The 72,089-nt window shown below is 35.3% G+C and overlaps 4 protein-coding genes and 3 pseudogenes across 5 annotated transcripts in view; 4 read left to right on the top strand and 3 right to left on the bottom strand.

The window, feature by feature from the left end:
* The window catches only part of LOC147411707 (histidine kinase 2-like), a 9,842-nt gene extending 8,225 nt beyond the window's left edge, over positions 1-1,617 (bottom strand). Inside the window, exon 1 of the mRNA XM_086451377.1 lies at positions 482-1,617. Coding sequence (XP_086307503.1) covers positions 482-868 — 387 coding nt within the window. The 5' untranslated portion in view covers positions 869-1,617. The remainder of the gene's footprint in view (positions 1-481) is intronic.
* A 13,857-nt stretch (positions 1,618-15,474) lies between these two features.
* On the bottom strand, positions 15,475-20,789 carry LOC147411706 (OBERON-like protein). The gene is made up of 3 exons (XM_086451365.1): positions 20,628-20,789; positions 18,811-19,988; positions 15,475-16,255 (listed from the first exon to the last, which is right to left on the bottom strand). The coding sequence occupies exons 2-3, from the start codon at positions 19,943-19,945 to the stop codon at positions 15,699-15,701; spliced, it is 1,692 nt and encodes a 563-aa protein (XP_086307491.1). The 5' UTR covers positions 19,946-19,988; positions 20,628-20,789; the 3' UTR covers positions 15,475-15,698.
* Positions 20,790-24,232: 3,443 nt separating this feature from the next.
* Positions 24,233-40,098, top strand: LOC147411705 (putative DUF21 domain-containing protein At3g13070, chloroplastic). Of its 2 annotated transcripts, XR_015180778.1 has the most exons (15): positions 24,233-25,054; positions 28,576-28,673; positions 28,787-28,880; positions 29,853-29,930; positions 30,105-30,208; positions 31,636-31,717; positions 32,622-32,761; positions 32,842-32,920; positions 33,020-33,083; positions 33,414-33,505; positions 34,802-34,867; positions 35,767-35,883; positions 36,444-36,638; positions 38,551-39,241; positions 39,318-40,098. XR_015180778.1 is itself a non-coding variant. In XM_086451347.1 (14 exons), exons 1-14 carry the CDS (start codon positions 24,470-24,472, stop codon positions 38,845-38,847), a joined length of 2,091 nt encoding a protein of 696 aa, XP_086307473.1. In that variant the 5' UTR covers positions 24,233-24,469; the 3' UTR covers positions 38,848-40,098. The 2 variants fall into 2 exon arrangements, 1 of the variants encoding a protein (XP_086307473.1); XM_086451347.1 differs by having other exon boundaries at positions 38,551-40,098.
* Positions 40,099-42,909: 2,811 nt separating this feature from the next.
* LOC147411704 (pentatricopeptide repeat-containing protein At5g66520 pseudogene) lies at positions 42,910-46,157 on the top strand (annotated as a pseudogene).
* Positions 46,158-47,941: 1,784 nt separating this feature from the next.
* On the bottom strand, positions 47,942-49,292 carry LOC147411703 (putative calcium-transporting ATPase 13, plasma membrane-type). The gene is made up of 3 exons (XM_086432376.1): positions 48,824-49,292; positions 48,290-48,648; positions 47,942-48,091 (listed from the first exon to the last, which is right to left on the bottom strand). The coding sequence occupies exons 1-3, from the start codon at positions 49,290-49,292 to the stop codon at positions 47,942-47,944; spliced, it is 978 nt and encodes a 325-aa protein (XP_086288502.1).
* Positions 49,293-59,167: 9,875 nt separating this feature from the next.
* LOC147411702 (calcium-transporting ATPase 12, plasma membrane-type pseudogene) lies at positions 59,168-62,399 on the top strand (annotated as a pseudogene).
* Positions 62,400-68,279: 5,880 nt separating this feature from the next.
* Positions 68,280-71,565, top strand: LOC147411701 (pentatricopeptide repeat-containing protein At5g66520 pseudogene; annotated as a pseudogene).
* Positions 71,566-72,089: the final 524 nt, after the last annotated feature.

The raw sequence follows: 72,089 nt of genomic DNA, 5'->3' as shown, positions 1-72,089 counted from the left end.
ATTTGTTTATCTTCCCAAATCCAAACATACATTTCCATAACAATCTCTTTCTTAAATAAAAAATAAATTAACAAATTACTAATAAATAAAGCATTTGAGCAAAACATATATACCAAGGAAAAAAAGAGAAGGGAAGTCTTGACACGGAGTAGAATTGGACCAAATGGATCAAGCTTGGAAAACATCAGAACATATTTAACAAATTCCTATTCCGACTCTATAGCTACAACAGTAGATCAAAAGATTTATCCTACAAATCTTCAAAGACCCAAAAACTAAACTAAATTCAAATAGAGAACACCATTTCCAATCCAAATATATTTCTTTCCTGCATTTCAGCCCACAAAGTCATTCACATCCAATTTCTAGTCTTCAAAAATTCATTAATTTGCCATAATAGAAGAAGTTCAATAAAAAACAGTAATCAAGAACCATGAAATTATCAAGAACTAACACTAAAGAGGAGCTAAAACACAAGTACCTGATCTGATTTTGCCAACAGAGAGGCCATGGCATGAAGTTGGCTCCTACTGACATTGAATTGCTGTAGCAAAATTCTAGCTTTCTCGTCCCACGAGTCTAAAGTCTTATTCTTCCTCATTGAAACTCCATCATCCTTCAAATCAGAGAATAGCCATAGAGACCCAGCGATACAAACCAAGACCCACAGAACCAGAAACTTTCTTCTCCACTTCCAACCAACATTAGATCCCTGAAACTGCTCCTTCGCCTTTGAATTAGATGATAATCTTCCTTTAGAGCCAGATAACTTGCAATTCAATGCCATCCTAACCAAGACCCACCAACATATCTTCAAGAAAAGCCTAAGAAACTTGAGAAAAACCCCATTAATGGCCGAAAACCTCATCAAAACCACAACCTTTCAGGAAACCTACTTGGGAAATTCACCTAAAAGTGAATTTTATTGAAGCCCATTTGATTTTTACTCACTAGAGAATAGTAAAGATGGCGGATTTAATATTTCCTTTCTCTAACACCTTACTCTGTCAATTCAAAAAATCCATCAAACCCACGCCTTTTTGGAGAAAACCTACTCAAGAAACCCTGCCAACAAATAAGATGGACGAAACCCACAGTTGGTATTTCAGCCTTTTTTCCCTCTTTCATGATTATTTCTTTCTTCAACCTCTGTGTAGCTCAAAAAACTCATCAAGATCACACCATTTAAAAAACCCACTATAGAAGTACTTGATCAAGAGATATCGGATGTAACCCAGTTGGTTTTGATGCAAACCCAGCTGGAATCAATGATAAAGAATAACAATAAGAACCCCAAAAAGATGCGTTTTTACTCTCTTTCTGACTTCAGTTTGGTATGTTGGGTATTTTTTTGGGTTGAAGATAAGCTACATCATTATCTCATCATCATCTTCGTCTCTTGGGGAAGGTAAACGAAAAGAAAACAAAATACAAAGATCAAGATTCATGAACACCAAAACAATCTTTATTTCTTTAAAAAACAATTTCTTCCTCTCTTCGTCTTTTGCTTTTGCTAAGGACGAAAGAGACTACACCATTCGCGTTTAAAGATTGGTGTGCTTAGTTTGTCTCTCAGTCCACAAATACAGAGAGAGAGAGAGAGGAGTACAGTTGGGGGAGAGAGAGATGCGTACGGTTTTTCAGTTTAGAGGTCAGTGAAGAAAGTGGGTCCCGATGTTCATTAAACGACACGCCAAAAAGCAAGGAGAGGGTTAAATGCTAATATGCGCATTTGAGGGCGAGAGCCTTAACTGGCACACCATACTTTATATGAACCATTAGTGTGATTATGTAGCTCACCAACTAAACTGAACCATGAAAATTAAAGGAAAAAGCAATGAACTAAGGGTATGTTTGATTGCACATGGAAAATAGGGTGGAAAATGACATTTTTCAGGTGTTTGATTGCACATGAAACTGAAAATTCATTTTCCACCCCATTCAAAAAGTCCACTAAATCATGGATTTCACTTTCCCACCCATATGGGTGGGAAAATGAAATCCACCCATATTTTTCATTCTCAATTCTTCCCTACCACCACCATCACCACCACCATTACACTAACCTCGTCGTCGTCGTCATTGCCGTCGTTACCATTGCCATCGTCGTTGGCTCCATCTCCGACCACCTTCTCTCTCTCTTCTTCTTCTCCTTCTTCTTCATCCCTCACCTCTTCCGCCACCACCACCACCACGTTCTCCCCCCATCTTCCTCGCTTATCTCCGTCACCATCGTCGCCACCGTAGCCGTCATCGCCGTCACCATTGTCGCTGCCACCACCTTCGTCGCCACCATCACCACATCCTCTCCCCTCCCTCTTCCTCGTCATCTTCTTCTTCCTCTCCCCCTCCTCTCATTTTCTTCCTCCTTCTCCTCTTCCTCTTTTTTCTCATAATTTTTCATGATTTTATCCAAGTGAAATCAAACAATGGAATTTGATTTTCCAACCCTACCTATTTTCCACAACTAATTTTCCATGGATTTCAAATTCCATGGAAAGTGACTTTCCATGCAATCAAACATACCCTAAGTAAACAAACAATGGCCTACCTCTTCTTTTAACTAAGAGTTCAAACTTCAAACTATATATCAAATATATATAGAATATCATCAAATAAAAACCATTTTTGTCTAAGTTCATAATTATGAGTATGATATGTGAATATGTGCTTATTTCTCAACCCTCCAATTTTATTTTATTTTTTATATATAACTGGGTTTTTATCTAGGCTTTATTGAATCCATAAATCATGGTCTTATCAAAGTACCAGTCCTAGGGCATGTGCAATGCCCGTACATCATACGAACCATGTAAGTGAGGGTTCACCTTCACGGGTGCCCCCTAGGGAATTAATGCTCATATTGGGTATTGAACTCACAACCTATAAGCATTGACCGATTATCAATCTGAAATTGCCATTGAGCCAATCTCTTGGGGTTTCAACTCTCCGACAATGATGGTTAACTAGAAAATCAAGGCATTGTTAATATTTTAATTAACAAATAAGGTATTTGATTAGATTCAAGTCATCGAACATGAATTTCCCGACGCTCTTTATATGCTCTTGACGTGACATGTAGACAGAACCATAAATCTTTCCTTTTCTGTATCTCGAAGAAAAACATCTATGACTCTATACACTACAAAGCCAGAGAGCATACAAAAAGTGTCAGTTTATCACGACTCATCACAAAATATGAATTTACTATTCTACCGCTTTAATCGGCTTGTACATTTTCATTATTAATCACATTGAAAGAAATTTAATGTGGCACTAGGAGGCATTTAATACAAATGCCAACTTGTCAGATTGGTAAGGTAGCAACTTAATTTTGTGGAGTAGAAATAAAAGATAATAAGAAAAAAAGACACATTAAATTGATTTACAATGGTTAGTTACTCATTGTCAAGGAATTCTCATTATTTACCACAACCACTAAAACAAAAGGAGAGAAAGAAAGAAATTCTACGTTTGATGGTAACTTTACTCACAAAATCTTGGAAAATGGTTTAACATGCATGACTTTTACTCCACAAGTAAGAAAAAAAGCTAAAAAAGTAAAAGTAAGTGCTAGTCATTAATAAAGTTATGTTAGAAGAAAATGACCCAAATTCAGCTTAATATTGATTAATCCGAAAGCGACCATGCATCAACAAAAAGCGACTTGCATGCCCACTAGATGCACACATGCACTACTAATCCTAGGAATCACTTTCGGATTAAGGATGATGGTTGCGTAATGAGTGGTAAATCAAAATTACTTTTTTATCATAAGGTCGTATCATTCGCCATCAAAGATGTTTCTAATAATGTAATTAGTTTATGAAATTGCTTAGCAAAGAATTTAGAAAAAAAAAATGGTAGTTATTGAGTTGGTTGAGCTAGAAATGCATTTTAAATCTAACAACCAACAAGTAAGAGAAACCCTTTCCTTACTAAAATATTGAGGGAAAAGTGATTACTAAACCTCATTCACCGTCAAAAATATCTCAAGATGCGCAAGCTTGATCTCGAGAGTTGCGATGAATTTTGATGATTTATTTTACGCATCTCAAGATCATTTTAACGGTTGATGAGGCTTTGTAAGTTTTTTTTCCTCACTATCTTAGTAAGGTTAGTGTGACTCAACAGGTTATGTTGCCTAACTATAGCTACGAACCCCTAGGCCTTTGGTCTAACTTATGGGAAATCTATAGTCGTGCCACCTCTCTAGAACTAGGTGACGTCAAGCAATATAGACCATTGATTTGGTGGACCACACCTCCTGCATGGCTCTCTCCTGAATTGGTGAAGCTATTTTTGTTGCCACCAGAGATGTGTGGGCCCACCAGACCATAGCTAACGAGGGAGAGGATACGAAGAAGTCAAACTCATTGAGGAATCAAATTCAACTTATACATAAAGTGGCTTTTCCCTAAGAGCCCTTTAAAAATAATTCTCTCTCTCTCTCTCTCTCTTCTTTTTTTCCACTTAAGGGCAAAAGGGGTGAGTAAATGATTATAAAAAAAATTATTTACAAAATTATCATCGTGTGAGAGCCCTTTAAAAATAACTCTCTCTCTCTCTCTCTCTCTTCTTTTTTTTCCCACTTAAGGGCAAAAGGGGTGAGTAAATGACTATAAAAAAAATTATTTACAAAATTATCATCATGTGAAACCCTTAAGGGTTGGCTCGATGACAATTTCGAACTAAGAAGCGGTCGATGTTCGTAAGTCATGAGTTCAATATTCAATACAAGCATTAATTTCTCACGAGCCACCCACGAGTGCACTATCACTTACTTATTATGTGTAATGTGAGGCGTTGCAGGTGCCTTAGGACTAGTCTTTAGACAAAATCATGATCTATGGATTGGGCAAAGCCCAAATACAAGTCCGTTCCACTGTCTATAGGGATACCCATTTATCAAAAATAAAAATAAAAATTTATCATTGTATGGTGATAATAATGCCCATGAAAAAAAAATCTTATAAAGGCTATTACGAAAGAACTAAGATTTTTGAGATTGCTAACATTCTATAATCACAATGATAAGTTATTACATATCTACTTAAATATATATTATAATTCGTTTTGAATGATATGAGAAGTCACGACGCAATGTTCAACAAGTCAATGATTATGATCGTCAAATATATTTGATGTTTGATTTAACGCTTCGACTAACAAAATGGGGAGTGGGGGAGGTGGGGACATGAACGGCCACATGATGTAGGGATAATATTCACTAGTTTACACTTTTATTTGGGCTTGTAAAAAAACTTTGATTGATTAGATATTGGAAGATTCTATTGTCATGCCAACTTTTGCAAAGAGCACCCTAATTCATATGAAATCACCAAAGAATAAGCACATATATTGGGATGTTCTTAGTAAAAGTTGGTGTTGCAATAGAAACTCTCTTAGATATTGGAAATTAATTTAAACCAACAAGATTTTCCAAACTATGGAACAATATAGAAAATCATCTCAAAAAATCAAAGGCCCCATATTGATGGGCATAGCTTTTGAGTAAATGTAATCACTCTTACATGGATAATGCTTTAAAACAAGATTTTGATGATTTACAAGATATGATTGTAGATAAAAACTTTACTTTCGATATAACTATAATCATCATCAAAGCTTTATTTTAAAGATTTGAAAATGTTTGATTAAGATTTATGTTGTGGGTAACAAATATTTACATCAATTACCAATCTATCGCAACTCTCCTTCATTATCCAATTTATCCAAGCTTGGGATTGGGTCGAGTGATAGCAATTATTGCCAATGTAGCTAGTATTAATGATTTAAAAAAAAAATGTCTTTTATTTGGGCTGTAAAAAAAACTTTGATTGTTAGAGGAAGATTCATTGTCTGCCAACTTTGAAAAGCATTTCATTGAAATCACCAAAGAATAAAAATATTTTTCTTAGTAAAGTTTGTTGCATAAAACTAGATATAAAAATTTAAACCAACAAGATTTTCCAAACTATGGAACAATATAGAAAATCATCTCAAAAAATCAAAGGCCCATATTGATGGGCATAGCTTTTGAGTAAATGTAATCACTCTTACATGGATAATGCTTTAAAACAAGATTTTGATGATTTACAAGATATGATTGTAGATAAAAACTTTACTTTCGATATAACTATAATCATCATCAAAGCTTTATTTTAAAGATTTGAAAATGTTTGATTAAGATTTATGTTGTGGGTAACAAATATTTACATCAATTACCAATCTATCGCAACTCTCCTTCATTATCCAATTTATCCAAGCTTGGGATTGGGTCGAGTGATAGCAATTATTGCCAATGTAGCTAGTATTAATGATTTAAAAAAAATGTCATCGTTTGATTGAACCTAGGAAAATGTAAAAAGGAGAATTGCTTTTTAATTGTGTAGGGGAGGAAGAATAACATTATCTTGCCTCGATTATGAAAATCATTTTCCTTGGAGGTTGGGTTTAAAATATTTTCTCTGATGTCAAAGAATTTATTTTAAAAAAAAAAATAGAGATCATAAAAAATCATTTTCAATCAATTTGTTTTTACTCAACCCTGGTCCCAATTGTAGGATAATACACCCACAAAATTGCATTTTGAGAAAGAGTATCCCACACAAGATCTCTTTGGATTAAATCCTTACCATGAGATCGATTCAAGATTCAATCACTCCAAGAAAAACTTGGGAGCAGACGACCACAATACAAATTATGTAAATATATATATATATATAATAAAATAAAACAAAATACATAAAATTCTCTGAATAAAGGGTTAGTTCATTAAATCAATGCAAACAAATTAATGAATGATTTATTAATTAATCCTTCACTATTAAAATTTTATTTTCTTCAATATTCAAATATCAAGAGCAAGATAAGATTTTTTAAGGTTGAAAACTATGAATTTTGATAAGAAAATAAAAAACATTACTACATTTTTTTTAAATTTTCTAGACCATAAATACAACTTTGTTACTATGTACTTTGACAACCCCAACGACCTAACTGTCGTATGGACTTTGGGCCCACATATGTTGGATTTAGTCCCGGAAATCAGATCGATTGATAATTTAGTTACCCAAAAGACTATAAATTAGCCTTCAATTAATAGCTTTGTTACTCAGCTGCGTTAATTAGAGCCCAACGTCAAATCACTGGATCTCCTTTTTTTTGACTCTGAGTTTATAGGGTAACGTGTCGAAACGGGGGAGCCCATTACACTCCCATCTGACATCTGCTTCGTACATTTTCTTCAACAATTAACGACAGATAGCCACGTATCCCTAAGCACGTAGGACCCACATCCGGTCGGTTGTAACCCTAATGTGCCGAAACGCAACGGACAAAAGTCCAGTCGACGACAAAAGTTGTAGCTGAGCCTATGACTATAAATGTTAAAGGAAATTACGAATATACCCTTTATTTCACAAATTGACTGAAAGCTTGCAGTAGAACTAGAGCTCACAAATTGAGTAGTTTATCATAAGAGCCCTCTAAGTATTAGATCTGTTTAAGATATTATTTAATTTAAAACAATTAAACAGAGTAATTAAATATGGGTCAGATTCTAGTGTCAAGATTTATTAGTATCCCTATAACATACATTTAGGAGATACTTATCTCGAGGGTAAGTTTTAATCGTTGAATTTTGTATTTAAACAATTGAGATCATGTATTTTTTCGTAAATTATTCTGAGTCACTAGATCTTGACCTTTAAACAATAAGATATATAAAGGTGAAAAATGAGTTCTTATTTTTGACTTTCTTCGTGTAGATGTTATTTAAATTTTGTGTTCTTTCTAAATCTCAATTCCAACAAAGAATATCAATCTTAATTTTATCTCTTTTATATAAATCCTAATTTTCTATGATTGTTTTCTCAAAATTTTGATTTTACCTAAAAAGCCTATTTGTACCATATAAACTATCAAATGAGGGATTTAAAATTTTAATTTGTCATTAAAAAATAATCGTCTATCAATTGCAGATGTCAGCTAACTTGGTTGGTAAAGTCTTCAAGTAATAACACTAAGGACTTGGGATCGATTATTGTCGAAACCAAGTTACCAATCTCCTGAAAATCATACTTACTGATTGTAAAAATAATTATAATCATTTACCAATCTATTAATTATTCATCTATCAGTCTATATGTACTGCCCCCTCTCGATGTTTGCTACAAAAACAATAGAACACCCAACACTCATCAAAATAAGCAAATACAATATTAAAAAGAAAAAGAAAAATATCAAATATTTGTAGATTGGTTATGTTTCCAAGAATCTCATACCCAAAATCAGAATTGATAAAGATAGAAATCGATCTGTATTTAGATTTCAATTTTGGACATAAACCAAAATCAACTTAAGTTCAAAGACACAATGTCCTCGTAAAGAAATTGGTACAAGTGTCCTCACTGAGTTATCAAATTATAAATTTTATATGGCATTTTGGATACCTCCTGATTTTTTGAATTTATGATATACCCTTGACTACAACCTTTTCTGAGAGACTAACAAAAATGATAAATCTCCAAGAGAAATTATTCAGCTTATCGGGTAACTTGTTTTTGATCTATTTGTATCGTCTTCAACCTGAGAAAGAATCAAACGGTGAGGGTAAAATGTTTAATTAAAACAAATAGTATTTTTTTTTTTTTTTTTGTCGAGAGGTTGCAGATGAAATCATTTACATCACTTTCTGATAGTCTTTTAATGAAGATCATCGTCAAGGAAGAATGTAATTAGTTTACAAATATAGAGTACATCTCTAATATTCACTAAAACCCAAATATATATTTTGCCTAAACTAAAGTATTTCCATCAATTCTTAGTGACCCCACATCTCACAAAAGAAAACTTAAATCTTTCTCACCCCAAATGTAATAGGTCATGTACGTGAAGAGAGATGATATTAGGGTTGTTAATGAATCGAAACAAGCCTGAAAACCAATTCTTTAACTTTAGATACATGGTTCGAGATTTTGGGTTCGGTATATCTAATTTAATGACCCATCAAATCAAATTATGTATCGACCACTCTCAATCCAATAGGCCACGATCGAAGAAAACAAATGTGAGAAAGTACATGATTTATATCCTATTTTATTTAAATATTTAAATTTTACTTATATTTTGTATATCAAATTAGATTTGATTCTACCTACACCCAATCCAATTGGTTTTGGATCTTAATACTAAGATTTGATAAAAATCTAATCCAACACAATTTTTAACTGATCGATTCTAAATACGATTCAATAATTATCAACTACTATTTGCTAATTTGTAATAGTAAAACTAATCAAATCCTACTCTCATTAAAAGTTAAAAAAATTAAAAATGAGATCAGATGTGAGGACAAATGTCTAAGTTTGTCCTTTAATAAGCAACAAGATTCTACGAAGAATGTTTGATCCTTCCTAATTTTTTATTAGGTATAGTACAGATAATCCTAATTTTCTTCATTTTTCTATAATATAATATATTGGAATAAAACCCTATAGACCAAATTTGTCTACAAATGTACTTCAAGTCGTGATTAGTTTTGCCGGCTCGGGAACAGACAGTATTTTACTCCATTAGGTCGGTCAGACAAACTTGAGGACACAAATCTACTAATTATTTTATTAAAATAAAATAAAACTAATAAGTAAGGATTATGATAATACCAGACATTATGGTGTGAACGTATAAAAACTTTTAATAAAACGACACGTCACATTATTATATAATAAATAAAATTTTAATTTTAATGGTCTTTAAAGTTGGATAATTTTAAAAGAGTTGTGATAATCTGACTTAGGTGCGTGACACACTCAATCGATATCACCAACGTGACATGCTTGAAAACCGTAGATACGCTCTCCTCTTGATATAAAACTACAGTTCCTCATAAAAAAGTGCAGTTTTGTATTTTGAAGAGAGCAAAGCTAGGATTTTCAAACATATCACGTCAAGGGTGTCGATCGAGCATGTCACGTGGGTAAGTCAGAGTATCACAATTCATTTTAAAAACATTCTTTAAGAGATTAGATGAAAATTATCGATACCATTTGCTTTCAAACTAATAAACCTATCGGTCTTTCACAAGAAACTAACACAAAATGATTGAAATGCTCTTATGTAACCTTTGCCCCCCTTATTTTCTATTAAAAGTCCAATTTTCACCTCTAGACATAGTTTTGGGGACGTTGAAGATAATATTAACTTAAGAAGTAAATTAGGGAATTTTGCCAAGAGGTTGTTCAATAGGTTAGAGAAAATTTATCTTGATGGTTCAAAGCAATTTGTCTTGCAAGACCAAAGTCAAGGGGTAAGCCATACATTTAAAAATATGGCGAGATTACCATTAAATTGGGAGCATATTAAATTTCCTCTCGATGATTGATTTCGGAGATTCTTATAGAAAACAATAACAAATTCTGACTAAAGATTAACTCTCTCCTTTAATCTAGTCCTAATATTAAACTAGTCTAGTCCTATCTTAATTTCTATAAAGTACGATTCAGTGTGTTATTACAATGTTTTGTATCTAATATTCTAATGAAAACGACTAATTTGCTTAGTTTATTCAAGTTTTTTTTTCCCTTTACCAAAATAATTTAGGCTATACTTAGATTGAGAGAAGTGGAGAGGAGAAACTCATTAAGAGAAGAAAAGATAAGAGAAAGTCAAATTCTCTCTACCATATTTGGATTGACAGGAGAGAACTTGGGACAACTTTGAAATTTTAAAATATATTAAAAGAGAACTAGGGGCAGAGTTGAAATTATAAAATATTTTAAAAGTTTTTCTCTCCATTTTTCTTCTCTTCTCTACACTTTTTGGAGAGAAAGAAAACTCACATTTTTTTCTCTCATCTTCCCTCCAATTATTTTATCTTTTCTCCTCACTTAACAATCCAAACAAGAGAAATGGAAAAAAAACTCATTTATTGTCTCTTCTCTTCTCTCCATTTCTATTAATCCAAACATATCCTTAGAAAGCAAAACGGGAAAAAAAAATAGAAGCATATAATTATATTATATAGATATTATTTTCCTTAGTAAAGAATGTTTGTATATGTGGATTCTATTACCTATAGCGATAGCTACACATTTTTCACAAAAAAATGTATTATCGACGGTTATGTTTAGAAAGAAAAAAATTGTTCACAGAATATAGAATCCACCAACTACATGAGTCCATGTATATCGAATGATATCCTTAATTTATAGAACTACCCCTGTTAGTTACAAGACTACCCTTGCTATGCTTGTTTTTTCTACTTGAAAACTGAAAAACTTAACAAGAAAATTTGACGAGCCAAACCCCACAAATTTTAGAAACCAATTTTTGACGCCCCATGGCTGTTGAAATTTTTTAGATTCCCCAATTCGACGGCCTAGAAACATCAAATTTCTCCTATCCTCCATAAATTTGACGGTTTCAATCCATCAAAAAAAAATTGACACCCATGTTCATTGAATTTTATGTAATTCGATTGCCTTGGGCTGTCAAATATAGACTTTTTCACATTGTGTGTTGCACACACTAGAGAGCTTGCAAGAAAAAATCAGTCCTATGTTTAGTGACGATCACAATAACGCTAGATGTTGCTTCCATCGTAATTTCATATAGAGAAAATTACTTAGAGGAGCCTAGAGAAAGGATTTATTTCTAAATAGCCCCTAAGTTTTGCGCGGTAGCTTTATAGGATATTTAATAAACCTTTTATTTCTTAATGGTCCCTCATTACTAGCGAACTCATGACTTTTTTTATTTACTGCCGAGTTCACCAATTTTTATCATTGTCGAACTCCTCGTTTTTTTCAATTAGTGTCGAGTTCATAATTTTACTGTCAAACTCACCACTATATACTGCTGAGTTCACCTCTTTTTATTTATTGTCGAATTCAACACTGGTAAACTCACACATTTTCAATTTTTGAGTTTTTTCGACTAAAATTCATGAAAATATCGACTACTTGAGATAACGACTTGTTTAGATGATTTCAACCCAAAAGAACCATTATTGATTGATTTTCATCTAAAAACTAAGGAAAAAAGTGAAATCCCCCTTAAAATGGTTTCTTTTTTACTTCTTAAATCCTTTCCGACAGAATGGAACCTCCAAAAATCGATTGAGATGCCAAAATCCAATTTTTTTGGATGAAAACAACGAGTTTGAATGATTAGGGCAGTCAATCGTGAGAAATGAGGGAGATGAGGTCTAGAGACTAAACTTAGGGACTATTTAGAAGGAGGTCCCTTCGCGAGGGTCCTTTAAGTAATTTTTCATTTCCTATTACTACGGAAAGTATGTCATATAGCAATGGATTTTCATTGTATCTAATTAACTTTGTAGTAACCATCAAAAACATGATTGATTTGGAGAAGAAAATTTATTGGATTTTTGTTCTTTTTCTAATAATCTACACAAGAACATTGAAGTCAAGGGACTTGTCGATGGTCTAAAATCTTAGGGTATCATTTGGGATTCGTGTTATCTCACATTAAAATGTGTACCATTTAACTCTTGGACACAATAAATGCCACTTTCTAAATCAAGATCAATTGTAAATGCATGCGATTTAACCTTGGGAGACAATAAATACCACTTGTCCGTTCAAGACTTTTACAATTTTTAGTTGACTCGGGATCCAATTCAGTGTCCCATTTCTATAAAATAGGATAGGTGTCTACGTGGTACATTTTAGTTGGTGTTTAAAGCATCTCAGACTCCTAATCAAGTAGTTCACATAGCCCAAAGTGTTTGAATTCCAACTAAATGTGCCAAGTAGACACCTAGCGTTTTTAAAGGAACAAGACACAATTTTGGATTGTGACTTTTTTTAACTTCCACAGTCATAATTATTCATCAAACCTTGGAAATTATAAGAAGAGTAAGAAATTTATTTTGTCTTGACAATATATACTCAAAGCTCATAATAAATTTCATATATATATTTTTTTGATTATGAAAGAATAATTTTTTAAAATAAATTTGTTAATGGAGCCCAACTTGAATTAAAAAAAAATTACAGTCATGCTGGAGTGACCACAAGATTGTACCTCGTATCTCATTTTTCTGACGTGAAAGTGTATAGGAACTATTGAGTTTAATCCACATTGGACACTCATTGCCAATTAATTTTGAGTTTGACCCAGGAATGATTGATATTTTTTCACTGGTGTTAAGATCATTTCAGGATTATTCCAAAAATTATTGTCCTTTTCTCTTAAAGCAATAGAGAAGATTGGAGAAAATTTCAAAAATAAATTTAAAACTTTTCACAAGATATAATAAATACTTGACCAACTTCTATTAAAGATGAATCCTTGTTTCTAGGAATGAAGCAACTTGCACTGCGTTTGGATAGAGCTTCTTGACGACTTCTGCTCTTGCGGGGAGCTAGCAAACGTTTGGATAGATTTTTGCTTTGGCGTGGAGAGATTTTTGCTCTTGCAGGGAGAGGTTTTTTGCTCTTTGTGGAGAAGCTTCAAAGACCTGCTCTTCCGCAGAGAGGTTTTTTGCTCTTGCGGGGAGTGATTGAGCTTTTGCTCTTGCACGGAGAGGTGTATCCACACAGGCCCTTGGATATTATTGAATTTCGATGAAACTGACTTTGATTCATGTTTTAAAAAAAATTTGCTAACGTCCCTTGACTGTGTGTGTGTGTGTGTGTTATACATAGAACACAGCGACTCTAAAAAAAAGTGGAGGTATTTGGTGTCTATATCGCTTGATTCTTTAGTTTTATCTTATTTGTTTGTTATCTATTGGAAAACTTTAGGAGAAGAAGACAACTCTCAAAAGTCAAGATATTTGGTGTCTATATCACTTGATTCTAATTTTATTTATTTATTCTGCCCCTTCAAAAACCCATCGGATAAGTTACTTTTTCCTATGTCTTAGTGATTAATTTGGAATCTCATCAATACATGTGTTACAAGTAAAATATTTGGTGTGGCAATAGAAAATTTCAAAAGATTGACATGGACCTGTATTATCAAGTTGGGTCCTTTGGGTAATCGAGTACCCAAACAACTAGTAACCAATAGAAGCTGAAAGAGACAAAGAACATCGAGAGAGATAGAGAGAGAGATGTTCACCTAACGACATTGGTTCCACTCTTTCACTTGGCATCTTCTTCATGATGTGACAAGCCATGGGAGACAGCAGAACTCTCAACACCTTTTTTTTCTTTGTGACATGTGATGTGCCACTGATGGACATTAGGACGTTTTGTATTCTAGTGATCCCTAATCACTACCATGCATGTGCCAAGTGGGCCCTTGGGCCTATGGAGCCGGCTTATGCCTATTTTCACAACTAAACTCAATTTCTTGGGTCAAGTTAATGGGCCCTACTTTTGATTAGAAACAAAATAAAAAAATTGGATGTTTTGTGATTTCAAATCTCCATTTTTGATCATCAATGTTGGATCTTGAACTCTTTCATGTTCTTTGACAAAGGTTTAAACATTTGAATCTTTTAATATCGTCTAGAATATTTATAAATGGCCACTTATTCATCCTGTAAAGATAGTTGAAAATCATGTCTTTGTATCTGATCATGAAAAAAAAAATTTGTTTCATATATTTGCCAACACTTGGGGTAGTGGCACGGGAGCGAAGAACATTATATACTTACTTGATATAGCTATCTTACATTCACTTTTTATAAGGTTTCTGACTCTATACTAGTGGTTGTTGTTTGTCTCTTTACATACTCTCACTATCAACATCTTCTCTTCTATAAACTTTCAAATAATAAATCAGCTCTATTTCAAAAAAATTTATACCTTGAAAATGGGAATCACTGTACTCCACTTTTGTTCATAACTTCAATATGTTTTCATTCATCTTGAATGCATGACTTTCAACTAATTACAACAAAACATTTATTGATCGCCATTTTTGTTTTTGATTGGTAAGCCTGTTTTCAACGTGTTTGGTAACTTAACTTGGTGCTGGCAGATTTGCCAGCCTAACTAGCTAAGCTGCTGACCTCTACTCAGATGCTGGCTGCCCCCAGGTTTCACCTGACCTATCAGATCAGATCACTGACTGTTTTCATGCTTCATGATTCGATGGCTAAGATTACCTCGCAGCAAGTAAGTGCTGGTAATGATATCATTCAATCTCAAAGAACCACCATTTCATGCATAACCATCCTCTATAGTTAAGCATAAAGAAAGACACAAATTGGTCTCTGATATTTCACCTTCCTTTGCAAACAGATCTATAACTCAACAATGAAAAGTTTGTAACAAATCTTGATCGTCTCGAAGAGAAACCACCCAACTGTTCAGGTAAGATCTTCATTGCTTTGAGCCTCCTGAATAGAATGGAAAGTCGAATTCCACCAACACCACACAAAATCATAGCCTCGAATGTGTGGTTAAGCTCTTCGATCAGCTGTCATGGAATCAGAGTTTTGTTGACACATTTGATATCATCTACAAAGCTTGGTCAGTTGGTTGCACAAAATGGTGTTCTAAATAATATTTAGTTAATTTATTATCAGAAGAAAGAGTTGCAGTTTCAAGGCCCATATGAAACAACAGTAGAGCATCACATTCACACTTCCCTCAATGATAAGGCAGTTATCCTAAGTATACAATTAAAAACAAAGCACTACATACCAATCCTCAAGGACGGGAGCCAAGTGAGTGGTGGTCGTTTGGCTTGCCATCCGCATTGGGAGGCATGTTCTACACATTCTTTAACAAATCCTGGATCTTACTCAACATCAGTGAAGGGTCCCCTCCACTGCCACTGCTTTTTGACGCCCTTGAACTCTCTTCAAGCTTTATCCTCTCAAACAAGTACTGCTTCTCAAGCTCGGCCTCATTCAATCTTTGCTTCAAGTACCTACTGGCATAGTCGTCCTCCATCTTCTCCGACTTGGCAAGTAAAATCCTCTGAAGCCTCTCGGCTTCTCGCCTAGCCTCACCAGCCTTGAGCTGGAACATGTCAGCTTCAGCCTGCTTAAGCCTCACAATGCTCTCCAGCTCATCAATCTGTTGTTTCTTCTTCTGCCTCTCCATCTTTAGCGCATCCACTTCCCTGGCTTTGTCTTCAAGCTCCCGGTCACAAGCCTCGAGAGCCAAATGAGCTTTCTTGAACATCCGCATCTTCTCGTCAGCCACCATTTCCATTTTTTTGATAGTTTCTTGCACCACGTCTGCAATCCTATTGCATGCCTCCTGTGGGGCTATTAGATGCCCACCTTCCATTTCAGGGTTATTCATGAGGTCAACCTCAAGCTCTGTACGAAGACAGAACAAGGGTTAATGGGGAACATGTTGGGTCCAATAGAAAATAGGAAGGTACAGAAAATGAATGTAGCGCCTATCACAGTCGCATTTGAGAAAGGTCACATTAAACAGAACTCTCTTGATCAGTTTCGGATAATACCTCATTAGGGAACTACCCATTAGGGAACATGAGGAAAATACATCAAGGTTATGACAAGGAAGCTTGTTATCTAGTATAAGTTTTTAAAACAGGGAATAAGAACCAGGGAAAATTCAAAAAGTTGGAAAAAAATCGGTATAAGTGTCTTATGTAACTCCAGGTCATGAAACCGTATGCCCCTATACTTTTTTTTTTTTCTAATAATAAGAACAAAAAAGATCTTTCAACTATTGAGAAATCAAGAGTCGGGGAGAATGGCATTTTAAAACATGTAGAATATCTCAAAAAAAAAAATGATGCCCTAGCGAGGCTAGCATCGGTACACAAGAAAATAAACTACTACAAATATCTTCCCTGACCAAAAAAAGTTTGCTCTATGCCAAAAACCCTAAAAGTTTCTCCTTAAACTCAACTTGGAGGTGCCATATCTACAACTTAAAAAAACAAAATTTGTGTTGACACCCTTACACAACAGAAGTTCCAGTTTGACAAAGAAAATACATATAGAACAAGTAGAATTTCTTTTTATTTTTTTTTATAGGTCCAGCTATACACTTACAATACAACAAACAACATTTTCTAGTTGGGGTTAAATAATCCCATCAAAGACATGGACTTGAGATTCAGTAGAAAGTCAAGAAACTCATTCGGGAAGGCACAGATCAAAGCACCATATCATGCTTTATATTAACACTAAATTCTCCCGAGTATTCCCTTTCCCCCTCAGTCACAAAAACAACATTTTTCAATCTATAGAAGCTAAAGGAGGGTATTATCCATGCACAAGAAGCTTAAGGCAATGCTTGTGGATTATATAACTTGATGGGTCTGTCAAACATATTATGAATGAGCCAGAAAAATCTATACCAATTTAATTTTGCGAAATAATTTAATTGGTCCTTCACACAAGTCAACGTAAAGAACACACTAAAGGTTAACCAAGTCATTTGACCAGTGTCAGTAATGCAAATCAACAACAAAACTCCAAACTGAACTGATTCACTTGATATCGCCACTCAAAGTTTAATACTATTTTGTATCGGAAGTTCAGCATTACCATCAATCCCTAATGAGCTAAATTAGGTCCGACAGAAAGCAGTTCACTTGCAGAACCATCCACTTGCCCACAAGCACCTAGACCAATAAAGAAATCATTGCAGAGTCATCATCAAGATTAAACTGAACTCCCATTACATTTTTAACATTTAAACTCCAACCAGGTAACTAAAATCAACCTAATTTTGTTTCATCTTCACTTCTCCACCCCTATGATTTGTTTATTTTTACCCTCCTAACCGACATATTCCGTGTTTTGACCACTTCTGCATCTTGATGAACTACTGTGATCAGAAAACCCACAGGGGAACCGACCAACTTTTTGGTGTCATGCATGTCATGAGTAAACTCAAAGCATATCATATGCAACATATGATTTTACAGGTAACATGACATGAACATAAATCATTGCTTATTAATCTGCGAAGCATGCTATGTCATGACCTTTGATGATCAGGATTCTGATCATCAACTGCACAAAGAAAGGAACATTAGCCAAATTTTATCGATTTGTAACTTGGTGAGACGAAGATTGGTGAAATAAACATTTTGCAAATTTTACTGTTCATTACCAACTTTTTTAGAAGTGTATTGTTTACATAACTGATAATAAAAAATATCTTGATTGTGAAAAAGTAAGAATTTCCTCAAATATTTATTTTGGGAAAATTCGTCTCACCTAGTTATCAATCAACTAAATTCATATGAACTCGCCAAAACTTTACCAAATATTAAAACCATGCTAGATACTAGTCAATACAATCAGGATAAGTGTGTTATAGCAGAGTAATTAAAATTTGGAACGTTCAAACATAATTAACTTTGCAAAAGTCAGACAGATCAAGTTGAAGATTCATTCTCAATTTTTAGGAATATTCTGGTCCATGACAATCACACTGGTAGGTGGTACAGTAGCTAGACATCTACATTTCTGCATACAGAAGGCTAAGGCTGATGTTATCAATTTTTTAAAGCAAACAATAAAAATAAAATAGCCATATTAATTACATAGAGATAGTTCCAAACTTTGGCATACATTGCAAGTTAGGAAACACAATTTTATTCCCTGAAGCCCAAGACAAACTATGAACGAGTACTTATCCATAACGAGAGCCTTATAAGAAATTACACAAAAATAAAAATAAAAAGCAGCAGATTTAAGGGTCTTATGCAGACTAATATCAGCATGTCACTGAATAAAAGTTGAAGGCAATGACCCAAATAATAATTTTAGTTGAACAAATTTAGTTTCTGGATTATGTTTCCGAAATTGACTTGTCACCAAAATTGGCTTATTCTAGGCTCAAGAATGGGAAAATGATTAAATGTTGGGCATAAGAAAATACGGACCTTGGAAGAATAAAAGCATCACTTTGCAAACTATTGACTCTACATCTCCATTCTTCATCTTATCTATAAGATCCTCGCACTTCCAAAATAGTTTCCTTCCTCTAGGGTCCTCACTTCCACGGAAGATTCTACTAACAATATCAAGCTCCCTCATTAAAGCCTCCCGGTCCCAGCCAGGTGCACAGTGCTGGAACACATCTTTAACCCACCCTAACAACTCAGAAGTCTTATTGCAAGCTCGGCACCTGAAAAGCATCTCAATAGGTCCTGCACCATTCTTGACACATGAGCCCATAGTTACTTGTCCTTCACGAATTGCACAATCTGTGTGGGTCCAATGTGAACACAAATCACAACCAATCCAACGGCACGTGTTGACCTCGAAATCAAACTTGTTACAGATCACACACATGCAAAGATTGCAGAAACCATTTCTAGTGGTACATATTCCGCAGGAACAGTCCTCGGCTGGAAGCTGGTTCTGGCATGCTATATTTCTACATCTCTTGTACATAAAAACCTCGATGAGGGTAGTTTGAGAGAGACTTATATTTGGATGCAAAAACGCCTGAATTCCAGTGTTTATTGCTACAAGAATTTCCAGGTGTGCCCGGTGTGTTGTAATTAGCGTTTTAGCTGTCAAATCTGATCTACTCTGAACAAGTTTCTGCAAAATCAAGAACTCTTCTCTATGCTGAGAACCACCTGTGCCTTCGAGAATAGCCCGAATCTCACTCTTGAGTTGTTCTAGAAGCTCACCTGGCATAAGATGCATCCTTTCAGATATTATCTCCACTCTTTCTCTAGCTATGTCTCGGAGTGACATCTTATCCGATGGAGCACGATGAATAACAGACTGTTCAGGACAATCATTCTCTCCCTTGTCATTATCTGGTTTCTTACCCATAATTGGATCACAAGCAGGCCACGTTTCACGTGAGCTTGCACTCTCTGATGGGGATTCGTGAATGTGCTCAGCATTTGAATCGGGTTCTTGAGGATTGGGGGACCCACGACCATCTGATGGAACAAGGGATAAGGATGTTCGTAATCCTGCTGCTCGTGGTTGCTGACGTGGAGGTTGCATTGTTGGTGGTGGTTGGTGGTGGAAGTTAGTGCCGGAAGATGTTCCCATCAGATATATGTCACAATTAAATCCACAACTTCACGGGAGTTCACTTCACAATTATCAAAAAATGCTTAAAGACCATTCAAACAAATATAAGGATTTCTTAAAAACATTCACAGACGATAAAGCATACCCATGTCAAATTAAATAGCCCACTGTCCGAAGATGTAAATAATTAATTTTTTGAACAAAAAAGAAGATTTTTATTTTTTCTATTCAAATCTATCTAGACCTATATCATCTGTCAACCCATGTATCTTTGAAAGCAAAAGATAAAGTCCAGCTTTCTGGAAGATTCCACAATACAACCTTTAAAACAAAAACTCTTAGGAACTGTGCTGCGAGCTTTTTTCAACAAAACAAAGAATCCTTTTTCCCCCCTTTTGGCACAAAAATTGCAACCCAGACTTCATTGAGAATAGCTTGAAAAGCACATTAGGTAAACTTCAACATAGACAAATGAATATGAAGATCCCAGATATCAAGAGTCAAGACCCATATTTTTACAGCTCTAACCAGCTTCCCGAAATCCATCTCAAGAAACAAAAAAAAAAAAAAACTATAATATTAGGGTTCCATTTCAAGATCTCTACAACAACAATCGTATTGGTAACTGAAAATAATCGATAGTAAGAATAATAAATAATAATAAAACTATACTTCAATTTATATAATTTTAACTACTCACCGGGAGAGACAACTCGAGCAAACAACACAAACGACTCATGGAACCATAAAAATTAGAAGAAAGAGTTGAAATGGAATTCGATTTAGGGAAAGTAAGATTTTCCTTTTTCACTTATTGTATCTCAGAAACCCTAGTCCATGGAAGACGACCAAAAATTTCTACTCCACGTTTTGTAGTTGCTTAACCGGGATTACCGGTTTCTAACCGGGTCGATTGGTTACCGACACATTAGCTACTGTTACGCTACGTGCTGACCTGGATCGGCGTCGTTTGTAGTGTGTCCTCTTGTACAATACCTGGTTCGCTCGGTTTGCATTTGGGTTTGCGGTTCACAGTTCATCAATGAATCCGGTTCATTTGGGCAAACAACTGAAATAATTCGTCTAGTTTCGTTAGTTCAATTTGCTTAATACAATTAAAATATCAATCAACAAATGTTCGGAGATTTTTTTAAAAATAATATTACAAAGACATAATATAAGAAAATTAGATCCCCATATTATATGAAAAGAAAATAAAAGATTGAAGTATTGTAATTGATTCTTCCAAGGAGTAAGTGGTATCTTTACTAGTTTGTTTGTAGAATTTGATGTCGAAACCCAATAAATTATAATGTTCGGATTCACAGGTTTTTTAATATGTGATTTGTTCTATTTCATAAATTCAATATGAATCGTATTGTGAAATAGTTCGGTTCTTAATATCAAATTGTAGTTCGATGTAGTGGAAATAAACAAGGTAACAGAAATCCTGACCGCTCTCAAATCCTAACTTTCTCTACGTCTTCACTAAAATCTTTGAATTTTTTGGAATCCACCAACATTAGACACTCTCTGCCCAACATGTATACAAGATGGGGACAGAAAGATCGACTTCTTAAGGATATGAGGGAAATCCTTGTAGATTATTCTCATATTTATTGCTCGAACTTGTTGAACACTTGAATTTTCAATTGATTGATCCCAATCTTACCATAATATATGGTAGGTGTCAGCTAGATTTATTGGTAAAGTCTATGGGTGATGATACCAGATACATGAGTTTATATTCCGTCAACACTAAATTAATGATATTATAAAAATAGGTTTATTAATCAAAATAATAAAATAAAATAAAACAAATCTTATCATGATATACGAGGCCTCAAATGTAGCATGATTTATCAATCTCGTGGGGGATTAGTGTCTTTTTAATTGGAAAAAAAAATGTCATTTTAGTGTAAAGCATGGTACGCAAGGCTAAATCTACAATATATGTATTGATTAGTGAAAAGCTTGTGTTTTTTAACTTTGTATTTTACTCGTAGTTTGACACTCAGCCTCGAACATCATCTCAGGATGGAAAAGTCCTATTTTGTTTCCAACATGGTCCACCCATCCATGTTTTCTTATTCAGAATCCTAAAGCAATAAAAAGTCGGACGAAAAAATAATAATTTGAGATTTCATATGAAGAGAGGGATGTATAAGTAAAATGGTTTTAAGAGGGAAAAATACTGTGGGGAAAAACACAATTAAACAACTAGTTCGTGTAAGCTCATATCCTAAAATAAGAAATTTCATTACCACGCCCATTTTTCTTATAATACTCCAAAATAAAATTAAAAACAACATTAGGGGTGTCAGAGTAAACCCCCCCTCTTAAAAAATAAAAATACTGTAATGACAATGAATAAATTCCCAATCACGAATAAGGAAACATATTGTGAAAGTTGTCGGAACTGATAGAAATCCCCGTTAACCCATTACTCCGATTATACAAGACCAAAAAATTAACGGAATAATCGTATCCCAAATTAGAAAGGTTGTTGTCACGCGGATAATTAAGTATCAAGACAAAAAGAGAATCCCCCTTAATTAAAAAAGAAGATCATTGGCCAATTCTTTCATAATTTAGTGAATGATACCAAATTTGTAAGGATTGAAGATACAAAATCTATAAGTAAGGCCTCTAAAGGAAGGAAAAAGTGTGCAATTCAAAACACTTAGGATATGTTTGATTGCACATGGAAAATAGGGTGGAAAATTAATTTCCATGGAAAATGACATTTTTCAAGTGTTTGATTGCACATGGAAATGGAAATTCATTTTCCACCCCATTAAAAAAGTCCATTAAATCATGAATTTCACTTTTCCACCCATATGGGTGGGAAAATGAAATCCACCCATATTTTCCATCCTCAATTCTTCCCTACCACCACCACCACCATCACCATTACACTAACCTTGCCGTCGTCGTCGTCACCTTCATCGCCACATCTTCCCCCCTTTCTATTCCTCGTCATCTTCTTCCTCTCCCCCTCCTCTCATCTTCTTCCTCCTTCTCCTCTTCTTCTTTTTTCTCATATTTTTCCATGATTTTATCTAAGTGAAATCAAACAATGGAATTTGATTTTCCAACCCTACCTATTTTCCACAACTAATTTTCCATGGATTTCAAATTCCATGGAAAGTGACTTTCCATGCAATCAAACATACCCTTACATCATTACCATACCAATGTTAAGCATTGACTTGAGTGTGAGAGTTCTCTTGTTAGGGTGGCCGTAGCACTCATCCTGTAATCCAGTGTACCTAAGGACTAGAGGAGTAGAATCAAAATTTTTTTTTTTCTAAATTCCAAATTCCCAAGACGAACATGATTTAATTGAGTTTTCATGTTGCCTTGCTGAGTTGATACAAAACAAGCCTTGACATTGGGTCACCTCAAATTTCAATTGAGTTGAGTTGAGTTGGCTTAATTGAATTCAGAGTCAACTCAAGAAGTTAAAAAAATATGATTATAAGGATTCTAAGAAGAAAGAGGAATACAAAAAGGAATAGGCAATGCATACTATGAATCCATGTTCAAGTGATGTTCTCGTGGTTTTAAATCTCATCCACGACTGAGACGAGTTGACAAGTCATCTCAAAGATATGTTTGTATTGATTCCAAGGTATTATTCTAAATCTCATCTGAGATGACTTGGTCTCCTTCATAGATGAGATGAGATGTTAGAATGAATTTTAAAAATATGGATGTTCTTCAATTTGATGGAGGGTGAATCGTTTGATTAACAACCAATAGGTATTTTTTTTTCTCACTTGAAATCTTAGTTAAAAGTAAAATTAATATTTTTACATGTTAAAAGAGTCTTGATATTTAAATCCCCCTTTGACATACACCCCCATCATAGAATCATAGATCATTTACCTTGGGATACACAAAAAAAGATTTATGATTTTACGTGTTTTGAGACAAATGATCTATGATTTTGTGACGGGAGCGTATGTCACAGGGGGCGTTTGGGGATGACTCTTACCTAGATATAAATATAATTAATGCTGGAGTAACTTCAAGATTAGATCTCATACGCACACCTTGACGTGAAAGTGTATGGGAACTATAGGTACTTTCCTCAAGATAAGTGAAAAAGCATTTATGATTCTTATCCACTTTCACGTCAAGATGTGCGATATGAGGTTCAACCTTGAACTTACCCCAGTATGACTGTATAAATATTTATTTGCTTGACTCATATAACACGAGATGAATTGGACGAATCAACTCGGTATCCGGAGACGAGGTGAAGTACCGGGTTATAAAACGAAGGTCACTCAAGATTCGTGAAACGCTGGGGGCAGAACCGTCATTTCAGTTCGCACCCACTTGCAGAAAAATGTCCCGTACAGCAGCTCTGCACAGCCAAGAAGATGACGAATTCCTCGTCCCACCCTCGCAAATTTTAGCGATTGTTTTTCATAATCTCCACAATTTTATTTTTCGTATCTTCGAATTCCCAAAGAAATCTTCAATTATCCGTTAGTCTCTTCAAATTTCGGATCCTTATTGACCTAAAACGGCATGGATTTAGCACCAGAAGCTTCACTTCTCATTCAATCGAGATTTATGTCTGGCGGGAAAATTTCATCGTTCGTTATCTGTAATCGTCAATTGAGATTCTCACCCAAGGCTTCTAGTAAAGTTCTTCATTATCATCGTCGAATTACGACGAATTGTTTCAACCCTTGGATTTGCAGAAACTTTTGCAAGTCGAGATTCCAGGAAGACGAGGAGGTGTTTGATCGTAGAGTTGTTTCGAAGTATGCGGTTGGAAAAGAGGAGAAGACTATGAGTGTTGAAGACTCGATTGGGGTTCAAAAGTTGGATTTTTTAACTATTTTTGTTAAGAGTGGGTTCATATTTGCCGCAATGGTTTGTGGGGTTTTTGTGTTTCAGTGCCGAAGAGTTCTTGCGATGGAAGGAGTCGTTAATACAGGTTATGGGGTTTTCGAGCGGAGTGTTCTTTTATTTAGGGGTGCTTGGCCGAAAATATTGCAGGTTTTGTTGGTTTTTAAAGAACAGGGTTTGATTTTAGCTGCGTTGTTGAGTCTTTCTGCATTTTTTTCCATGGCGGAGACTTCTATCACGACTCTTTGGCCGTGGAAGGTATGCTTGTTTTTCCAAAATTGGATCTTTTATTTTTTTCTTAGTGTTTCAGAGCTTATGAAGCATTTCTTTACTATAATATACATCTCATGCACAAGCACACTGATGCAAATAGTACTGAAGATAAGAGAAGCTGTCTGTCATCGATACTATTTGAAAATATAGATATATGTTCAACATGATCTTCATGTCATAAAGCCACAAATAAGACAATTTCAGGTGCTCCATGAACCATTTTCACGTGAACCCGTTTCTATTGAAGCCTTAGATTTACATCAGCTTAGGTATTGGGCTTTGTTTGACTGTCTGCCACTTTTCCTGTTTAACTCGCACTGACCTCCCAATGTCAATGTGCATTTTTTTTTCCACCCCCAATGAAGAGTAAATCCATTTCTATTGAAGCCTTAAAACTTACATCAGTTTGGTAATACTGTTTCACTCTCACTCCAATGTAACCTCTCATAGTCGATGCACATTTGGTGCTACCCCAATGAAGAGTAAGGTGAGAAAATAGGAATTGGGTGGGGGAATTGACTATATATCTTCACTATTATAATGAGAGAAGGCGGAGCAGGAGGGGTTCGACACCAAAAATGCCCCCACCTTAACATTTGAACTTAATATAATAATGGTCATTTTGGTCAAAAACCAAGAAAAATGGTTAATTTTCAAAATATCCTTTTTTTCCATGTAATCTTCGAAACCATTCTAAATTAATATTTAAATTACAAATATAACCTTTAGAGATGTGCGTTTGCACATTCCACCTTCTAGTTTATATAAAGGGAGATTAAAAAATCTCTGGTTTAGGAAGATTTCGAAAACCTTTAGTAACTAACAAAAGTTTGGGTGGAGGGGAGTACGATTTTTAGTGTTTGGGTTTTCTGCCACGCCCATCTTGTTTCTGATCTCCAAGTCTTTTCTAGGGGAAAGACCCTTTTTTGTTCCTTGAATTAAAGGAAATGACTGGTGTGTTTCAACATTGTAAGTACGGCTTGAGTAAACTTCTTGTTGTGTCCTCCAAAGATTTAGAAATGGCTCCTATTTGTCTTAGTAGTTGCACATTGATATCAAGATGAGGTCATTGCTAAAGGACTTAAATTCCAAAGAACTTTCTTTCTCCCCGACAACAGATTAGGCTCCCACCCTTGGAAGACAATGGCGATTTAGGAATGACCCAATATACTTCGAAAAGTTGAAGGAAATGGGACCAAACGAGATAAGATCACAATGAATTAAGTTATACTCAACTGATTCCTCATTCTAATAACACATGCAACAACAATTGGGGGTCAGAAAACCTCTCTTAATAAGAAAGCCAAGAGTTGGTAATTTGTTATGAGAGGCAGACCAAGTGAAGAAATGCACCTTTAAGGGGTTTTTTGAACCCCATATTAACTTGAAAGAGAATTGCAATGTGTGGTCAGTAGGAATGTCCATACCTGAAGCAAAGGAGCTTAATAGTAAAGTTAGAACCTTTAGTGTGGATCCACTCCCGGGCATCGTCTTCTTATTCACCCCACTTAGAAGGTCAAGCTGAGTAGTAAGAACTTGTAGGTCCTGCATCTCCCAGTCATCAAAATCCCTCCTAAAGCCCAAGTTCCACGCAGGTTCGTTTCCTTCGGGGCTCAAGAAAGCAACACTAGGCATCCCTTTTTTTAATGACAAGTTATAGAGGCGAGGAAAGCTATTACAAAGTGTTGAGTCCCCACACCACCAATTCTCCCAAAATTTGATCTTATTGCCCTTACCTACTCTAAATCGCACCCACCTCTTAAAATCCGACCCAACTTTCATTATCCCTTTTAACGCACTGCACTCATATGGAGATTTTACCTCCTTACTTTCCCACCCATTCCAACTTTACCCATACTTGGCCCTATTCACGAACAATGCTAGCCTTACAAAAATCATTGCATTGTCCCTGAATTGAGGATGAGAAGTTGCCATCTCTTCAATCCCCCATGAAAAACAAAATAAGAAATGAAAATATAGAAACTCCCTAAACAATGACATCTTCCTTTACTCTTGGAATGAACCAAGGGTTTCCACGATTATAACTGATGTAGGGTAGAACACACAAACCTGGAGTTTATGTTAAAAATCTAGTTCTAGGGTGAAATCCCAAAAATTAAGAGTAATGAAGAATCTCTATGTCGAGCAAAACAGACTAGAAATTTTAATCTAGGTTTGAGATTGATGGAAATCAATTACAAACACTAAAATTAAGAACCAGTATCGGGCTCTTATGCTAAAAACAAAAACCAAAGAAAGGGAAGAAAAGTCTTTTCTTTTATTAATCAATTTTCAAAAAAACTTACTTCACTGAATTTATTTATTAGAGCTCCTTATATAAATAACTTCATGACAACTTAGAAACCTTCTAAAATACTAAAAAGTAACTTCCTAATTTATCTATAACATATTACTGACCTTCTAATCCTATTAAAACTTAATTTCAACATTTAAAATGACTTCTAATTATAACCTAAAGAATGAAAACGAATTTTAAACATAAAACAAATTAGAAATTAAGTAGGAAAAAAAACTTTCTAAAATTGAAATAGAAATTACCTAGGACCACTCAAGCAACTTAACAAATAGAAACTCAATAAAAGAAAGAGTCCTAAGAGAAGTTGGATTAGGTCTTGAGGATCGATCAAAGATTGGATCGAGTTGATTTGGTTTTGACTGATTTAACTCAGTCAATGTTGCTGATTTCTTTTTTCTACGCATCTTAACTCGATCATAGGTATTGAGATAAGTGTCAGCAAACCAATCTACATCAATAATGAACAAAAAGAAGATAAAGATCTGCTTATTTAATTCCTCTTGAATTGCGGAAATTTACTTGAACGAGCAGTTGCTTAAGACTATGATCCTTCATTTGGGAGCATGAGAATTACCAGGCAGAGCAATGTTATGTAACACCAAGAATCATCATCATCATGAAAGGCTTATCCCAAAAGTATGGGGTTGCTTGAATGGATCTTGTATCTCCATTCAAGGCTATGCATCACCAAAAATGAATCTGTACCCCAAGATGCCAAGTTACGTGTTAGTACACTTTTTCCATGTCAATTAAGCAATTAGGAATGAATAAATTAAAGAGAATATACTAGTAGCTGTTGTAGTTGATAAAAATAAAGTACACCGACGACTAATGACAACACTGAGAAGAAGTAACACGTGGTTCAAAGTCTTTGAAAGATTGAGGGGAAGGCTAGAAAAGATGTGGATTGAATTAGTTGGAGAATATTTGAAGACACATGGTTTAATTGAAGTTAGCGCTCTAGATAGATTTGAAAGGAAGATTCATGTTTTCAACACCAAATATTTGGGATAAGTCATGGTAATGAATAATGATGACTCAATGTGGGTTAAGTAATTTTGTTGGCCTTGGAAAGATTGATTCAGTTCTTCTGTTTTTTGTTAATATATACTTTGGAAGCAAGTGATAAAATGACCCTGGGGAGAAATTACTAACAAATTTACCAAAATTTTGTGTCGCTTCTAATCAGGTGCGGGAGTTGGCCGAAAGAGAGCCTGAGAATGGTGTCTTCAAAATGCTTCGTAGCGATGTGACTCGGTTCCTGACGACTATTCTTATAGGCACAACGTACTGTTTTGTTCTATTTTTCATTTCAGTTTTCTTACAATTGTAATTGCTTCCATTCTTGTTGAAGTTATTATTATTAGTATTTTATTTGTTGTTTTTAATTATCTACTCAGTGTGGTCAATATTGGAGCAACTGCAATGGTCACGGATGCAGCAACTGCAATTTTTGGTGAAGCTGGTGTTAGTGCAGCAACAGGAGTTATGACTGTAAGTCTCGTTCCTTCTTTTTGATCGAATGACAACTCAAAATACGAAAGTGGAAAGTTAAAGAAAATGGCTTACAGTTCCAAAAAGAACTTTTGACCCTAGTTGAACTCATAGCATATTACATTTCTGAAACTCCAAGACAGAGGCCATGAGCCTATTTCCCAATTTCATTTTAAAAAATTCAAATATGATTGATGATTGGTTTGCCTATGCAAACTTATTTAAATTATGACATCTAAATACTTATGCATCCTTCGTGTACCTTGTTATTTTGACTTCGATGTAGAAGATGGGGACCACTCAATGATGCAATGCACCATGTGCTATTTCAAAGGTTAAATTGATGCATTAGTTGTCACTGATCAGATTGATGCCAAAAATGAGCATTGCCCAAAATGGCTCCTAATATGCAGTTTGTGAAACTGTCTGTTTGTCCTGCCAAGGCTTTTCTTCTTGCTTGGGTCCGAAATTGCACTTCGTCAAGTTTTGTATTTTTATTTTATTTTTGCACCAAATGGATCCAAAAAGTTTTGATTAATGACTCTTTATTTTAGTAACAATTATTTTCGTCTGCCTTCTTGAACATCATTGCTTATTCTTATTTTCTTCGTTCTGGCGAAGTATCTATCTAGTGATTAAGACAAGAAAATAACATTGCAATGTCACAACTTTCTGCATCATCAAGGAGAAAATAAGACTGGATCTTATGGATTTTCCCCTTTTATGATTCTATTTATTATTTTATATCTATCTTCCTCATCTCTTTGTTTCCGTATTTCTTTATCTTCTCTTTTTTTTTTTGCATCATTTATTTTCTTTGATTGCAACCATACTGTCAAATCATTAATGCCAATTAATTATAAACTGAAAAGCAAAATTGATGTTGTGGAATCTTTCCTTGAAGTCTATGAAATTGAAATCTGCATTCATCACGAGGATTAATTTAATTAAACTCTTTCTAAATGATTTCAGGTTGCTATTTTGCTCCTTACAGAAATTACTCCAAAAAGTATAGCTGTTCACAATGCCACAGAGGTTGCTAGGTTTGTGGTAAGACTGAAACTGTTCTATTTTCTTGGTATTGAAACAAATGTGCCCTCTAATGCTAAATAAATGTTGTTTTCGTTACTTTGTGGCCTTATATTGCTTTATCACAGTAATGTGATGAGTGAGGGTGTTATAATTTGAAATTTAAATGACTAGTGTTGGATGCCATTCCTTTAGGTCAGGCCAGTTGCATGGCTTTCCTTGGTACTGTATCCTGTGGGCAGAATTGTTACTTTTCTGTCAATGGGAATGCTGAAAATGCTTGGTTTAAAAGGAAGAAGGTATGCTTATCTTTTCTACTGTTAGATCGAGTTAAGTTTATGCTATATTTTTAACCTTTTATTCTTATTTTGTTGTCTTTTTTTTTTTGAATGGGTCTTATTATGTTGTCTTCATTGATTGATGTTTAGGTTTTTTAGTTAATAGTTGAAACTTATTCTTTACTTATGAAGGAGCCATGCTATATTTTATTTAATTGAGGAAACATTCACGGACAATGTGAAAAAAAATCAAAATCAGACAATGAAAGAACTGAGAGAATCCTAATAGCATTTTTGTAATATGCACCAGAAATGAATGCATTCATGAAAATATAGTAGCTACAATAAACATTCTCTGGACTAAAAGGTTAAGATTCCAGACCCTAAGATTTCTTTTCTTCAAGAAAAACTTGGGAAATGTAGTAAAGAACTTAGTTCCTTATTGTGAAGTTTGTACTTGAACTTTGTCATCTTTTGCATTGGCTACCATTGAGCAATGTCTGGAATGCATAGTTTGAGATATCCAGCTCAACTTTCCATGCCACTAGCTCATGAGGTCCATGGCAATAAAATTTAGCTTGATGCAGTCAGAAAATACTGGGCGTAATGTTGCCGTCTTCTTCTAGGTGAATGGTTCTTGCATGAAGAAATGTAACCATGAGGGAAGGGAACCCCCTCTATTGGTTGTAGTTATGAGGGATATGCCTTATAAAGATGCATTTAAAGCAATCTATTCTTGATTGCCATTCTAAGATGCCAAGAATGATCCATTGTGTTCAAAGTGGGGAATGGTGAAAGGATTCCTTTCTAGGAAGACAAGTGGGATGGTGAGACCTCTTTATCAGTGCAGTTTCCATTACTTTATGAGCTATCCTCTAAAAAGGACTTGCCTATCTCTGCCTTCTTGATTTGGAACGGGGTTGATACATCGTGGGACTTGGGTTTTAGGAGGGCCATTAACGACTTAGAGATTCAGGAGCTAGCAAACCTATCCTCCAAGCTGGACAACTTACGCCTCGAGATTATTAAACATTGAACTTTGTATGTACCTTGAAAGTTATTTACTAGTTCACTAGTCTACATCAGTTGATAATTATTGAACATTTTATAATATTTTTGGGGTAAAAAATTTACAAAAAGAAATTGAGGAATTGAAATATTCCGCTCATGTTTCTTGTTGGTCTCTTTGGGAATGGACATGTTTTGATATTTTTAGTGTGGCCACTTTTTAGGAATTAATATTTATGTTTCCTTTATGAATATTTTATTTTGCTTGAGTATCTTGTCGAGAGTGATAATAATATCGTGGATGATAGTTTGTTACCCTGAATTGGAGTTCCTATGTATCCCCCCCTTCTCTTGCGCGCTTGAGCATGCGAACTTTTTTTTGGGGGCTTAGATGGCTGTATGCAACTTAATTTTCATGCACTTAGTGATTGTTAATGTAGTGAACCATATGTTACTGAAGAGGAGTTGAAGTTGATGTTGCGAGGTGCAGAATTGAGTGGAGCAATAGAGGAGGAAGAACAGGTAACATATTATGCTTCTTTGAGCTGTTTTTAGTATTTTGTTTGTGTTCCATGGTTGAGATTGTTACTTGTGACTTGGATATGATTGCCATGTCGTTAATGTGATTAAATTTCTGAAAATTACGCTACACCTATTAGTGAAGATGGGTTATCAAGACTATAACTCAATGAGTCTTTGGAGTTGCCACATAATATATTTATCAATATACTAATACACGGGCCATTCTCTCTCTTGTCATTAATCTATTGTGTCACAGATAATGAACAGTTTTAAAGAAAAATGAAACGAACAATGTGTACCTAATTGAAAACCTTCACATGCGAACAAAGGTCTCAAACACAAAATAACTTCCATTTACACCATCCTTATCAACTGGTTAGTTGGCTTCATTGGATTCTATGGTCACAGGAGACCCCCAGCAAACTGCCTAAAATTAAGTGTACACTCCAATTTCTAAGGGTCCAAAACCACCTGCATTTTAATTGTGTTTAAGTGAGGTCACATCTGTCATTATTTGGTTAGGAATGAATGCTAGGAAAGATGAGTTTTCTCCAGCAGCATTAATTGTAGCTCATTCTCAAATAGCTAGCTTTAATTACCACCATAGATCAGGGAAAAGTCAGAAAATTGTAGACATTTATGTTGAAGATGATGGAAAGGTCATACCAAAGATTTGTAATCTAAAGACCCATACTGTCTACCCTAAAGCCCTCCAACCAGCCCACTTGATCAGATATCTGTCTGATATACTTCGGTGTTCGAAATGATGTTACCACTGTTAGTCTGCCTCATGTGAACATGTTTCCCATGTCCAATGCCTATTTTCTACCGTCTGGAGAATACTTTGTTCCTTGGAGATCTACTTGTTTCTTGCATGCTAACAATGTTAGAGATTCTTTCTCAGGATATGATTGAAAATGTGTTAGAGATAAAAGATACATATGTCAGGGAGGTGATGACACCTCTGGTAGATGTAGTTGCAATTGATGCTGGTGCGACACTTACCGACTTCCAGAATCTGTGGGTGACTCATCAATATTCCAGGTATAAAAAATCCTCTGAAGTAGCACACAATTATTGTAAATTGATTGTATTTGCTAAGAGTTGTATGGATATATTTTTAGGGTGCCTGTTTTTGAGCAGCGGATTGACAACATAGTGGGTATTGCATATGCAATGGATCTGCTGGATTATGTTCAAAAGGTCAATTAGTTTATGCTTATTTTCACTCCTTGAACTTATTTCCAGAGTGTAAACAAAATTCTCATAGTGTGCAGAACTATAATCTTTGTGCTTTTGAAGGGTGAGCTTCTAGAAAGTTCTAAAGTGGGGGATATGGCGCACAAGCCTGCATACTTTGTGCCTGGTAATCCTTAATTTTGGTATCTACCATGTAGTTGAAGCTCATGTACTGTAGTCACATAAGTTTTCTAGACCTTTTTTGTGATCATCTTTTTTACTTATTTCTTAGGTTAAGAGTGCCTTCAGATTTGTAACCTGAATTCCTAAACATTCACCCTTTATCATTAGAAAAGGCCACTTGAATTCACAACTGCTTATTTCTATGTTTGAGATACCCACATTGTTGCAAGACCATTGTTTGACTCATATGCATACCAGCTTTAAATCTTTCATGAAGTTCTTGTTTATATCTATGATTTTCAGACTGGATGGTTGCGTTTCAATGATATTGCAGATTCAATGTCAGTCTGGAATCTTCTGAGAGAGTTTCGCATCAGGAAGGTTCACATGGCTGTTGTTCTCAATGAATATGGTGGAACTGTGGGAGTATGTATACACCTTTAGTGTTTGCTCCTACTCCGATGCACTTCTATTTTATAACAGTTCATGTTTCTGGATATTTCATTTGTACTACCTGATACCTTAAGAAGTGTACTACGTTGTCCCAATTGGATATCGATAGTTTCTTTCACATAATAATTTATCTTCTCTGTTAATTAGTGTTCAGTGAGGAACTCAATGCTCACATTTTTTCCCTTGCATCTTTGAAGTAGTTAAACTGTTATACATAGCTTGGAAGTTAAAAGTGCTTGACATAGACCCTGGTTGGAGCAAGGTTTTAAATTTCAGTTATGATGTCTATTTTGGTCAGCCTGGAAATGAAATACTTTGGTCATTGTGGATGCTAATATGATTTACATGGTAATGGTGGAACTATTGCGGAAATGATAAAAGTGAGCATAGAAACACATTCGTAAGTCATCAAACTACAGCCAACAACCGTATATAGTGTGATAATTTAGGTTATTAGAGTTCTACTACACACTGCTAGATATCTCAAAACTTAGTTTGCTTTCATGTAGGGCCTCTGTTTTGTGTCCATGGGCTCACTTTTCCTCACTTAGAGCAGGTTAATACCTGTGCACCTGCAGCTGCATCATCAGTTTTGGGGCCTGATTCGGTCAGGGCTCAAACTGGACCTTGTTGAAGCACAATAGAATTTGTAGGTAACATTTGTTATGAAGATGTATGACTTACTAAAGGTATAGCTCTGCTCTGAGTTGAATGATGAAATTGGGTTCGTGTTATGAATTCCAAATGGTTGGTATAAGACTTAGACAGTTATTAGAAATCCTTTTCTTTGCTAGTTTTGATGTGAACCCAACAGTATTTCTCTTAAAAATTCTTTCCAAGTACCTGCCAGTTTCAATTATTTCACTGCTTTCTTTTATTAAGCATGGGACACATATTTTTTTAATGGTACACCCAAAGCAGTTCAGAAATTTCCACCGACCATGGGGAAAAACTCATTAAAAAAAAAAAAAGATCATTGGAAATGGGAAGTTGAATGAGACTTGAGTCCAAATGGACCTACAAATACACCTAGTAGAATATTATGTTGCTAAATCTTGGCTCTACCATCTGAATGAGTTTCTCATGTTTCTTACATTCGTATTACTTCATGCCCTGTTTAGTTAGTGATTGTCAGTTGACCATGAATTTAATATTGAACCTGCAAAGATCCAATCTGTTTGCTATGGTAGTGTTTCTCATGTTTCTCTTGCTGAAACCTTATACATAAAAAAACTATTGCTTTTTTCATTTCTTTTGTTGGTGAAGTAGATAGTTACTTTGGAAGATGTTGTCGAAGAAATTGTTGGTGAAATCTTCGATGAGAATGATTCAAAGGTATATTCTGAATCTTTGCGTGCCTTTTCTAAGTCACTTCACAAATGCTTTACTTAACTCTTTCTCTTTCTCAATGATGACATTTATCTTGATGATTTTCCCTTCAAATTCTTTACAATTTCAAACACCTTGATTATGAACATAATGTTTCACTGTTTAATAAATTGGAAATAATTTGTGTTATTACTTAGGCCCCCATGAAAACTGAAATTGGTTGGAGGTTCCATGATACAGTATTTTTTTTTTCAAGCTCACTTCAAAGAAATTCAATAACTCCAGTGTTTGCGTATAAAATGAATTTAATTACTTCCTTGAGACCAAATGCATGCTCTATCCATTGATAGATAAGTTGACGTCCTATTCTTAGTTCTGCTTATCACTACAACTATAACATTTCTTGGAAATAGCTAATATTGATGCACTGACATCATGGCAAGTGGCTGACTTATATGTGAACCATTATGGTCCTACTCTAATTCATATGTAATTAGATGCTTTTGTTACTATAGATCATTTAAAAAATAAGAGCCGTTGCAGATGACAAAACAAGACCAAATACTTTAAAATTGCTCCTTCAATATAATAAAGATCTGTGGAACTTTTATGCATGAGGAAACACTATAGCGAGTTGACTTCTTTGCTATGTTGTTTGCCTGTTGTGGATGTATTTATTAATTTACTCCATGTCTTGGATTGGTTATCTTATGATAGCTTAAACATCATCAACTATACCAGTGAAGGTGGTCACAAGTCATAACTATTAATGCATGGGAGATAACTTATCACTCCATCGTTTGCCATGTGCTTGGATTATCTCCTTATGAATTTTATTTTATAGCTTATGGACTATTCCTTATTCTTTTGCAATTTTAGCTAATTTTAGTTTTGCTATATTGCAGGAGGAGATCCAAAAGAAAACTGGCTATGTTGTAATGCGGGCTGAGGGAATATTTGACGTGGATGCAAATACATCAATTGATCAGCTCTCAGAAGATCTAAATGTCAAAATGCCAGAGGTTTGTTGTTGTTGTGTTTTTTTTTTTTTTTTTGAATGTTGTAGCCTTGTAGGGAGCTAAGATGTTTTTATTTTTTTTGGTGACTTTCTTCATGTTGGAATTGTGGACCCTTTTCCTCCCCCAGGGCACCTATTTAGATTTTTTTGAGGGTGGCTAAACTGAATGCTTCTGGAACCTGAGTAGTTTTTTTTTTTTTACTTTTTGGGAAATTTTCATTCAATTGAGTAGTAGCCCAATTTATTTTTGGTTCTAGGACAAATAGTTCCTGGGGATGACTCAATTCTCTCAAATTCTATTGTTAACAAAATAAGTCACCAAAAGAGGTAAGTGAATCCCTGCTCGTTTATTGTGTACCAAGTGTTGGAATGAGGGCTGGTACCTACTAGCGTAGTTAGTAAAGTTTTTGGGTGATGATACCGTAGACCTGTGTTTGATTCCCACCAGCACCAAGTTATTGATCTCATTAAAAGCAGGCTTACCAAAAAAAAAAAGTGTTGGCATGATACTTTATCATTTCTGATGGACTTATTCCGTTACTTTTTTGTTTTGACCTTTTGCAGGGTCATCAGTATGAGACAGTATCTGGTTTTATCTGTGAGGCATTTGGATATATTCCCAGGACAGGTGAGACTGTCAAAATCGTCCTTGAAAAGGCAAACCAAGAGGAGAATGAAGAATATAATGAATCAGAATCTGACCGCAAACATCAAAAAGAAAAGCATCAGAATGAAAAACATCAGAATTTTAAACTTGAGGTAAGATTTATAATTTTATTGATAGGTTTAGTCGTTTTGAAGATCTGGTATTGCTATCTTTCTACTATAACAAACCATCGATACTTATCAACAAAAAAAAAAGTGGGAAATACATGCTGATGCATTAAAGTTTTAGTATTCTCAACGAGCTAGCACAATACCATCTTTTTTCTCTTATTTTCTTGAGGCCTTCATAAAGGGCTATTATGTCCTAGTAAAGGGAAAAATAAAACATCTTGAGATTTTCATAGATCTGTTAATAGAGTTGTGAAGTTTCGTTAGAGGTAAACTTTTATGATATATGGGGCCATAAGGGACCATAGCCTATCATGTCCCTTTTTATTTTAAGATATTGTGTTTTCTTTATGAGTGATTTTACTTGAGTGTCTTCACAAGCTTTGAAAAGGAAGGAGATCGATTAATGATTAGCAAACATTGTGTTTTTATCTCTACAACAGTTCACATTCAGAATAAATTTGCAAATGGAAAACAAGCGACAACAAAACCTAGCGTGTCTATATGATGATTTGTAGTAGTAGTAGTGCTGTAGTGGTGTGGTCTTCAATGTGTCTTGGCTAAATCTTTTCTAGAAACAATATATACAATAATAAGTTTCCTTTTCTTGCTTTTAGTTGCACTTGTAACTTTTAGGTTAGTTCATTTTTTTTTAATCAGTAAGATTTGTTAGGATCATTACTGGCTAGTGTAACTAAGACATGGAAACATATCAGTTAGACCCATATGCCAAATATCAGACACACTGACCCTAGAAAACTTGATATGAAGATGTGTCCGTACAGTTCCTTTCATATATAATGAGATGGATTATAATTTAGTTCAATTCATATGCGTGTAAGTGAACATTTTAGAATTTTAAGGAAATATGACTTATAACATTTTCAGTACTGTATATAGTTCTCATTGTAGGTTGTAAACATTGTTTTTCTTGAATGACTGGCTAGTGGTGGGATTATATACTCCTGCATAGTTTCTTAGTTTTTCCATTTATGTATGGATTATGGTACTTAGTTCTAGATTTTCGTGTAATACTGGTCAGTCATTGCAATCCGCTGGTGCTGCTTAGATCAGATTTATGAATCCCCCAAACACTAAAAATAAAAACCAGATTTTGAGAGAGAAAAATGCTTGACTGTATTATGGATGCAAAAAGTTATATGCATAAATAATGGAGTTAATTGGATAGAAGCAGTTTCAGGAGGCCAATAATTCACTTTGACAATTATGCTAAAGATGCTGCTTTCTTTTTTAGCTATTTATATTCAGGCTTTTTTGAACTTGGAGCTTCTAGTAGTTCTGCTTCCTTTTTTTCTTCTAGGAAAAAAATCATGCAAAAGAAAAAAAGAAAAAGAAAGATGTAGAACACATTCATAGTCCATGTGTACAATATACCAGAATTTACTTTGTGTGTAAATTCCATATTTATAAGATAAATATGGTGTTTGCATATTCTATATTTTTGTGGCAAATTTAATGTTTAATAGTGTGATTTTCTATTTTCATTCTTTTATTTATTATAACAATTTCCTTATATGGGAATTCTTAAACCAGAAAAGTGACACAATTGGTTGATTGTTACCAGTTGCGAGTGTTCCACCACTGAGTGCACTGGCTTCACATGACATATTCTCCCTATCCAATGGTGGTTCCAGTTATTATTATTAATTTTGTGTGCATGCGGTTACCTAATTTTGTTTGTTTATTTGAGTCTAATACAACCAGAATCTTCGGTGTTTCCAACTTATTTAATAAAGTTGTGTGACATTTGCTTATTACACCTTCAAGGGAATCCCCATTTAAAAATAAAAATAAAAATGATTAGGCTGTTATTTTTATTGGTGTCTTAACTAAACTGCTTAGCAGATCTTATATGATTTTATCATGGTTGGTGCAGATATTGGCTGGAAATGCCAGAAAGGTGAGTGCTGTTCGATTTGAACGGATAAACCACGACGATGCAAAGTTGGAGACCAAGGAGGTTACTCGGTTGGTCCCAAGAATCATGAAAAGGAAAAAGAGTGGCAGTGATGAGTCCCCTGGAAGTGACTCTGATGAGATTCCATTCCATGTGGAGATGGATAGAAGTGATTATGATGAGATTCCCTTCAAGGAGAGGCTGGAAGACAGCCTCTCTGATGAAAATGTACTTTGTGAACATGGAGATGATGCTATTGATAACAATAAACAGTAGCTATTTTGTTCCTCCTTCGCATTCTTACAACACCAAAAGGAAGTTTTAAAAATAAAAAAAGGAAAAAAAAGAAAAAGAAAAAGAGAACAAAATGCAAAGGGAAAAAATAAAATAAAGGGGAAACTAACACGTAAGGGTTTCTTTAGTATTGTTTACAGATGAAGAGATGTATCCACGTTATCGTCATCAAAAGTATTTGTTGTCTTCACAGTGCTTCTGTCCGTGGGCCACATAGTCATCAAGAGTGGGGAGGTGTCAACGACCCGGTTTCTTTGCGACTCGGATGGGAAGGAGAGAGAACTCTGGATAGGTGGTTCAGGAGGAATGATCAATTCTGGGTGGAGGAACGGCCTGTATGGCTCGTGACGCATGGTTGGGCTGACCCTTTCAGATGGTGAGAAGAGTCTTAGGAGCTCTCTTTCCTCCCTCATTTCCTTCACTCTCTGCAACTGTCTGAACCTTTCTTGCAGGAGAGCGATGGAGGAGGAATGGATTACAGTGGGATCGTTGTTCTGCCTGCCCATTTAATTGTGCGGTGAGACTAGAGTTTACAAATGTCCTTAAAGTGGTGCAAGAGTATATATAGGGAGAGGGTACTGTCTGTTTCCTTTTTGTTTATGCATTTTGAGTTTTACTGTTGATTGTGAATGATCTAAAAGAGAGAAGAATCGGCAGAGAAGGTGCAAAATCCAAGAAGGAAAAGTTATGTGGCTAAAATCTAAGGAGGGCTTGGGTTGTTGGATTTGAGGTGAGGCAAAACGACTTTTAAGGTAGAAGAGTGTAGGAGAGAGAGTCCAAGGATGTGTGGAGGCTAGTGTTTGGATTGGCATCTTTGATGGAATAAAAGTTTGGGTGTTGCTTTGTCTGCTTGTCTCGAAGGGACCCTTTTGGCTTTGGAGAAGATGGTGCCTTTTTTTTAATTCTCTCTCTCTCTCTCTCGTGTGGGTGTGGGGGTGTGTGTTTGTGGAGAGAAAGGAGAGGTGAGGGGCATGCAGACAAAACAAGAAGTTGGATGAGGGAATAATTTTTGGAGTTGGTGATGATTTTTTGATTGAACCTCACAGATGAAGGAGAAAGAAAGTGTACCCACCAACACGCCTAATTTTCTCTCTCTACATTTCACTATACTTTATCATTTTTTTGTCTTTGAGTTATTGGATGGGAATGGCATGGAGGGCTGAAAGCTGTAGATGCTGATATGCTGCTGTTGTTAATTGTTGGAGATGCATCTCCATTATTTATTTTTTTCAACTTTGAATATTATGTAGGGAAGGGGATTATATTGGACAGATTTGAACGCATACGAGTGGGCTTTGGTTGAGAGATACCCGGGAGGTATTACCACCATTAGGAATCACCAAACGATGGTTCCCACCCTGGGAACATCATCTAGTAAAATAAGAAAGCCAACCATGATAAATAGAGGGAATTTAAGACACAAACCTCCAGGTTTTGATGAGTTGTGTTTTGGAACTGATTGACATGGGCCTTATCCTTGGTCTTTTTGAACATATTAACGCAAGTGACCTAAATGCCCTTGTCTTCTATTACTAGTCCAAAACCCTTGATTTTTTTTTTTTGTTTTTTTTGTTTTGGAGATCCATTTTTCTTAACTCTGTCATCTCTAGGATAAATTTCTTTAATTTGTCAATAAAAAAATCTCTTGCTTTCAACATCTCGAATCTTATCATGTCATTGGGGTTTGAAGGTTGAATTGAAAGAGGTAAAATCTGAAATCTGTGAGGTTGAAGACTAGGGTAGGGGTTGGTAGAAATAATTCATTTCTTGGTTTGCTTTGGTCCTTTAGCTACGTTTGCTAACTTGGTTTACTTGTGCTTATATATAATTCAACTATATAAGTTATAAGTTCAATTATAATGTTATAAAAATTCTAACTTAAATAGAAATAAATTAATATAATAATTCAAATTAAAAATATAAATAATGAAAAAAAATATAATAAATTGGTTTGGTCGCCGAATCTAAAGAAAATTTGGTGGGTTCATGGTTCGCTTGATTTTATGAACCTTGTACAAACTTATGTTGCTTGGTTTATTAGCTTGATTTTATGAACCCAGTACAAACTTATGTTGCTTGGTTCATTACTTTGAATTCGGGTTTGTGGTTTGCCATTCTAGAATGAACCGGGTTCGTAGGGGTAAGTAGAGATAATTCGTTTCTTGGTTTGTTTTGGTTTCTTATATCGGTTCAATCGTGCATGTATGTAATTCAAGTTATAAGTACAATTATAATGTTAAAAAAAAATTCTAAACAAAATAGAAAAAAATTAATAAAATAATTAAAATTTTAAATAAGAACAATGAAAAATATAATAAATTGGTTTGGTTCATCAAACCAATTAAAAAATTATTTGGTTCATCAAACCCAATCAACATTCCGTGGGTTTGTGGTTCGCTTGATTTTACGAACCCAAAATGAATTGTATCACGAATTGGTTTGCTTCGTACTGGTTCATGGTTCAGATTAGTCAATTCATCTCGAACAAGATAAATCTTTTCAACTCAGTTTATATATATATATATAGGGAAATGTTCAGCACCCTAAGTTTTACCACACATTTTAACAAACGTTTTTTGTCCTACATGGGTTAGAAGTTTTGGAATGAGCTGATTTTTGGTGAGGATGATCTCTATGATTAGAAGATCATCCTCCCCAAAAATCAGCCCATTCCGAAATGTTTAGCCCCATGTTTACACGTTGAAAAATCGTGGACCGTCCATTTTTTGTAAATCAATTTTGATGGGGTTAGAAGTTTTGGAATGAGCTGATTTTTGGTGAGGATGATCTCCTCACCATAGAGATCATCCTCACCAAAAATCAGCTCATTCCGAAACTTCTAACCCATGTAAGACAAAACGTGTTTGTTAAAGTGTGTGGAAAACTAAGGGTGGCGAACGGGACATATATATATATATATATATAGGGAAATGTTCAGCACCAAACATTTTGGCAAAACATGGATTAGAAGTTTTGGAATGGGCTGATTTTTGGTGAGGATGATCATCCTCACCAAAAATCAGCCCATTCCAAAACTTCTAACCCCATTAAAAATGGTTTAAAAAAATGAATGGTCCACGATTTTTCAACTTGTAAACATGGGGCTAGAAGTTTTGGAATGAGTTGATTTTTGGTGAGGATGATCTCCTCACCGTAGAGATCATCCTCACAAAAAATCAGCCCATTCCAAAATTTCTAACCCATGTAGGACAAAAATGATTGGTTAAAATGTTGGTCAAAATGTTTGATGTTGATATATATATATATATAGGATGGCGTTATTACGACCTCCTTTGCGACACACCATTTTGTCTTATATGGGCAAAAATGTTTGGAATGAGCTGATTTTTTGTGAGGATGATCTCTGTGATGAGGGGATCATCCTGGCAAAAAATCATCCCATTCCAAAACTTCTAACCCCATCAAAATTGATTTACAAAAATTGGACGGTCTAAAATTTTTCAACTTGAAAACATGGGGCTAAAAATTTCATAATGAGTTGATTTTTGGCAAGGATGATCTCCTCATCATAGAGATCATCCTCACAAAAAATCAGCTCATTCCAAAGATTTTTGCCCATATAAGACAAAATGGTATGTCGCAAAGGGGGTCGTAATAACCCGACCCATATATATATATGGGGTAGCGTTCAAGGGCAAACTTTTTGGCAAAACATTTTTCAAAACATGGGTTAGAGGTTTTGGAATGGGCTGATTTTTGGTGAGGATGATCTCTACGGTGAGTAGATCATCCTCACCAAAAATCAGCCAATTCCAAAACTTCTAACCCATGTTTACCAGCTGAAAAATCATGGACCGGCCATTTTTTGTAAACTGTTTTTGATGTGGTTAGAAGTTTTGGAATGGGCTGATTTTTGGTGATGATGATCTCCTCACCGTAGAGATCATCCTCACCAAAAATCAGCCCATTCCAAAACCTCTAACTCATGTTTAGAAAAATGTTTTGCCAAAAAGTTTGCTAAAAAGTTGGCCATTGAACGCTTTCATATATATATATATATATGAAAGACACTATAATTTCTTTTAATAAAATAAGATAGATTAGAAGATGTTTAGTCATACATTTATTTTTATTTATATAATAACTATTTAAATTCTAAATAAATTAGATATTTTAATCAAAATCCAAATTGACTCGGCCGACTTTTACTATATTAACTGAGATTGTCAAAATATCGTTCTAGATATCTCGTTTATCCCGCAGTGAGATACAATGTATATCCGTCTTGTTGCATAAAGATATCGAGATGACTCGAGTCACCTCTGTCTCGAACTAGATTTAAAACCATTATATAGATGAAGAGTTGTGCAAGTGATTTACCTCTTTTGCTATAATTACCTATAAGAGGTGATAATAAGGAGGGAAAGGAAATCATAATTTGTTCGATGTGAATCTTCCATTACATTGACTCGTCCTACATTCGACTCATATTGTTTTGTAAATCAGATAAAATAAGATTTTGTGAATGAGTGCTCTATAATAGTTTAATATTGTGACTCGTTTGAGGTGACTCAGTGAGCTTAGACCAGACTACGACAGTACGACTTGCCCAATTGAAAAATACCACAACTTCAATGATCCAGTTTCACACCGAATCCACTCCCTTTCGCGCCACAAAAGACATAACCGTTATGTCTAAAATTGAGAAATATTCAAATGTTTCCCTAATGAGATGAGACTCTCATCTCTACTCATCACTCCCCTCACCAAAACCATTGAACAAAAAACAATGTCTCTTCTCCAAGACTCCACCAAACTCGATCATTTCCTCCAAATCCACGCTTTCATCCTCAAAACCTCTCTTGATCGTAACAATTTTGTACTTGCCAAGTTCTTGCGCCGAATCTTTTCGTGTTCTTTGCCCAATATCTTACCCTATGCCCGCTCGCTTTTCGACCAAATCCCATCACCCGATACCTTCATTTGGAATACTATGATCCGGACTTACTTAAACGCCCACAACCCCCAAGAATCCATGTCCCTTTTCTTTGAAATGAGGCTTCGACAAGGTATAATCATTGATAGTTTCAGTCTTTCTCTAGTTCTTCAGGCATGTGGGCGATCAATTAACGATCAAAATGGTAGAAGGGTACATACCCACGTTTTCAAACTTGGGTTTGGTTTAGATTTGTTTGTGCAAACAGCTCTTATGGAAATGTACGCGAAATTAGGTACTATTGAGGTTGCCCGAAGGATCTTAGATGAAATGGATGAACCGGATTTAGTTTCGTATAATGTTTTGTTGGCCGAGTATGTGAGGATTGGGGAGATTGACTTGGCTCGTCTATTGTTCGATAAGATGCCAAGAAGGGACTTGGTTTCTTGGAATACTATGATACATGGGTATGCGACACAAGGTAATGTGAGGGCTGCCAGACAATTGTTCGATAAGAGCTGTGAGAGAGATTTGGTTTCTTGGAGCTCGATGATTGCAGCCTATGCTAAAAGCAGGCAATCTAATGAGGCATTGAGGCTATTTCACGAGATGCAACTAGCGAATGTGGTACCCGATGCGGTAACCATGGTCAGTGTCCTGTCTGCATGTGGCGACATGGGTGCCTTAGGCATGGGAAAGATGGTCCATGAATATATAGGGAAAAATCGAATTGAAGTAGATGTGAAGCTTGGGACTTCTCTTGTGGACATGTACGCGAAATGTGGGGATATTGAGAATTCTCTCAAAGTCTTTAATAAGATGGGTGTTAGGGATGTCTTGACTTGGAGTGCTATGATCATAGGACTTGCGAACCATGGCATTGGGGAGCTTGCACTCGAGTATTTCTCCAAGATGATATCACGAGGATTGAAACCCAATGATATAACCTTCACAGGTGTGTTAAGTGCGTGTAGTCATGTTGGTCTTGTCGATATGGGGTGGACATACTTCACATCTATGAGTGACGTTTATGGTGTTACTCCTAAGATTGAGCACTATGGATGCATGGTTGACATTTTAGGTCGAGCGGGGTGTCTCAAAGAGGCGAGAGAGTTTATCAGAAATATGCCCTTTGCCCCCGATGCGGTTATTTGGAGGGCACTTCTTGGTGCATGTAGAATCTACAAGAACGTCGAACTAGTGGATGAGGCTACAATTAATCTTCTAAAATTGGAGCCTCATGTGGATGGGAATTATGTGCTTTCGTCAAACATATATGCCCATGCGAAGAAGTGGGAGGAGGTCGTGAATCTTAGGAGAATGATGAGAGGTAGGAGTGTCCAAAAGGTTCCTGGGAGTAGTTCGATTGAAATTGATAATGCAGTTCACGAGTTTGTTGCTGGTGATAGGTCACACCGTGAGACTAAAGAGATTTATGAAATGTTGGCCGAGATGGCTGATGGATTAAATGACGCTGGATACAAACCGTTGATGCCCTCAGTTCTACAAGATGAGGACCAACCAAAAGAACTTGCATTACTCATCAAATGATAAGCTAGCAATTCCCCTATTTGGATTATGAAGAATCTGTGTGTTTCTATGATCTATGGATGGGAGATGATCATTAGGGATTGGAGTCGTTTTCATCGCTTTGTTGGAGAACAAATTCCAAGTAAAACCTGTTTGGTTTTAACTTTTATGAAGGGAAGAATTCACTGTATGTATGGGTTCACATCCATGGTTGAAGCTCATCCAATGTGTTTGGTGAGATTCTTGAGAAGACCCAAATAAGATTTTTGACTCCCGAAAAGCACTTTTAGTGGGTGTGACACTAAAATCCGTCCCAGAAGCTGTGCCAGACGCAGCCTGATATTTTAGCAACAAAAGCAGATCCAAGTAGAAGTTCTACTAGTAAAAAGATACTTTTTTTTTTTCAATCCAACATCACTTTAAGGTGCTTCAGTTTAGCAAAGCAGCTCCAAGTAGAGCAGTTGTTACTAGTAAAAAATTACATCCACAGCAAGAGAACTACAAGTAACTCGAGTAGCTCAAATAACAATGCAGCCTGAATTGAAAATGGTCCAAATTTCAGTCCGAGCAAAGATTTTTTTTTTGATCCGTAAGCTGGGGTTGGAGGGCCCCTCCCTTTTTATTAAAATCATTGAGAATAGTTACAACTTATCATCTATAAGAATTCTCGATAACTCCTCACAAATATAGGAAACATCTTCAGTTTCAAAAAATTCATTCCTATGTGCACCAAGCCGAGCTAGGAAATCTGCTGTTCTGTTCGCTTCTCTCCATAGAAAATAAAAAAGTAGAACTACTGAAATTTGATCTCAAGAGTTGCACCTCTTTCAGTATCTCTTCATATTTCCACCTCGTATGTGTGTGATCATTAATTTTTTTTTTGATAAGTAGCATTCTATTCAATAAACAAAACCAAGCCAGTCGAGATGACCAACCTGGGAAAAAACAGAGTCCGTACAAGTTATGACTCAATGCATTAAACAAGGCTTCTTTTGTGGGGTTATTTTTTTGTTGCTAAATTCTTTATGGCATATAAGTCATGCATCTTTGAAAAATTAAGGTCCAAATCATGCTGTTAGTGATCGCCACGCTTGTCCATTAAGTTCACCTTTGCCACAAGCTGTTCATCTTGGAATCAGTTGAAAACAGTGACCCGCTAGATCAATTCTGTCGTGATTTCTCCCAAAAACATTTAATTGATCATGTGGCTTGATAATTTCTCAATGGAGATTGAATGATGAAAGTGAAGATCATCAAATTGAATACATTTATAATGTTGCAAGAGATTGAAAATATGACATAAAAAAAGTGGAATATTGATGAAAATAAAGACAAGCTAATAGAGAAGGAAAGAAAAAATATAGTGAAATATAAATAGGGAAGCAAGGGGTCATGATCGGCTAGATTGCATAATTGGAATTGATAAGGACTTGAATACCATGTTAGACTTTCAATCAAACTGAAATAATTGAGAGAAATCTAATGGCCAAAAAGGTGACACCCAAATTTGGAAGACCAAACATCCCACATTTACATTGAACCTTTACTGTTGTCAAAGGTTATTTTTGTCAAAATGAGCAAAATTACAATCCCACAACCCCGTAAATACATTTCTTTCCTTGAGATACAAGGAAAGAAATCAATGGTTGTTTGCACATTACCACGTTAACGTAGAGTTGAACTCAGTGTCCAATGAAGTCACTACAGTATTTTCCATTTAATTATCTAAAATAGACAACTTTATTTTATGTTATCTTCAAAATCATCTTAATTAATAATTATAAGCTATAAAAAATTGTTATAATATAAAATTACACTCCCTTGTATTAGTATTCTTCTAAAATTATCAAAATAACTTTTTTTTATATTATATTCATAGTGACCTAATTCATATATGGAATGCTGCAGTAACATTGAAATTGACCTCGTTTCACGCATTGCTGGCATGGATGAGTACAGAACCATTGATGTTTTTCATTGAGATACAAGTGAGAAGCATCTAAACGGAATAATGATAATCTGACTTAAGCATGTGACATACTCAATCGACTTACCTGACGTGACAGTCTTGGAAACTATAGATCTGATGTCCACGGGATAAAAAAACAAACCGCACATGCCATGTGGGCCATTCATGTGCATCCACGTGAGGTTTGCACCCCTGCGCATGTAGCGTATGTGCACACAAGCGTACTAAGTTTTTTCGGACCAATGGGTCCAAATCCTTTTTAGAACCCATGGGCTCTCATGTGCGAGTGAGCTTTACTTATATCTCTCTCATACTTTATTATATTGAGAGCTTCAATATAAGAGTTACGCTTTTTAGATGTTTCTATCCAATGTGTGATTAAAATTTTACACCACAACTTACAAACAAACCACTTTAACTCTTATTTTCACTGTTTTGACTTCAAACTTTAACTTTCACTTTTACTTACATTCAAACATTAAGATAAATCCCACATTAATCCAACATAACATGCAACGAACTCCTACTATGATAGTCACAGTTTCGTACATAACTTTTGGACCAGCTAAAATGAGACTCGAGTGGAAGAATCCCTGATGAGAGGATGTTCGAGATGGGATTCAGATGTCAGGGGAGCAGAAGGTGTTGTACCAATATGTGAACAAAGTTACCCATTAGACCTATTTAGACTTTAAAGGGAAACCTGGTATGCACTTCGCAGCCGAATCAATCAGACATAAAACAACCGCACTTAAGATACACGCAAGCCATTGTTCCCAATTTAACTTCACAGTACCAGCAAGACTTTCTACAAATTCCACCACCACTACCTGAGAAACAAAAGAGACCCCACAGCCACCAGAAACCAATGATTCTCAAGGATTCCCATAAACACAATCATCTTCTCTAGTTCTCTCGAATTGAACTGATTGAAAACCTGACAAAGAACTAAAGTATTGAAGATCAAGGTTTTCTTAACCAGTCATTCCTGGAAGGGTCTCTCCCTTTAACTGAAAGGTTACTAAAACCGTGATCTGATATAAAGCCTGAGCAGTTATGTTCCTCCACATGGCCTTTGTGATGAGTGGTTCGGTTTGAGGTATGGGTGCCACCTCCATTAGTGTCTGCATTTGTTGGTCTGTCAGCAAAGCTAGTGCACCAAAAGTGCCCACGGTCAGATTCACGACAAAAAACTGTAGTGTTGTAATTGGGGCATCACCCAAGGAGACTGTTGTGATAGAGTTTATCAATAACCCAACAATGGTCATGGTGAGCTGAAGTAGGATGAACTTCTGAATGTTTCTATAAGCACATATCCCTGACTTGAAGACAGTGGCCACAGAAGCAAAACTACCATTCAAGATGATAATGTCAGAATTCTCTTTTGCTGTTTTGGAGCATTAAGTACCCATTGAGATTCCTATGTCGGCTTCTTTTAGTGCTGGAACGTCACTTGTCTTGGTTCCATTAACTGCAACTAAATGCCCATTTTGTTGCAAGCACTTTACCATGAGAAGCTTGTCAGAGGGGAGGACGCTTCCAATCACCCGTATCTGATCAACCATTTCCACCCTCTTTTTCTGATAAGTTCCTGAATTCTTCACCTTCAAGTACTGCGTCTAAGTCTCGGTCAGGCACAAGGATTCCACAATCAATAGCTACAGCCCTTAGCATGGTCAAATCTTCTGTAGACACTAGTTTGATGCTAACTCCAGCATGTATTAAAGCTTCCACTATGCTTCTTGCTTCTGGCGTGAGACATATTACCCCTAACAAGATCAAGTCTTCTTCTTGAAGTACATCATCATCATCTTCGCAATAGCCATCATCTTTGTCACTTTTTTTGTAAGCAAAGGCAACGGATTGAAGACCTTTTGTAGCCATATCTCCAATATTTCTCTCAAACATCAACCGTTTCTGTTGGTCAATGATTTTTTTAATCCCCTCACTATTGTGGTAATATGAACACATAGCTAGAATCTCTCTCTGGCTCCTTCCAATGCAGATGAATGGTCTTTTCGGTGCCTCCATTCTTCCTCATCAACATCCCGCTTTGGTTCCTATCTGAGTTCAAGGCTTTTGGGTTGAGAATGATATGAGTTTTCTTCAGAAGCTCCATATCCATGCCGAACGTCATCTTGGCCCAAGGAAGGATAGGGTCCTCCATTGGGCTATTAAAAGTTCCTGGGACAAGAACGGGTGTGCCAACTCCTTCATGTAGCACTTCGAGAACTTCTGGGGTTCTTTACTAATAGCTTCTTCGCCAAACCAAAGGTATCGACCTCCATCTTGTTGGATGTTAGGACCCCAGTTTTTTCGGTGCAGATTGTTGTGATCGAGCCCATGTTGACACAAGTTGATAAATCCTCAACGATAACATGATCAACGAACATCCTCTTTTTCCAACTACAGAGGGAAAGGGAAATGAAAAAAGGCAACCCTTCCTGCACTCCCACCAAAAATACTGAGCAAAGTTGTCAAAATACTAGCCGTCCCTTTTGGTTTTATGACAAGTCTCTCCATGGAATTCATCAAATCCCCAATTGGGGTTGTTTTGCCCTTGAGGTCTGGGTATCCATTCTCATCGTTTTCTTGTTTTCCAAACAAGTAACGGAGGATCAACACTACAAGGATGAAGACTGCGAAGATCAAACCAACGGACTGCACATACGAATTTAGTTTGTCAACCCTACGTTGTAGCGGTGTCTTCTTATGGGGATCATGGGTTATTGTTTTCATTGTCTCACCCCACAGAGTGTTGGTGCCCACTGACGTAACAAGCATTCGAGCAGACCCATTGACCACCTTTGATTCAGAGAACAAAAATGGGCTCTCATCTCCAACAGTTGTTGAGTCTACTTCCTCATCCAGTTGTAAGGGACCCACCATCAAAGAGCAACCCATCGGCTGGAACCTTATCACCAATCTTTAGACATACTACATCACCCACCACAATATCAGATATTAAGAGCTGCTGCAAACATCCATCTCGCTGAACATCGATTCCTGGTGTGTTCATTTTTAACCATGTTGGGCTACGTGTGGCAATTATGATGAATAGTACAAAAAGAGAAAAAAAAAAAAAAAAAAAGAACACACAGATTTAACGTGGTTTGGTGGTGTGCCTACGTTCACAAGAGCAAGAAGCTGAATTTTCACTATATATCAAATTAGGATTACATTATATGAATTTATAGTAAATCCTAACTATACAATAAGTATTAGAAAATTTCAATGGGTATAAACTTGTAAATTTTTTCTTTTCTTAAAAGCTAAATAATGATTACGTGATGTATTTTGATGTCAAAAATAGAACTCAATGCAAGGACTTCAAGTCGTGTTTGTGAATCATGTCAAAATTGCTACCCATATATGATATATGTATTTTGGAATATTTTTCAAAGAGGGCAGGTACGCTTATTTTCATAAAATATTTGTTTAAAACGATAAAGAAGCCATTTTTTTTTAAATGAATTTTGTTAACCCTCGTCCCTAAGCTGAAACGTTAAGATGCATTAAATACACCATACAAAAATTATTACCTAAAATGCTTTAAAAATTTTCTTACCGAAAATACCTTGAAATGTTTATTTTCTAAATGTATTTAATGCATCTTAAATAGATGAATCCAACACAACCCTATAGATTTCATGGAAAAACTCAGATCCCTATGCCATTTGATTCTGTTCTTGGATGCCACAAAGTGAGTTCAACAACCCTTAGGAAGATTTCAAATCTTACTAAGTTAGTGAGGCTAGTCTTACTCATATTTTTTTTTTGAGTTTACTTATTTTCGTTTCAATCACTCGTCTCTTGTGGACGATAGTTTTTGGAAACTTCTGTCAAATTGGTTAAAATCAATTTATGGGGAGGTAAGTTAAATAATTCATTTTTATGTTACTAATAACCAATTAAACTCCATTGATATTGGGTATTTACTAGTAGTTTATTAGCGTATCCCGCTTTAGTATTCTTCCCAAAACCATTCATCATCAACCCGATCGTTAAGATAAAAATCATTTACTATCATCTTCGCTGTTTAAATCTTAAGAACAAGATAGAATTTAAAGAAAAATTTAAAATGATGGATTGAAGATAAGTTAAAATAATTTATCATAAAAATTGAAGATCGTGAAGATAACAGATTTTTGGAAGAAAAATTAAGAGGTTAAAGGTAAAGATTGAGGAAGGAGGCATTTATGACATATTTTAATAGAATGTTAGAAAAGACCGAAGCTAACGGGGTATGTCATTATTTTGAAAAAATGGGAAATTTCCTTTTTACATTTCCTCATAAATAATAAGAAATTGTGATCCCTCAAGTAACCCAAGATCCATTGAATTTCGAGGTTTCCAGATCGATTTCTTCAACTTTTCAACAATTTCTTGGTAAGTCGGTTTAACATCAGATAAGGAATAATGGCCGCCACTCCTGACTATCTGATAGCTTCAAAGTAATGACTAATATGGAACATTTGAGGTATTCATCAAATGAAAAACTGCCACGTATAACTACGTGAATCACACCCGGAACATAACATAGAAAACGCGTTCTCTAATTTCTGCAACATCAATTATTTTAGTTTCACTCAATTAGCATGAATAACAAAAATGTCGACATTTAATAATAATTATTTCAACTCGTTTTTAGTTAAGGTTACTTAAGTAAATAAAATTTTAGGATAAGCAAATTATTAAGAAATAATTTAACTATGGGAAGAATATGAAGATAGAGGATTGAATGATATTGACATTCAATTTTCGAGATACGATGGGAACCCATATAGATAATCATTGTTATAATAGATCGAGATTCAAATCTTGAGCAAACTTGGATATAATTTTCTTCATGAACTACCTTATGAGAATGTGCCAACTAGCTTAGTCAATAAGATCTATGGACCTAGAATTATTTCCCCCTCATCATCGAGTTATTGATTCGATAATAATGAAAAAAAGTTGATTTAGACATACCCCCTATGATTTGCTCAATATTAGAGATACCACTATGTTTTTAGACTAATGACATGCATCCTTTGGCCTCAGTCTTCTAAATAGACTAAAGGGAAAATATTTAAATGCCCTCAACTTTAATCTATAGGCAAAGACTCATATTTTTTTTCTCCAAATCGAATCATCTTCAAGCTCTTCAACTTTTAAGATGATTTTAATCTATTCAACCTTATTTTCATTCGTCATTTTCTATCTTGTCTCCTTTTGTAAAATATCCTAGATTTTTCTATCCAGAATTTCATCAATTTATACTTATTAAAAAATTGTATCTTTCCTTGATATTTAAATGTTGAAGACTTGAAGTAGATACAATTTTAAGATAGATGTTGAGATTTAAATTTTGATTCCAAAGAAGTTGAAGATGACTGATTTTTGGAGAAAAAAAAATCTGGGTTTTGACTAGAGATTAAAGATGAGGGCATATGAGTCTTTTTTTCCTTAGTCTATTTAAAAGACCAAGGTCAAGGGATGTATGTCATCATTTTCAAAATACAGGGGGTATCTCTAATATTGAGCAAAACATAGGGGTATGTCTAAATCACCAAAAAAAAAAAAACTACTTTTTTTTTTTGACTGTTTTTAGTTACATCCCTTGTTAATTAGGCAATTGACATGCATCCCTTATTTATAGTATAAATTTAGATTGCCTCCCAAACCATCTGCTTCGTGCAAGTTTAATTTGAAATGACAAACACGACACCATCTTTTTTAAATTTACTCATTTATTTTCAATCACTAGTGTCTCATGTGGAGGGGTAGTTTTGGAAATCTATTCCAAATATGGATAAAGTCAATGGTCAAGGAAACAAGTCATAAGTATTTTATGGGGAGGCATGTTGAATTTGTTTAATTTGAGTGTGATAATTAGTTAAATTATCTCTTTTTATTACTAATAGCTAATTAATTTGTATTGGTACCTGTAGATACGTGATTTCGTCATTACGATGATCACATCTACTAAGGTTAGGAGTCGCCACCATTCATGTTGTAAGTGGGTATGAATGGTCACCCGATGTACATTTTGAAAAATTATCATTGTGGGCTCGTAGTGACTCATAATGGATAAAGATAAATCAACCCTTGAGATTCGGGTAAGCTGTTCGGTTGGAGAAAATGGGAGGTGTTAGGCACCCTTTTCTCCCTGCCAAATGACGGTAACCTCAACTCAACTTGGTCATTTTTTTATTTAAAAAATGTAAAAAAATAACGTGTCACGTAGATGCATTTGTACCCTAGATAGGGGTTCATTTTCGGCTTGATCATAGGGTCATTCCATTGATGGAAATGACCATTATAGACCTTTAGCCTTGGGGTCCATTCATCCTAAAAAATAAAATGAAGGGGAGAGGGGTGATAGAAGAGGGAGGGTAGAGAGAGAGGGGGAGTGCACTTTAAACCAACTTTGTATCTTCAATCTCCTTTTCTTCTTCTTAAAGTCTTTTGAGTCCTTAGTGATGTAAAAAGATGTAATTATTTTTGTAGAAGATTAGTATGAGATTAGAGAAAAGATGAGGAGAGAAGATGAATTTTTTTGTTTTTTTTTTTTGTAAGACTTGGTGTAGAGTTAGTAAGGGAGAATTGGTGTGAGAGAATAAGTAATAGTGGTTAGTAGTGAGAGTTGGGGGGAGAATTTTTGTATTGAAAGTTGGGGGGGGGGAATTTTTGTAGTGAAAGTTGGGCTTTTTTTTTTGGGAGATGAAGAGGGTATTTATAGATGTTGAAGGATTTTTTTAGGGATATAATGGGGTAAAATGAAGAGAAGTGGTAGAATGGTGTGGGGTTTAAGAGAAAGGTGGGGGTAAATTAGAGATGGTTGAAGGGCATTTGTGTAAGAAGGGTAAATGGGTTGTTTTACAACCCAAATGGGTTGGATCTTTCAATCCATTTGGGTTGAGTATTAGATGGAATAAAATAAATAAAAGTGGTTGAGAAGATGTGATTGTGTAAGAGAGTAATTAATTGGTGAAGTGAGTTAAAGGGATGAGATTTTAATTAAAAGAAGGATTGTGTAAGAAGGTGGTTGATGATATTTTGAGAGGGTGTGGGAGATGATGCCATGTGTTAAAATGAGTGGAGATGAAGGGTTGATATAGGTTGATGGGAGAGGTTGAGTGTTTGACTTGAGAGGATGGGTGTATGTTTAGGTTGTAGATGTGGGTTTTGTAGGGAATCATGATGGTAGATTAGGGGGAGGTATAAGTTAGGGGTGTGGGTAGATGTGTTTGATTTGAGAGAAAAGGTGATGGGTTGATGTGTGGGTAGATGAGGTTTAAAGAAAATTAATGGAGGTAGGTAGTTGGATGAGCGAGGTGAGATGGGGTGATAACATGTGTCATATTTGATTATCAAGATGGTGATTAGTTGATGTGGATAGTGGTTAATGGGTTAGGATTGTGAGTTGGATAATGAATTGTGTATGGATAGTGGTTTGTGGGCTTTTAGTGTATTGGGCTTGGATTTTAGGAAAGGTTAGGGGTTTTATGAATTAGTTTGGATTGGGTTTTTTAGTGTGGATAGGTCTTAGGATTTAGGTGATATGGGATTAGTTTTAAGTTAGGGGGTAAGGTGAGAAATTGATTTTTGGAGAATTGAGGGTTTATGAACCATAAGTGGGCTTAGGTTTTTTTGGATTTGGAGATAGAGCGATGGAGGGTATAGGAGGTGGTAGGCGTCTCAAGTCTCATTTTTTAATTTTATTTATTTTTTTGAGATTTTTGAAATCATTAGTTTGATCGAAATGCCACGTGTTGGCAAATCGAGCTTTTTAGGCCCGTTGGAGAATTTCATCGAGTATTCGGGTATTCTTAGATACAAAGGCGGAGCGGTGAGGGTTGGACAAGTGGAGGATAAGGCAAACCCCTTTGGTGGGTCCTTTAGACCATTGAGAGGTCTCAGGAGCCTCGGTTCAATTAAAACATCACTTTTTAGTGATTTGGGCTTTTGAAGCCCGTTGGCCAATTTTGTCGAAAAACCGATGTTTTAAGTGGAGCGGGGTAGATGGGAGCATGCCGAGTCCTTTTGGTGGGCTTCCTAGACCCTTAGGGGGTCTTAAGGGCCTTGATTCGATCAAAATGCCATATTTCGATTGATTTGGACTTTTGAGGCTCGTTGGTAATTTTTATTGAAAAATCTGTATTTTTGAGCCTTTTCGAGTATGGGCCCGTTCAAATTGGGGTGTCTACAGTACCCTAATTAACATTGAAATCAATATACAAGTAAGCCATAGTTCCCAAAGCAGGTCCAAGTAGAGCAGTTGTTCCAAGTAATTAGAGAATTACATCCACAACAAGATAATTACAACAAACTCAACACCTCAAATAGAATGCATTTATGATGTTCATTAAATATGGCATCAGAAAAGAAAAAAAAAAGAGAGGATTATTGATGAAAAAAAAAAAAAAAAGACATGCTAATAAGTATGATTAGTGGAAGCAAGGGTCATGATCGATTAGATCGTATAATTGGAATCGATCACGATTTTGATACCGTGTTATACTTTCAATTAAACTGAGATAATTGAGAGAAATCTAAAGGCCAAATAGATGTTCATTGACATAAAAAATTTGGAAGATCAAAAACGCTCCCACATTTACATTGAACCTTATTATTGTCAAAATAAACAAAATTACAATCCCAGAACCCCATAAACACCTTATTTAGTAATCTAAAACGACAAAATTTTGTTTTATTATATTATCTTCAAAATCATCTTAATTAATAATTAAATTACACAAAGTTCTTACAATTTATAATTATACTCCCCTACAATAGTTGGTCTTCCAAAATTATCAAGATAACCTTTGATTATGTTAATTTTAAAATAAATAACTTAATATATTAAATTATAAAAAGATTCTAACAATATGTTAAATGATAAAACATGATAAAAAGTTAGATTATCTATTTTGAAACATTTTTTTCAGAATAATTATACAAAATTTAATCATAGAGAAATCCTAATTTTTGTAAGGTCTTATTAAGGGGCACACATTAAAGACATTTTGAAAATAAGCACTTAGGATATTTTGGTAAAAAACTTTTGAGCCACATTTTTGGCTGGACATTCAATTTTCAAGGTGTACTTAATGCAAAACCATTTTTGTAATACACGCACATTTTCACATAGCCCTAAGGACACAATTAAATACATTTAAAAATAAACATTTCAGGGTATTTTTGGTAAGAATTTTTTTTAAAGGCATTTTAGGTAGTAATATTTTTGTGCGGTGTGTTTAATGCATCTTAATGTGTTACCTTAGGGCACATTTTAACAAAACCCATTTTTAAAAAATAGCTTCTTTGTCATTTTAAACAAACATTTTGAGAAAATTAGCGTACTTACCCTTTTTGAAAAATGTTCCAAAATGCATATATTATATACGGGTTGCAATCTTAACATGATCCAAGAACACGACTCAAAAATAATACAAAATTAGTGAGTTAGGATCACGTCTAACTAGGTTTGGGTCATAATAGTATTTAATGGGTAGGGTATGGGTTAGAGGTGTCAATCCATTTTGACACGTTTAACCATTACATCATAGACGTGTACTTTTAAATGGGAAATGTTCAACACCAAACATTTTGGCAAAATATTTTTCAAAACATAAGTTAGAAGTTTTAGAATTGACTGATTTTTGGTGAGGATGATCTTTACGGTGAGGAGATCATTATCATCAAAAATCAGCCCATTCCAAAACTTTTGACTCCATCAAAAATGATTTACAAAAAATGGACGGTCCACGATTTTTCAACTTGTAAACATGGGACTAGAAGTTTTGGAATGGGCTGATTTTTGGTGAAGATGATCTCTATCAAAAATCAGCCTATTCCAAAATTTCTAACCCATATAGGATAAAAATGGTTGGCTAAAATGTTTGGTGCTGAACAGGACCCATTTTAAATATACATTGAAAAAAAAAAGATTAAAATAATAATCATCATCACAGACGGTGGGAAAAATAAAAAAAATTGAAAAAGTCAAAACTTCAATCGCTGAACCGTGTGGACCGTTTAATTAGAATATGGGATCCATTGAAAAATTCAAAGGTAAAAGAGATGAGAAATGATACTTGGGTCAGGTTCAAGGGACATATGTAAAAACAATATAACATTAATAAAATTTTAAAATATGGGTTAGAAGTTTTGGATTGAGCTGATTTTTTGTGAGGATGATCTCTATGATGGGAAGATCATAAAAATAATAAAAAAAATCAGTCCAATCTGAAACTTCTAACCCCATTAAAAGTTATTTAAAATGTGAACCGTCGATTTTTTGTCATTTTTTATCAATAATTTGTAAATCACTTTTGATGGATTTAGAAGTTTCTGATTGAACTGATTTTTTGTGAGGATGATCTTCTCATCATGGTGACCATCCTTGCAAAAAATCAGCTCAATCCAAAACCTCTAACCCATATTTTAAAAAATCATTGTTTTTTCATATGTTTTTACATATGGCCCTGGAACTGATGAGTGTCGTGTCTGAAGACATGGATGTGTGGATGGGAATCCACTACTTAGACGATTCTTAAATTAAATTACAATGAAGTTTACCCCCGTAAAGTTAATCACCCATATTAGAAATGTCAATCACGCAGAAGTTTCCCCCGTAGTACAATGAAGTTTCCTCCGACCCGTCCCCTCTCTCTATATTAGAAACGTCAATGACTCATCTCATTCCCACCAACCATTTTGACACATTTAACCATTACATCATAGACGTGTAATTTTAAATGGGAATGTTCAACACCAAACATTTTGACAAAATATTTTTCAAAACATGGGTTAAAAGTTTTGGAATTGACTGATTTTTGGTGAGGATGATCTCTACGGTGAGGAGATTATCATCACCAAAAATCAGCTTATTCCAAAACTTTTAACCCCATCAAAAATGGTTTACAAAAAATGGACGGTCCACGATTTTTCAACTTGTAAACATGGACTAGAAGTTTTGGAATGGGCTGATTTTTGGTGAGGATGATCTCCTCACTGTAGAGATCATCTTCACCAAAAATCAGCCCATTCCAAAATTTCTAACCCATGTAAGATAAAAATAATTCGCTAAAATGTTGGTCAAAATGTTTGGTGCTAAACAGGACCCATTTTAAATATACATTGAAAAAAAAAAGATTAAAATAATAATCATCATCACAGATGGTGGGAAAAATGAAAAAAATTGAAAAAGTCAAAACTTCAATCGCTGAACCGTGTGGATCATTTAATTAGAATATGGGATCCATTGAAAAATTCAAAGGTAAAAGAGATGAGAAATAATATTTGGGTCAGGTTCAAGGGACATATGTAAAAACAATGTAACATTAATAAAATTTTAAAATATGAGTTAGAAGTTTTGGATTGAGCTGATTTTTTGTGAGGATGATCTCTATGATGGGAAGATCATCCGAAAAAAAAAATCAGTCCAATCTGAAACTTCTAACCCCATTAAAAGTTATTTAAAATGTGAATCGTCGATTTTTTATCAATTTTTATTAATAATTTGTAAATCACTTTTGATGGATTTAGAAGTTTCTGATTGAACTGATTTTTTGTAAGAATGATCTTCTCATCATAGTGACCATCCTTGCAAAAAAATCAGCTCAATCCAAAACTTCTAACCCATATTTTGAAAAATCATTGTTATTTCGTATGTTTTTACATATGGCCCTCGGTAAGTGTCGTGTCTGAAGACATGCATGTGTGGATGGGAATCCACTACTTAGACGATTCTTAAATAATATTACAATGAAGTTTCCCCGGTAACGTTAATCACCCATATTAGAAATGTCAATCACGCAGAAGTTCCCCCCGTAGTACAATGAAGTTTCCTCCGACCCGTCCCCTCTCTCTATATTAGAAACGTCAATGGCTCATCTCATTCCCACCAACCATGCATGACAACCACCACCCAAATTGTTCTCCTTAATAGGTCTTCCCCTTCCCCTTTCTACCGATGGCGGCAGATTTTCTTGGTCCTCCATGCCGGAAAAATTCTTATTTCCATCGCTGGTAATGCTAAGAAACGGTCTCTGACTTTTGCTGGTGAATCCTCACAGCCGTCTCCATCTTATACCACTCTACAAACCCATGATGCTGATGCTGGAGAAGTAGCTCAAACCACGTCCACTCGGGCAGACATCACCATCCACATCGACATCCCTGAAAACAACAACATCAATAATCCCCAGCAGCCTTTCTCTGCCAGTATCCTCGCTACGATCGTTAAGGAGAAGAAGCTGGGTTGTCTTTGTGATTTCGGAGGAGTTAAAGGGATTGCTGAAGCAATTGGTACCAATTTAGATAATGGAATTTGTGGCAACCCTGAACAAATTCGTCACCGACAAGAAGTTTATGGAAGAAACATATATTGCCTACCACCGGCACCTGCAAAAGGCTTCTTCTACTACATTTACAAAGCTTCAAAAGATTGGACAATTTTCCTTCTCCAGTGTTGTGCGGCCTTGTCCCTCGGTGTGGGTATTGAGAAAGAAGGCCCTGAAAGATGGGTGGTATGATGGAGCCACCATATTTTTAGCTGTCTTTGTACTGGTTACCATCACTTCACTAAGTAACTATCGCCGTGCCATAAAACTAAGGAAGTGCTTGAAAATTAACACACCAAGAATCGATGTTCAGCGAGATGGATGTTTGCAGCAGATCTTAATATCTGATATTGTGGTGGGTGATTTAGTATGTCTAAAGATTGGTGATAAGGTTCCAGCCGATGGGTTGTTCTTTGATGGTGGTCCCTTGCAAGTGGATGAGGAAATAAACTCAACAACAGCTGTTGGAGTTGGAGTTGGAGTTGGAGATGAGAGCCCATTTTTGTTCTCTGAATCAAAGGTGGTCAATGGGTCTGCTCGGATGCTTGTTACATCAGTGGGCACGAACACTCTGTGGGGTGAGACAATGAGAACAGTAACCCATGATCCCCACAAGGAGGCACCGCTACAACGTAGGGTTGACAAACTAAATTCGTATGTGCAGAACGCTGGTTTGATCTTCGCAGTCTTCATCCTTGTAGTGTTGATCGTCCGTTACTCGTTTGGAAAACAAGAAGACGATGAGAATGGGTACCCAGACCTCAAGGCCAAAACAACTCCAATTGGGGATTTGATGAAATCAATGGAGAGACTTATCATAAGACCAAGAGGGACGGGTAGTATTTTGACAACTTTGCTCACAGTATTTTTGGTGGGAATGCAGGAAGGGTTGCCTTTTTTCATTTCCCTTTCCCTCTGCTGTTGGAATAAGAGGATGTCCGTTGATCATGTTATCGTTGAGGATTTATCAACTTGTGTCAACATGGGCTCGATCACAACAATCTGCACCGACATAGCTGGGGTCCTAACATTCAACAAGATGGAGGTCGATACCTTTTGGTTTGGTGAAGAAGTTATCAGTAAAGAGGTCATCTCTTCATTAACCCCAGAAGTTCTCGAAGTGCTACATGAAGGAGTTGGCGCACCCGTTCTTGTCCCAGGAACTTTTAATAGCCCAATGGAGGACCCGATTCTTACTTGGGCCAAGATGACGTTGGGCATAGATATGGAGCTTCTGAAGAAAACTCGTATCATTCTCAACCCAAAAGCCTTGATCTCAGATAGGAACCGAAGCGGGATGTTGATGAGGAAGAATGGAGGCACCGAAAAGACCATCCATCTGCATTGGAAAGGAGCTGGAGAGGAGATTCTAGCTATGTGTTCATATTACTGCAACAGTGAGGGGATTAAAATAATCGTGGACCAACAGAAACGGTTGATGTTTAAGAGAATTATTGGAGATATGGCTACAGAAGGTCTTCAATCCGTTGCCTTTGCTTACAAAAAAATTGACAAAGATGCTGGCTATTGCGAAGAATGTGATGATGATGATGATGTACTTCAAGAAGAAGATTTGATCTTGTTAGGGGTAGTAGGTCTCAAGCCAAAAGCAAGGAGCATGGTGGAAGCTTTAATACATCTTGGAGTTAGCATCAAACTAGTGTCTGCAGAAGATTTGACCATGCCAAGGGCTGTAGCTATTGATTGTGGAATCCTTCTGCCTGACCAAGACTTAGACGCAACGGTACTTGAAGGTGAAAAATTCCGGAACTTATCAGAAAAAGAGAGGGTGGAAATGGTAGATCAGATACGGGTGATTGGAAGCGTCCTTCCCTCTGACAAGCTTCTCTTGGTAAAGTGCTTGCAACAAAAAGGGCATTTAGTTGCAGTTACTGGAACCAAGACAAGTGACGCTCCAGCACTAAAAGAAGCCGATATAGGAATCTCAATGGGGACTCAATGCTCCCAAACAGCAAAAGAGAATTCTGACATTATCATCTTGAATGGTAGTTTTGCTTCTGTGGCCACTGTCTTCAAGTCAGGGATATGTGCTTATGGAAACATTCGGAAGTTCATCCAACTTCAGCTCACCATGACCATTTCTGGGTTATTGATAAACTCTATCACAATAGTCTCCTTGGGTGATGCCCCAATTACAACACTACAATTTTTTGGCGCGAACTTGATTGTGGGCACTTTTGGTGCACTAGCTTTGCTGACAAACCAACAAACGCAAATACTAATGGAGGTGGCACCCATACCTCAAACCGAACCACTCATCACAAAGGCCATGTGGAGGAACATAACTGCTCAGGCTTTATACCAGATCACAGTTTTAGTAACCTTTCAGTTTAAGGGAGAGGCCCTTCCAGGAATGACTAAGGAGGTTAAGAAAACCTTGATCTTCAATACTTTCGTTCTTTGTCAGATTTTCAATCAGTTCAATTCAAGAGTGCTAGAGAAGAAGAATGTGTTTATGGGAATCCTTGAGAATCGTTGGTTTCTGGTGGCAGTGGGGGCCTCTTTTGTTTCTCAGGTTGTGGTGGTGGAATTCGTAGAAAGTCTTGCTGGTACTATGAAGTTAAATTGGGAACAATGGATGGCATGTATCTTAAGTGCAGTTGTTTCATGGCTAATCGATTTGACCGTGAAGTGCATACCAGGTTTCCCTGCAAACAGGTCTAATGGGTCACTTGGTTCACATATTGGGTTCATTAGTACACCACCTTCTGTTCCCTTGACATCTGAATCTCAACTTGAACTTCCTCTCATCAGGGATTCTTCCACTCGAGGCTCATCTTAGTTAGTTTAGAATTGGAATTAATATAATTTTGAAATTTACTGCAAGGAATACTCTCGATGTTAAAATTATGACTACAGTAGTAGGTAGAAATTGAATTAGCTTCAGTGTGGCAAGACTTATGGCGCCATATGTCTTGCTGTTACTTCGCCATCATCATCGTCACTACCACGTGATGTAAAGGAAGAGAAGCTCCGTGTACACATGTGCAAACATGGAGCTTTCCGTTGAGTTAAATTTTTTTAGTAATTTTCAAAAGAATCCTATTAAACTCAACCAACTACCTTGATGTGTCAAGTTCAGAATCATAAATCTATGCTAGGGGTCCACACTGGATTGGGTAAATTCAATAATCAAACCAATCCGAAGCCTTTTGGATTGGATTGGTTCGGATTGAGTATGACTTGGTTCGGGTGCGGATTGTATAAAAAAAAAAAAAATTCCAATTGACTTAGTTCGATTCCGGATTAGAGGTATAATAGAACTGAATCAATCCAAAGTATCTATTATAATATATAAATTATGTACTAATTTGTATATGCTTTAACAATAGATTTAAAAAAAGAACGATTTTCTTCTAATGAATTTCAACTTTCTTTTTGTTTCATTTTATGAGTGTTTTGTGTCACACTCATATTTGAATATGATTTGAATATTTATTTTTTTCCTTGTACATTAATTAAGGATCTTTGAATTATAAGAATTTTTCTATCGACCACTCCCCCACTTGAAATATCCATGGAATTTTTATTTTTTTAAATAAATTCCAGTAATTTTTTGTGCATAGGTAGACCAATGTAAGATTAGACTAAGGGTCTGTTATTTTTGTGTTATGCATGATGCTTTGTTTATATTAAAATAAAAAGTATGTTGATGATTTATTTATGCGTGTTATGTGTTATACGTGATGCCTTGTTTAATATTTATTTTGCTTAGTTTTAAATTTTAACTATTTTAATTCTACTATTAAAAATAATAAGTATGAGAACTGACATTTGATCTGACCCAAGGTTGGTTTCGATTGGTTCGGTTCTATAGGATAGTTGGATTGGTTCGGTTTCAAATTTGTAAAATCGATTATGTTTGCTTCAATTTCAATTTTACCAAAATCCGAACCAATCCAATCCATGTGCACTTCTAATCTATGCTACACAATTGCACTTCCTCATAAATAAAAAAATGTATCCGGAGGGAACCGTTTATAGGTAATCGATTGAGTTTGCCACATGGGGTAGTCAGATTATCACGACTCTTTTCAAAAACTTTAAACGATAATAAAACAAATACTGTTTTTGAATTTCTATCCTTAAAAAAGTGATTAAAATTTTCATTTTCTCTTATAAAATTCAAGTTTTATATTGCAAATAATATCAATACCCTCATCATCATTATCACTACCACCTACCATTTCATCACCATATTTGTCATCATTATAATCATCATATCTAAAAGGTTAAAATCCTGATCTTAGGAATCTAAGAATTTTTACTTCATGTAGGTCATTTTTCATAAGTTGATGAAGGAAGATTCAAAGGGCATGTCATGAATTTGAAAACATAATGATCATCTCAAATCCTCTATCTCCTTAAAAGGCAAGTATGCGATTTTATTCTTCGTTCGTATTATATTTTATTCTTTAAAAACTAGTTATTTTAATTTAATTTATTAATTATTGGCATGTCTCAATTCTTAGAAGCCTTGTTATTTAAAGTTAATATTGCCCACATAACACATCTATTTATTGGAAGCCAATGCTCAAAACTTTAGACCATATTGCTCATTTTCTTATAATATTTGGTCAATTTTCCTTAGTCTATTCTATATTAATTGGGTATTTCCTCATAAGTTTTCCTTGTTGTTAGCAGAGTGAGTCAATAATGCTTTCCATTCTAGAAAAAAGACTCCTATGAGTTATGTTACCCTCGATTATTGCTTGGGAGTGTGGAACGAGAGAAATAACAAGGTGTTCAATAGTAATGTTAGAAGTTCTCATGCAAGTTTCCTGGAAATTTTGGGCTGTTTGTACCTTTGGTCAAAACAATACAGAAAGTTTGTGAGGTTTACTTTTGATGACTTTACTTTTAGATGGAACTCTGTATGTAATCATTGATGTTTTAGTTTTCTTTTGCTTTGTTGCCTTTGTGAGGTTTTTTCGGCCTCCTTGTACTTTGTTTTCCCTTTTTCAATATATTATACTTCTAAAAAAAAAAAAAAGTTGTAAACCAAGCTAGTCTTACTAAGGGTGGTTGAGCCCATATGTATAGTCACATTTGAAATTGAACACCACGACCTTCTAAATTTCATGGGAAATTTCAGAATAAAAAAATAAAAAATAAATAAAAAATAAAAAATAAAAATAAAAAAACTTCTCTTTTTTTAACTTGATCCAAGGTATTGAAAATAAATGGCTACCAAACTCCCAAATTTAAATTAAAGTTCAACGGTTATTTATTTATTTTATTTTTTTCAAATTTCTTAGAATTTTGTCTTCTACAATATTGTGGCATCAGATCATATATTTAGGTGCTACAAGATGATGCGGTCACATAACTTTCCTTTCTAAATTTAATAAGGAAAATACTTTTCTAAAACTTCAGAGAGAAATTTATTGCGCAAGCTACACTATTATATTTTTATTACAAAAACTTCTTTGGATTCTTAGAAATTCAAGGGAACCTTACTTTATAAAGTTTGTTACTCAACAAACCTTGGTTGGAACTTACATTATTTTAAAATATTAAATACTTATAATATTCTCAATTCTTTAAATCAAATACCTATCATATCCTCTTTCTCCTCTTAATAATGATTTTTTCTCCAAAAATAGTGGATCAAACCCAAAAATATATATTTTTAAAATATTCTAATTTTAATTTTACCATGAAATTTGAAACGTCGTGATGTTGGATTCTAATGTGGCCATCACAATGTGAAAAAAAACCCAAATTTGACGGTCTTGGGCTGTCAAATTTCATAAAATTTGATGGATCAAGAGGTCGAATTTTTCATTGTCAAATTTAGTTTTTCGATGGGCTGAATCTGTCAAATTAATGAAGGATCAGAGAAATTCAACACTTCTAAACCGTCAAATCTGGGAACATCAAGAATTTCAACGGTCCTAGACCGTCAAAATTCGGTTTCTAAAATTTGTGGGCCTTGGGCTGTCAATTTTTTCTGTAGAATTTTCCAATTTTCACGTAGTGCATGTGGGCCCAACAATATCTTTTGAAGAGAATGAATGTTGAAAGGAAAGAGGATATATTAAGTATTTGATATAAAGAAATAAAGGATTCTAATTATTTAATCCTTTAAAATTATGTGGCCCTCATTTCAAGATTTGTTGAGTAAAAAAACTGAATAAAGTAAAGTTCTCTTGGAATTGTAACTTATAAAAATTTTAAAGAAAATGTCGTAATAAAAATACAACAGATAGGTTGTTGGATAAATCTCTCAACTTTAAATTGATGAGATATTTCTAATCCCAAAGTCACACATCAATGTGATGTCATTTCAAGGCAAAATGTACTCATGCCCAATTATAATCAAGGAAATTAAACTTCTGGGGTATGTATATTCATACTATAATATTACAATTAAAATGCATTAGTGATTTATTTGGTATATGACCTTATTTAGTTTGCTACTGTTTTGTATAGATCATATACATATCAAACACATAAGTCATAGTTAGCAATAGAAACGCATGCAATCGATAAATTAATTTATTAATATTTTTAATAAAGACAAATTCTCTCTAATTACTATAAAAAAAATAGTTTTAAATAATAAGAAAACTAATTTTAAGAAATACTAAATATACATAGAAGTTAGATAGAAAGATGCACTTGCATAACATCAAAGGTTGGAATAAGTGTGATTAGTTATAAAGAATCAATTTTTTTCTTATTATAGTCACACAAAAAAAAAAAAATTATATTATTTTTATTAATAATTATTTAATAGTTGCATTTGAGGTTGTTTCAAAGTTAGGGAGCGGAAGAGAAAAAAAAAATAAAATAATAAAATGCCACGTGGTCTAATAGGTATGGAGTGTCTTTTCGGATTAAAAAAATAAAATAAAAAAAGAATCATGATAATCTGACTATCCCGAACTCAATCGACTATCCTGATGTGATAAGTTTGGCAACACTAGATCTGTGCTCATCGAGATATACAGCTGCACTTCCCTATAAAAATGTGTATCTAGAGGGAAGTGTATATCCCAAGTACTGCAGATCTACGATAAGTGATTGAGTATGCCACGTCAGGTACTCAGATTATCACGATTTAAATAAAAAAAACAAAAAAAACGTGGTTCAATTGTCAACCTCAGGAGAACATGTGACTTTGACCTGTCGACAATATACAGCTGTGGGATACAATTGACTAAGCTCTTGTCTTTTGTCTACATGATTATGCCACATGTAGGCCCACTCGTGGTTGAGAACAAAGATGTGCCGAGCTAAATGAGACCTTGTGAACACAACTCAAAATTTAACGGCTTGAAATTTACATACCTTGAGAATATTTATCTCAAGGATAAATCCCAACCATTGGATTTCATATGATCTTGTGTTTTTTCATGAATTATTCTCCTGAAATTTGATCATTTATCTAGTAGTGCTGTCAATGGATCAGGTCCGAGTTGATTTGGTACCAATTCAAATAAGGATCGGAGCCGGGACTGATCCAATAAGTATGAGATCAGGCTTTATTGGAATTCAATATTAAGATCCAAATTCATTCCATTAACAGTTGGGGTTCCAGGCCAAATCCAATTTTATATACAAAATCTAAATAAACTTGGTACATCTCAATAAATATATAATATAATTTATATGCCTTCTAACATATTATCGGATCGAGACATGGTTGATCTCGATCCAATCTAATAAGATATCGGATCGAAACCTTATAGGAATCCAAAACATCGATCCAGAGACGAAGTTATCAGATCGGAACGGAACAAGTTTCAGGTCTGATCCTGATCCGATCCATTGACACCAACCCCTAATATCTAGAAAACAAAAATCTCCAAGATACGTCCCAAATAGAAAAAAATATAATAAAAAAAATTCAAATTTTAAATATGAACAATGAAAAATATAATAAATTGGTTTGGTTCATCAAACCAATTAAAAAATTATTTGGTTCCAATCAACATTCGGTGGGTTTGTGGTTCGCATGATTTTATGAACCCAAAACGAATTGTATCACGAATTAGTTTACTTCGTACCAGTCCATGGTTCAGATTAGTCAATTCATCTTGAACGAGATACATCTTTTAACCCAGTTTATATATATAAATGAAGGACATTATAATTTTTTTTAATAAAATAAAACAGATTAGAAGATGTTTAGTCGCACATTTATTTTTATTTATATAATAACTATTTAAATTCTAAATAAATTAGATATTTTAATCAAGATCCAAATTGACTCGGCCGACTTTTACTATATTAATTGAGATTGTCAAAATATCGCTTTAGATATCTCGTTTATCCTGCAGTGACATACAATGTATATCCGTCTTGTTGCATAAAGATATCGAGATGACTCGAGTCACCTCTGTCTCGGACTAGATTTAAAACCATTATATAGATGCTACCAGTGAAAGAGTTGTGCAAGTGATTTACCTCTTTTGCAATAATTACCTATAAGAGGTGATAATAAGGAGGGAAAGGAAATCATAATTTGTTCGATGTGAATCTTCCATTACATTGACTCGTCCTACATTCGACTCATATTGTTTTGTAATTCAGATAAAAATAAGATTTTGTGAATGAGTGTCTTCTAACACACTCTATAATAGTTTAATATTTTGACTCGTTTGAGGTGACTCAGTGAGCTTAGACCAGACTACGACTTGCACAATTGAAAAATACCACAACTTCAATGATCCAGTTTCCCACCGAATCCATTCCCTTTCGTTCTACTTATCACTCCCCTCACCAAAACCATTGAAGAAAAAACAATGTCTCTTCTCCAAGACTCCACCAAACTCGATCATTTCCTCCAAATCCACGCTTTCATCCTCAAAACCTCTCTTGATCGTAACAATTTTGTACTTGCCAAGTTCTTGCGCCAAATCTTTTCGTGTTCTTCGCCCAATATCTTACCCTATGCCCGCTCGCTTTTCGACCAAATCCCATCACCGGATACCTTCATTTGGAATACTATGATCCGGACTTACTTAAACGCCCACAACCCCCACGAATCCATGTCCCTTTTCTTCGAAATGAGGCTTCGACAAGGTATAATCATTGATAGTTTCAGTCTTTCTCTAGTTCTTCAGGCATGTGGGCGATCAATTAACGATCAAAATGGTAGAAGGGTACATACCCACGTTTTCAAACTTGGGTTTGGTTTAGATTTGTTTGTGCAAACAGCTCTTATTGAAATGTACGCGAAATTAGGTACTATTGAGGTTGCCCGAAGGATCTTAGATGAAATGGATGAACCGGATTTAGTTTCGTATAATATTTTGTTGGCCGAGTATGTGAGGATTGGGGAGATTGACTTGGCTCGTCTATTGTTCGATAAGATGCCAAGAAGGGACTTGGTTTCTTGGAATACTATGATACATGGGTATGCGACACAAGGTAATGTGAGGGCTGCAAGACAATTGTTCGATAAGAGCTGTGAGAGAGATTTGGTTTCTTGGAGCTCAATGATTGCAGCCTATGCTAAAAGCAGGCAGTCTAATGAGGCATTGAGGCTATTTCACGAGATGCAACTAGCGAATGTGGTACCCGATGCGGTAACCATGGTCAGTGTCCTGTCTGCATGTGGCGACATGGGTGCCTTAGGCATGGGAAAGATGGTCCATGAATATATAGGGAGAAATCGAATTGAAGTAGATGTGAAGCTTGGGACTTCTCTTGTGGACATGTACGCGAAGTGTGGGGATATTGAGAATTCTCTCAAAGTCTTTAATAAGATGGGTGTTAGGGATGTCTTGACTTGGAGTGCTATGATCATAGGACTTGCGAACCATGGCTTTGGGGAGCTTGCACTCGAGTATTTCTCCAAGATGATATCACGAGGATTGAAACCCAACGATATAACCTTCACAAGTGTGTTAAGTGCGTGTAGTCATGTTGGTCTTGTCGATATGGGGTGGACATACTTCACGTCTATGAGTGACGTTTATGGTGTTACTCCTAAGATTGAGCACTATGGATGCATGGTTGATATTTTAGGTCGAGCGGGGTGTCTCAAAGAGGCGAGAGAGTTTATCAGAAATATGCCCTTTGCCCCTGATGCGGTTGTTTGGAGGGCACTTCTTGGTGCATGTAGAATCTACAAGAACGTCGAACTAGTGGATGAGGCTACAATTAATCTTCTAAAATTGGAGCCTCATGTGGATGGGAATTATGTGCTTTCGTCAAACATATATGCCCATGCGAAGAAGTGGGAGGAGGTCGTGAATCTTAGAAGAATAATGAGAGGTAGGAGTGTCCAAAAGGTTCCTGGGAGTAGTTCGATTGAAATTGATAATGCAGTTCACGAGTTTGTTGCCGGTGATAGGTCACACCGTGAGACTAAAGAGATTTATGAAATGTTGGCCGAGATGGCTGATGGATTAAATGACGCTGGATACAAACCGTTGATGCCCTCAGTTCTACAAGATGAGGACCAACCAAAAGAACTTGCATTACTCATCAAATGATAAGCTAGCAATTCCCCTATTTGGATTATGAAGAATCTGTGTGTTTTTATGATCTATGGATGGGAGATGATCATTAGGGATTGGAGTCGTTTTCATCGCTTTGTTGGAGAACAAACTCCAATTAAAACCTGTTTGATTTTAACTTTTATGAAGGGAAGAATTCACCGTATGTATGGGTTCACATCCATGGTTGAAGCTCATCCAATGTGTTTGGTGAGATTCTTGAGAAGACCCAAATAAGATTTTTGACCCCCGAAAAGCACTTTTTGTGGGTGTGACACTAAAATCCATCCCAGAAGCTGTGCCAGACGCAGCCTGATATTTTAGCAACAAAAGCAGATCCAAGTAGAAGTTCTACTAGTAAAAAAATACTTCTTTTTTTTTTAATCCAACATCACTTTAAGGTGATTCAGTTTAGCAAAGCAGCTCCAAGTAGAGCAGTTGTTACTAGTAAAAAATTATATCCACAGCAAGAGAACTACAAGTAACTCGAGTAGCTCAAATAACGATGGAGCCTGAATTGAAAACGGTCCAAATTTCAGTCCGAGCAAAGTTTTTTTTGATCCGTAAACTGGGGTTGGAGGGCCCCTCCCTTTTTATTATAATCATCAAGAATAGTTATAACTTATCATCTATAAGAATTCTCGATAACTCATGACAAATATAGGAAACATCTTCAGTTTCAAAAAATTTATTCCTATATGCACCAAGCCGAGCTAAGAAGTCTACTGTTCTGTTTGCTTCTCTCCATAGAAAATCAAAAAGTAGAACAACTGAAATTTGATCTCAAGAGTTGTACCTCTTTCACTATCTCTTCATCTTTCCACCTCGTTTGTATGTGATCATTAATAGCATGTATAGAATAAACAGAGTCCGAACAAGTTATGACTCAATGCATAAAACAAGGCTTCTTTTATGGGTTTTTTTTTTTTTGTTGCTAAATTCTTTATGGCATATAAGTTTATGCTGATGAGTAGGTTTTATACCTACGAATTAACCACTTTTAGATATAATATTTTGTTAATTTTAGAGTCTTTTAGTTGTTTTTATTTAAGTTTAGCTAGTTTTATACTTTTTATGTGATTATATGTTTTTATTTGATTTTTATGCTTATTTTACAGATTAGGAACAATATGGAACATTGGGATAAGTGCATACGTTTAGGAGAAATTCTGAATCCAAATTGATTCACTCTCGGAAGAAGGAAGCTAAGCATATAAGCTAAAAAGTCTTCAAACCGCAGCTTGATAGAAAATGAGGCCGCGGCGGGAATTCAAGAATGACATAACAGAAATATAAAAGTACAAGCCGCGGCATGATATATTGGGAGGCCATGGCCTGCTTACGTTTCCAGCTTTACACGTTAATTTGTGGTGACCGAATTAGAGACGGATTTTGGGACTCTTAAACCCTAATGACTCCATATCTATAAATAGGAAAGTTTAACCCTTATTTGGAAAGAGAAGTTTTGGGATTTTTCTTGGAGGCAGAAGATTGAGAAGGAGGACGGGAATTGAAGATCGGCTCTTGAGTTTTATCTTCTTTAACTTTAACTCTTCTCTTAATTTTGTAATCTAAGAATGACTAAATACTTTTGTGATTTTGTTTTCTTTTCAATGAAAAACTAATTTCTATTCTAGGGTTATAATGGAACCCATTCATGACATTTGATTAGTTTTCTTTCTTTCTTCTATGATCCCACATGTGATTATTTATTCTATCCAATGTTTAATGTGATTTGATTAACTGATCATTGATTGAATTGATTTGGTGAATCTTAATAATATCGGCAGACTTATTTTGTGTTCATGATCTAGATAGATTAACATATGCTAATTTGAGATAGGAATATACTCAGGTTGCATGTGCATTCCTTATGAGAATTTATTCTTAATGAATTCTTCTTGATTTGATTCTCATAGGCATATAGGGAATTAGTCTAGAAGGGTATTTTTACATGACCATCGGAAGAGGCTTGTAGAGAATTTAGTGTTCTTGGATGACAAGCATAGTGGATTAAT

The sequence above is a fragment of the Akebia trifoliata genome, chromosome 1, assembly GCF_017979445.1.
Source record: "Akebia trifoliata isolate Shusen 1 chromosome 1, ASM1797944v1, whole genome shotgun sequence".
NCBI lineage: Eukaryota > Viridiplantae > Streptophyta > Magnoliopsida > Ranunculales > Lardizabalaceae > Akebia > Akebia trifoliata.
Note: the sequence above shows the minus strand (reverse complement) of the source record. Positions and strands in the feature narration are given on the sequence as shown.

Coding starts and splice junctions, on each gene's coding strand:
- LOC147411703 (XM_086432376.1), bottom strand. CDS start 49,292: ATGGAGGCACCGAAAAGACCATTCATCTGCATTGGAAGGAGCCAGAGA. Junction 48,649..48,823: donor AGAAAAAGAGGGTGGAAATG/GTTGATCAGATA, acceptor GCTCCAAAACAG/CAAAAGAGAATTCTGACATT. Junction 48,092..48,289: donor AGGCTTTATATCAGATCACG/GTTTTAGTAACC, acceptor TTTGTTTCTCAG/GTAGTGGTGGTGGAATTTGT.
- LOC147411705 (XM_086451347.1), top strand. CDS start 24,470: ATGGATTTAGCACCAGAAGCTTCACTTCTCATTCAATCGAGATTTATG. Junction 28,881..29,852: donor CAGCAACAGGAGTTATGACT/GTAAGTCTCGTT, acceptor AAATGATTTCAG/GTTGCTATTTTGCTCCTTAC. Junction 31,718..32,621: donor CAATAGAGGAGGAAGAACAG/GTAACATATTAT, acceptor ATTCTTTCTCAG/GATATGATTGAAAATGTGTT.
- LOC147411706 (XM_086451365.1), bottom strand. CDS start 19,945: ATGGGAACATCTTCCGGCACTAACTTCCACCACCAACCACCACCAACA. Junction 16,256..18,810: donor GATGCTTTTATTCTTCCAAG/GTCCGTATTTTC, acceptor GTCTTCGTACAG/AGCTTGAGGTTGACCTCATG.